The 72,089-nt window shown below is 38.5% G+C and overlaps 1 pseudogene; it reads left to right on the forward strand.

The window, feature by feature from the left end:
• The first annotated feature begins 26,487 nt into the window (after positions 1-26,487).
• On the forward strand, positions 26,488-26,959 carry LOC102954760 (annotated as a pseudogene).
• The last annotated feature ends 45,130 nt before the right edge of the window (positions 26,960-72,089 follow it).

The following is a 72,089-nucleotide window of genomic DNA, read 5'->3' on the forward strand; positions in this document are numbered from 1 at the left end:
CGCATTTCATAGCAGTACCATCAGACTATCCTGGAAAAGCCACATGCCAAGATGCCAAAGACATCCATGCAGGCTTGAAACACTTAAAGAGAACGGGAGCAGACGAAAAAAAAAAAAAAAAAGAAAAACCATTCAACCTCGTCAAGTTTATAAAATGTAATGTCTGGCAAGGCATCTCACTAGATGGTCCAAATTTTTTTTCAAATTATTTTCATAAAGAACAGACTTTATATTTCCAGAAAACTTAAGTTTGCATTACTTTGCATTGTTTACTATTTTAGAATAGTCACAAAGATCTGTTTTAAACGTTTCTTCATCTTTAAATGAGCCTGGTATAATTTTTTTCCAATGATCAATTAATGGAGACATGTAATATAGTCAAGGTCTGTGCCAAACACTATGGAAATGTTGGAAAAATAACTTCAAGAGAGTGTTGTTGCAACATTTTGAGAGATTCGGTGGGGTTCCAGGGCTTTATTGCCACAAAGCTAAGTCACCAGACCACATGCAAAAATGGTGCAATCAAGCACCTAAATGATTTATCTGTTCACTGCATGCTTAATGGAGCTCAACTTGCCTAACCACCTGAGTGCTTCATATTTCACGGATTGTTATGGGATCTTGTAGACACTAGCTATAATGCTAAGATCTATTTTTATTCAATAAGAATTGTGCATAGTATTATACATGCCTTGAATTTATATAATGCTCTCTATCATGGCATTTTACAAGAGGAGATGATTTTAAACGTGCCATCTGACTTGCAAGTAAAAAGAGCATCTCTAAAATGATACTAGTTACTGAATATATAGTAGCAGACAAGTTGTTTCTGGGAAACAAAAGGATGATTACAAAAAGTTCATTTGAAAGCCTTGTCCTGAAAGAAAGGGCTCAGTTGGTAGAGCTCTATGCCTCACATCAGCCTTTCCCCTTACCATCTCCTCTCTGTAGGTCCTCACAAAGGGTACAGGTGTTTGGGCAAGTTTAAAGAAGAATGAGAATGTACTGACCTACTTTAACATACAATGCTTCATTTCCTTGGAACATTTTAATCCATTCTAAGAGCTGGCCTAAGACTGGCCTAAAGAAAGTGAGAGAAAGCAAGAGAGAAAAACCACCATCCTAAAAAAACAAAAACAAAAACAATCCAAATCAACATAGTCTGGTCAAAATGAAAGCAGACCTAAAAAAACTTCATTTCAAATGAAACTATGATCACAAAAGTATACAGATGTCAATAGTTTATCTTACTACCTTATGCTTTATGACCTCAGTGTTGGTTCTGGTTTTGTTCAGTTTTTTTTAAAGCTACATATTTAAGTATTTTTCTAACTCTAAGACAAAAATGATAAAGGATAGTTATTAATATTTTTGAAGAGATAAGCCCTTCAGAGAGTAAATAACTTTTTTTTAAGTTTATTTCCTGGATGCACACGAATGTTTTTTTTCCTAAAATCTTTATGGATTCAGGGTAAGGCCAAACAGTGTTGACAAAAAGTTGTGATTCTAGCAACCATGGGCCTTTCTTTGCCTCTTAGCTGGACTACAATTTACAATTAATAGTTTAAAAATCAGCCTGAGCATGAAATAGTTGTCTAGTATTATTGCCTCTGCGTGTTTTGATCAGCTGCCAGCTGAGAAACGTTTGGGGCAAAACCTTATAAGTTTATCTCTTGGTTCATTAGGGTTACTAGGGGAAGAAAGAAAGACCGTCTTCAAGTTCCTGCTAATTAAAGTGATTGCCAAAACTCCTCTCCATGGACCACTCTTTCAGTTATAAAGTGCATGTGTAAATGAAGCACCCCAGGCCATCAGCAAGTTGACAAAAGCAGGTGAGAACCAGTGAAGCTTTCTGTTTAATGTAAGCTGGCATACAGCAAGCTTGGCTGGAAAAAACAGTAAGGAAATCTATTCACAACGGTTCTAGAGATTTTCTGATATCAGCAGCTGTTTTGAGAACTATTGGGAAAACATGGTTTCTTCCCTATTTAAAAAGGCAGTTACTGGAACTTGGATTTCACATTTATGATCCAAAACTCGGACCCACCATTTGAATTTTTCATTTAGAGGCTTCATGTTACTACTTGAGGGAGTCATAGTGCCACTGCAGATGCTGTCAATGCCCACTCATGCACCAAGGGCATCTTACTGCAAGCACCTGTGTCTCTGCCAGAGGACAGTCTCTAGCCAGAGGAGCTGGCTGATGTTGTGCACAGAGCAGGCCCACTCTGGCAACTCCACCCCTAGGAATAGTCATGCAATCAGAAACAACAGAATTCGTAGGCGAATGCCATGAGCCTCTTTGGCTCTTGGGTGGGGCAGCTCTGAGGTGCCTTCACTGTCTCCCAGAAGTTCCCAGGGGGATTGTGCCCCAGCTGCACTCATTGGGAGTCTGTTCATTATGCAGCCTGTACTGGCCTCTTTCCTTTGTCTATCCTATTTCCTCACTTGCCTCTCGGCAATTGCTGGGACCACCTCCCAAATAAAATGTTTGCATGTAAATTCTTGCTTCAGGTTTTGCTTTTGGAAGAAGCCAATCTAAAACAAGTGCTATTGCTGGGGCGCCTGCGTGGCTCGGTTAGTTAAGCATCTGCCTCTTGGATTCAGCTCAGGTCATGATCTCACAGTTGTTGAGTTCAAGTCCTGCATCTTGGGATCCTCTCTCTCCCTCTATCTGCCCTTCCCCTGCTTATTCACTCTGTCTTTCTCAAAACAAATAAATAAACTTAAAAAAAATATAAAACAAGTGCTATTGCTAAGACAGAAGTATAGAGATAGTCCAGTTTGTATGGACCCAAGCAAGTCACCTCTGATTTTATTTATTTATGTCCTTACATTCCTTAATCATAGTCCACAAAGAAGCCCCTGTAGAACATAAAGTTTAGGTAACAGGTAAACAATGCACACAATGAGCACATCTCTGATGCCTCAATATTCATAAATATTCATAAGAATTGTTACACTGATCTGAATTTAAAAATTTTTTTAACGTTTTATTTATTTTTGAGACAGGGAGAGACAGAGCATGAACAGGGGAGAGTCAGAGAGGGGGAGACACAGAATCTGAAACAGGCTCCAGGCTCTGAGCTGTCAGCACAGAGCCCGACGCGGGGCTCGAACTCACGGACCGCAGAGATCATGAACTGAGCCGAAGTCGGCCGCTTAACCAACTGAGCCACCCAGGCGCCCCTGATCTGAATTTTAAAAGAACTCACTTGCAATCATCTCCTCTCGGGATATTTTGATACAGTCACAGGGATTTCTGGGAAGTTATTTTAGATACCTATTAGTTGGAAACATGATTAGTTCATTGGATATGCCATTGAAAATGGAAAACTTGAGATTAAAACCAGAATAGTGGCATATTCATCCATACACACACACACACACACACACACACACACACACAATTTTTTTTTAAGTATTTGGGAAATTATCACCTTTTTTCATTTTTAACCACATGCTTGTCATAGCATTTTTAACATTGGGTTTTGATATATCATTAAACTATGTTTACAAGCCTCTTTCCTCAACTCTCCTCATTCTTTCAAGGGCACATGCCCTGTTAACAAGCATAGTAAAGTTGTGAACAGAAACATTTAAGGGTGCCAAGTCAAGCTATCTCTCTCATTGTTCAAATTCTGTCCTGATTATCTGATGCCACAAGGAAATGTGCCCTTTAGCCCATATCATTCAAGTGTTCAAGTTACTTTAATGTGCCTACAGAGGCAAACCACATGAAGGACACATAGTAAATTCAATCAACTCACAGGTTACTTACCAAACATCTGATCATTAACCCAGTTATTAAATAGTTGCAGCTGGTCAGAGGAAAGTATCGATGAAGCCTCAGATCACCAGTATCTGAATAAGCTTTGTTCCTTATTGCAGTTACAGAGTTTGCACTCAGTTTGGCCAAACATCTTAGAAATACATTATTTTGGTGACCCTTAAGAAAAACTTGACAGTAGTTGGAGCTTAGTGCCTTATGCTCCACACTTGTAGTTGTATTCTTTTGCTTATTCGACATTGTCTCAAACCCTTTGACTCTCATTCTGTTACATTGGGAGTGGTAACCTCCAGACAGAGTGGCTGTAGTCACCAAAGGAAAATATGAGAATAAGGCTTGTTTTTTGGTCTGATTAGCTTTCTCTGTGTGGCTTGGAATGCTAGATTTTAAAAGATGGGCTAAGAAATGGGAAGTCAGAAAGAAATGATCAAATTATGCTTTTTTCCCCCTTGGGAAGTATTTGACCATTGCTGAATTCCTGGCATCTAAATCATGTTTTCACTGCAGCTAGTAAGTATAAACAAGGAGCTCAAGTCTAGGTATAAACCATATATTTCATATTCTTCATTTCTGTTGACTAAGATTGAGTTTCAAATTGCATTTTGTGATGTTTTGATGCTTCTCCTAAAGCCTATATGCCTCTAGGAGATGAAGGATTACAGGCTCTTTCTATGGCTGCTGCAGCTACTGTCGCACTGCTTACCTGTTCATTATCCTTTTCCTCTACTTCTCCTCAGCACCTGCTCTTCTCTATCTGGAAAATCAGAATGCTATGAATTCTAAAGAATCAATGCATTGTAAACTGGCAAAAATCCAAAGACAATGAAAGATGTTTGGGGAAGAGACATGCAATGGAGTATGCCATCTAGAATAGCAGATATTTTATCAATGTAATGGAGGAAAGGCCAATGACATTTGTAGACTAGGAAGAGCAGAGAGAAATCCTAAATCTTTTAGAAGATTGAAACAAAATGAGATCTTGATAAATCAAATAAGTCATCCTAGCTTCAAAGAAGACCATCATAAAGTACTAAATAATAATACAAAGAAAGATCCTCATGCAGACATTGAGGGCATTATTTTCCTCAAAGGAAAGAGATTTAAAGATTAAGATAAAATAGAAAATAAATGTGAAGAAAAGACTCTACAGTGCCACTCAACTTAATAAAACATATTAAAGCAACACTAACATTGTGAACACATTATTACTGAAGTTTGTACTGATAGTAGGAAAATCATTAGGTTTGAAGGCAGAAGAGGGGTTCATATGTTGGCTTCTCCATTTGCTAGCTGTGTGACTAGATAATTTATCCTCATTTAGCCTCATTTTCTTCAGCTATTAAAGCTAAGATAATACCATTTTGTCTTACAATCCTTGTTTTACAAGGATTTCATAAGGGTTAAATGAGATCATGGAAATCAGTGGTGCTCAAATAGGGGCAATTTTGCTCCTCAGGGGACATCTGACAACGTGTGGAGATGTTTCTGGTCATCATAACTCAGAGGTGCTATTGGCATCTAATGGGCAGAAACCAACAATGCTACACAGCATTTTACAGTGCACAACAAAGAACTGTCTGACCCAAAATATCAATGGTGCTGAGGTTGAGAAACTCTGGTCAAGTGCATGGCCCACCACCTGATATATAGTAAACATGGAGTAAATTATAGGTACTATTTTAATTACTGCTACCTAAATAAGAATACAGAGAATGAACTTAATTTGATAGGAAAGGATAAAAGAGGAAAACTGTAGGATTAAGTTGAGCAAAACATGCTGAAAGTGACCCTGGTTACAACCATGTCAAGCCTTTGTGAGACAAATGATTAAATGCTTATTCTGAACTTATTATTTTAAACACTAAAACTAAAAGATAAAAGTTTAAGCAATTAAAAAGTGATGAGACCATTTAAAAATGCCTCTTGTGAGGGTGATGAGAAGCCCTTGGAAAAATTTAACCTATACAAACACATAAGATGGGATTAAACACATTCCAGGGTATGAAAGCTATTAAGATTATTAGACTGTGAAATATTCTGCCAAGGAAATGCCAGATCTGCCACCTCTTGAGACCCTTAAAACTCAACTAACAAAACACTACAAAGTAGATTTCTGGGAAAAGGGAACTGGCACAAATTGGGATCAAGCCACTCATTCATGAGGCCTTTTTAAGTTCCTTTGTATTTCAGCGGTTACTTTTAAAACGGTCAAAGGCAAAATGTCAAATTGGAAACAAGAATCATGGGATCAAGCCATAGAATCAGCTACTCTATCAGTTTGGCAAAGAACATGGAAACTGGCAAAAGTCTGTCTGTCGTGAAAAAAATTAAGACTGTTAAATAAGAAGAGATATCACAATCTATCGAACCAGCTTCAGCACCTACCAAGTGGATGGCAAACTGGATTTTGAGCAAAAAAACCCTTTAGACATTAACAAGATAACCCGGAAATCATTAAATAAAAGGTAATGATAAAATTCATCATAATAATTTCCTAATTGGATGCCTATCCCCTCCTAGTTGCAGTGTCTTTACCTCACAAATGGAGGAAGAGTTCACAAATTGTTGAAAATAATTAAGGACATTTAAGGATTTACTGGTTGAGAAGCACTTAGTAAACTGTCAAGCAATGTAGCACAGAGTATTACTATGTCTCTACTTAGTAAACTATACTTCATTGTCTTTAATAGAAACTCATTTGATAAGCATCATCCCAACTGATGAAAACACAACAAAATGAATGTAAATTCACAAGATAGGCAGGATACAGATGATGCAGCCAAGGCAGGCTAAGTGACTTGCTAAAGGCCATGTGAGATGTTTATAAGGCTTATAGCAGCACTCTCAACAATAGCCAAATGATGGAAAGAGCCTAAATGTCCATCAACTGATGAATGGATAAAGAAATTGTGGTTTATATACACAATGGAGTACTACAGGGCAATGAGAAAGAATGAAATCTGGCCCTTTGTAGCAACATGGATGGAACTGGAGAGTGTTATGCTAAGTGAAATAAGCCATACAGAGAAAGACAGATACCATATGGTTTCACTCTTATGTGGATCCTGAGAAACTTAACAGAAACCCATGGGGGAGGGGAAGGAAAAAAAAAAAGAGGTTAGAGTGGGAGAGAGCCAAAGCATAAGAGACTGTTAAAAACTGAGAACAAACTGAGGGTTGATGGGGGGTGGGAGGGAGGGGAGGGTGGGGGATGGGTATTGAGGAGGGCACCTTTTGGGATGAGCATTGGGTGTTGTATGGAAACCAATCTGACAATAAACTTCATATATTGGGAGAAAAAAAGAATAAATAAATAAATAAATAAATAAATAAATAAATAAGTAAAAAAAATGAATAAACATTACAAGGCAGAGCTGGATTGACCAATCCAGCCTCTCTGACACCTGGATTACTGCCCTTTCTGCTGTTTTGACCCCCCGTATTCCACCCCACCACCACCTTTGGCCCCACTTTCAAATGAGTACTCCTGAAAGGGTAATGCTTAAGGTCTGTATTATACAGACATCTAAAGGTTTGTTTCTCTAGATCTTACACTTCTAGCTCATGATTGTGTCCTTACACGCAGGATTTGGACATTTAATAAATATGCTGAGTTAATGAATAAAGTTTGAGCTTTCACCAAAGAGATTCAATAGACCACTGAAGTTTAAATGATATGGGTACACTTTCTTAAGATCCCTATTACTCAAGACAATCTCAGTTGTAGGTTAGGTTAAGTCTCTTTGAACTAGCAATTATGAACTGTCAACCCTTAATGGTCTAAATTAAGAAGGATAATATGGGCAAGTGTTTTGAAGTAGAAGAAACTTATAATGATTTGTTCTATTCTCGTCACCAGTAGCTGAAAGCCAGAATACATGAAAAGAAAATACTTCTGAACACAATGCAGATGACAGGCGAACACTAGTGATTTTCCACTATTGGAAAGGTTGTCATGTAAAGAGGCATTAGGTTTATTCCATGTGGTGCAAGAGGGCAGAACTAGAGCCAAATGATAAAAGAAAGATACAGGAAGTTTTTTATAAGTAAGTGCTGTTCCAAATCAGGAATGGCTTTGTTTGGAAGAAATAATTATCTCATTTTTGAAAGGGTTCAAATGGAGAGGATGGACAGTCACTCACCAAGGAAGCTGTGCAGAGATCCAGACATTGAGTACAAGTGGGGCCTAAACTGAAAAATTCCACCTCTGAGATTCTATTAGCATGATAGATAAATGGATGTAAATTTGTCAAATTGTCAGCCAGCTCTTTACCTTGAAAACTCAAACGAGCTAACAAGAGTTGTACTTAAAGAAAATTGCATTGACTATGTTACCAGTGGGGTCACACTTTATCAAAACAGTACAGTCAAAATGTACTCGTGTTTAGCTGACTTTTCCTATTTGGGCACACTGTTTCTAATTGAAAGTAAGATAGATGGGGTACTGGAATCTAAACAGCACCAGTAATGGTTTCTAATTATTTTGTTGTAAAAACATAGGCATTCTTTCTCTTTTAATGGCTGTGTTTTCCTGCTGTTTGCAATTGAAACAGCTTCTTTCAGAAACTGTGCAAAATATTTCCTAGGTAATCATTTGGGTAGCCCCAAATGAGCAATTTATGTGAGATATGCTAAATAACATTACTAAAACTCGATGGTACTGCCCAGTCACAGCAAAAGCTAGTGTGGAATACACCGCAATTTAACTCTCTCTGCAGCATCATGGTTGTAATCTCACTGCTGGAGAGACTGTTGACTTCCCAAACAGGTTTGCAAATCACCAAAGACCAAAGGAGTGGTAAATTCTATCAGTCAAATTAATGTGTAAACACAAAGTGGGAGACACTAAGAAGGGTTAAAAATGATTCTTTGCCAAAAAGGCATTTAGAAAAATAGTATGCATAACTGTCATCAGTGGATTGTTAAAATGCCCAGTCATGGGTTTCACTCCAAATAGTATGATTCAGTAACTCTGGGATGAGGCCCAGACATCTGTATTTTTAACAATCACTAAGGGGGATTTCTAAACGAGGAGTGCATAGACTATATTTTGAGAAACAATGGTAATCCTTCTGTATATTACACCTTAGTTTTTCCCCATAATGAAAATAAGAACACAGGTGCTTTCCATGTTTAGGGGTTTTTATTTAGAATTATACTCTTTAAGACACTTAAACATAATCCTTCAACCTTTCCTTTGGAGTTGATTATTATTTTTAAAACCATTTGTTAAAAGAGAAAACTGAGACAAAGAGAATTAGTCTCTATGTTCTATAGGGCTCCAAAAGAACATGGAATGACCATAGTCAACAACTATGTTTCACTTTTGCATTGCATTCACCTTTGCATTGTTTTCTAGTGAAGCCCCGTCCAATAGAACTTTTTGGGAACATATTCTTTGCTACCCAATATGGTAACCAATAGTCACATGTAGTCCGCAAGCATCTCACAGAACTAAATTTCTAATTTTAATTAAATTTAAATGTACACAGGCACATGTGGCTTGTAGCTACTATTTGGGGGCATAGCAGCTCTATGTATGACTTCTGGGAGGTGCGGTTTCTGAGAGTAAATTCTTACAACTGCTTCTCAAACAATGGTAAGAATAGCGAAGACATTAGGAAGATGCTGGGAGTGAAGGTAGTGCATCTGGAAAAAGTTCTCTTTTTCTGCCCAAATACTGGCCATTTGCCCAGTTTTTTGTTGGGCTAAGCTACCATGCTTTCAACAACCTTATATAATAAAACAGATGCCTTTAGCTTCTTTCTGACTAAATTTAGTCTGTTTTCCTGTGTTCTTCTTTTTTATAGATGCTGACATATTTGCAGTGAATTACCTTTAATATATACTTACTGAAAGCACACATCCTCACAGCTGCAAAAATTAAAATATATTCCATTACAGTTTCGGTGACATCTTCTTAGCAGTAGATCGTGTAAGTTCCATTTCCCAAGTAATATAGCTTTTGATCACTTTCACAATTCTTCAAATGAAATATTCATTGGTAATGAAATGTCTTAGTAAGGCAGGTTTGAGAGAGAAGAGGGAAAACAGATGCTGAACCATGATCTAAGAACATGGTAAAAAGGAAAAAATAAAGCAGAAATGGAAAAAGGTAGTATGAGTTTTTAACTAACCTATAAAAAATGTTACCGATTTTTATCCCATTTTTTTCTTGAAAGACTTGAACCTTTATTCTCTCCTTTCCTAAGCCAAATAAAATCATACCATAGCAGGTTCTTCAAGTCCAACTGTTGGCAACCCTGGCCAAATACAAGAATCACCTGGAAGCACTTAAAAATCCCGACATCAACATTCCACTCCTGGAAGTTATGATTTAATTGTTTTGGCAGAGGCCCTGGCATAGCATGTTTTAATCTTTGTGAATTTTAGAAATCACCTGAGTTTAGAACAGAAACATAATTAGAAATCAATGAATCAACTCCTCTTATTTAGTAGATGAGGTAAATAAGAGTCCAGGGAAGAGGAGAGCCTGTACCAAGCTCATGTAGTTATTTGTGCTTGAGTTAAGGCCAGAGCCAAGGGTCTGAGTCCTTGTATAATTCTCCCACAACAGCACAGCACACTGCCTCCAGTGATGTGTTTCCAAGCCACTGATTCAACCTACCTTTACTCTGACATGTTTCCTACTAGTCCCACTCTTTCCAGTGCCCCTTTGACTTTTTCTGTGGTATCTATTGCAAATATCCTTAAATTATATGATGTAGTTGCACTGATTAGCCAGTTGAGGGGACTGTTATGATTACTTTCGGGCAGCTTGCCTATTGATTATCACAAATGAGGAGATATATTTTTGGTTAGAGCAGCTGTTCTCAACCCCAGTTGTCCATTAGAATCACCTGGGGGCTTTTTAAAAATTCTGATGCCTGGGTTTCATCTACATTAAATCGGCATCTCTGTAGATTGGCCCTGGGAACTGTCATTTTAAAAAGTTCTTCAGAAGATTCTAACGTGCAGTCAAACTTGAGAACCTCTGGATCAGAGGAAGATGTCAAGGAAAGCCTCAGATTATGAAATACTAGATGGGCAAGGGACATAAATACCTATGCTGATTACATCCCCTTGTTGTTTCCTCCAGCTAATTTAATATGAATCTGCCACATTGGCTTTACCAAGGCCTCACAACTTAGGCAGTTGCCATGGTTACCAGAAATGCAAGGCCATGGTTGGGAATACAGAAAATCAATATTTTCTTCACAGAAAAATGTGAGTTATGCTGAACTTATAGAGCCAGTGACTTTTTTTCAGTAGCCCTGAGAGGGCTGCTTTATATTTGGTTTTGTTCTAGAGGTATTGTTCAGACTCAGGGGCCAAGCCGAGAAAATTATTTTTAATACTTTCAGAAGGCATCTTCTTAAGAACAAACTTCAGGAAGTGACATCACCAAGATGGCAACATAGGTTGTACCTGACTTTTCTCCCCCTCACAAGAAGGGGGAAACACTATTCATGGACAAGACACCACTGAGAGAATCCTAGAATATGGGAGTGAGGCTAAAGCATCCCCCTGCACAACAGAGACCAAGACAGATGGCATTAGAAGGGTAAAAGAAGTGGCTGTATGTTGACTGCATCTCTGCTAACCCAGGTCAGTGTAGCATCATACAGAGAGGTCTCCCCTGAGCCTCATGTTCCTCCAGAGCAAAAAGAGAGCCCAAGGGTGATATCCAGCTTTACCCCCAGCATTGTGAATCACTTTGTGGAAGACCCTACTCTGGTTTTGCTCTAGGGAAATCTGAAGTCTCAACTTTTGGGAATCCCATCATGTTGGAGAAGCAGGAAGGGGCTTAGGATGACCATATTTGGGTGGGAAAGAGGCAAAGATGAATAAAAGAGGGAGGGAAAAACAAGAAAGTAGATTCGATAGTTTGAACTCTTAACCAAGTGCATATATGATGTACTAAACCACTTGTAAGCATTGTGCCATTCAATCCTAAAATGACCCTAGAGATAGGTGTTACTTGTCATTGTTTAGCTGGGAAGACTAATCCTCAGAGAAATCAACTGGATCAAAGTTAACTGATTACTAAGAGGTAAACCAGATATTCGAGTCCTGGACTGGCTGCTAGCCAATACTGTGCTTTAAATCGCTTCAATATCCTTCCTTTCTGACTGAGTTGTTGGCTGCTGAACTGGGGTCCAAATGATTACTGTGGGACTTTTTCAAGCGTATTACATTTGTTTTGGTCAGAACATGCAAGAAGTATGTGGTAGATGCCATTCATTGTCCCATTTCTCCATTGTGCGCTTTCTCTAATCATGCCCTTTGACATAGGACTTCACAGTTCCTCCCCTTAAAGAACTGAATTATATTCCTCACGCTTTGACTTTGGATGTGGCAATATGACTGGCTTTGGACAGAATGAGGAGGAAGTGATGGTATGCAACTTCCAATCCTAGGCCTTAAAAGACCTTTTGTGCCTCTGCCAGTGTCATAGAGACCCCATACCCTGGCTTTTTCAGTAATCCAAAGAACAGGATAAGAAACATATGGAGCCAATTTACAGAGCTACAGTGTGAAGCAGAGCTACCCTTAACACTATATCCTTAATCAGTCAAAATCCAGCTGACCTTTTGACTTTCAGATACATGAGAATTCCAGCTGAGTTCAGCAACCACCCAGCCCAACACATATGTTATTTGTGAGTGAACCCAGCTGGGGTCAGTAGAATTGCAGATCAAAAGTTAATCAAATGCTAACTGTGTGTATAGCAGTGAAATGTGTTTTTTATACCCAATAGCTCATACTACAAGATAAGTCTGAAAAGCCAAAGAAATCTTTATAGTCATAAGCCTGATCTATGGCTACAGAAGTGTCATTCTGAAATATCCTATGGCCTGAAGGTGCAGAAATGGCCAATGGACTTTCTCTACTTTGTAAAGTTATTGCATACTCATGAGCCTTTGCTCCCAATAACTACCATTCTGAACAACCATTCATAACGTTTAGGGACTAGAGACCACGAACAGCGGTAATTTTCAAGGTTGGGTAGGTAGGAAAGAAAGGTGAGATGGGAAAAAACAATAAAGGGAGAAAGTTTTTATTATACACATGCCTACCCTAACAGGATTGCTGATGGGGATGTTCTATGCATATTTTATAAAATAAAATCACCCAACATACCTTGGTACTTGTGCTATGAGTTTTGAATTGAAAAAGACTTTAAGAGCAGTTTTCAACTTTTTTGTCTATGGCCCTTCTTTACCACTTTTTCCATTTTCCAAAGGAAAAATAATTCCATGATTTGGTTCCAATTCCAAGAATTGTAGGGAAACAATTTGTAGTAGAACTGTTGTTAATATACAAGTCACTTTACAGAAAACACCTAAGTTGCTGAAAATTATTTTTCAGTCCCTCTACAGTTTTGAAGTTTAGGAATCCAGCTGCTCAAAAAATGAGGGAATGACTAATTCATATTTGAACTTCAATAAATACACACCTTACCATCTAACTATTGGAAAATTATATATCAAAAATGTTGTTGATGCAAATATGTACTCCTTGTCACTTTAAGGTGAACAAACAACCATCCCCAAGCTAAATTAATAATGATGAAACTAAATTAACAGTATTTATAATTAAAATGCAAGGACTGGAGTAACTGAAAATCACAATCAAATGAAGAGAACACTGATGATAAATGCACTGATTACAGATTGCCCTTTCTGGAATTTGGTGGCATTCCAACTGCATATATACCTAGCACCATGTGTAGCATTCAGATTTACTAGTAGTATATGAATGAAAATCTAGTAATATGCTAGAAAAAATAAAGTTGGGTCTGGATTATCTTCTTGTATGAAAGCAAAGATGCTTTAAAAAGTTCTGGGTAGTATTAAAGGGAGTCAACCTAATGGGGCTCCCAGGGGTCAAAATGTGTCATTGGAACATGAAAATAATAATAATTATATTCAGTAGTGCTTCTGAGCATGAGATCTATAATCAACAGAGAAATTGGTAAGTATGACCATCAGACTTTCTGCTACAATGCAGTGGCCATTTACTTGGAAAATACTTATATACTTCAAGATTCACCAGAAAGGATATCACTTCAATTGTACTGGATAGGGCCGTACGAAGTCCTTCCAGCCAGTGACCAATAACAATGTTTCATACTCTCCAGTCCTAAATCTTCATTTCCCCATGTGCGATGCCTGTTACACACGCCAAGACCTCTTTGCTCTTAGTTTCATGTATCATGTTTCAGCCATAAAATAAATGTGTGTTTATTGTCTATTTTCTACTAACCCCAAATTAATCCTTTATAATGCCCATCTTGTAGATAAAGATTAGTAAGATCATAAACACAGAATTTCTCTTGCCCTCTGAAAGCAACCAATCCATAGGAAAACCATGCTTCTTTGAACCCACCACCAAAATGACCACAAAGAAACCAGAATCCTGTAACAAGTCCCTTCTGACACCCTTTTACTTAGATGCCTCATGGTTTTAGTCTTCTGTCAGTGTATCTTCAAGATGTACTGTCTTCCTTATTACATGGAGCCAATAAGCCCAACTTTGTTCAACTACATGTGTGGCCCTAATAGTCTTTGACTTGAAGGTACTGACATCAAAAATAAGATGTGACCTGGATCACCTCAAAAAAAATTAAAGGTTACAGCTTTAAAGCATAGACTACAAGTTAAGTATGTTCTGTAGAGAGAAAGATGAAATAATAACCACTAAAGTAATTAAACCTAAAAAGATCACCCTGATAGTTACAACTTACTCTGTTGATCTTCCTGGATTTGCTAATATAATTATTATCTTTCAGATTCTAAGGTAAAATGATTTTGCCATTCCACGTTGTAGGTTAATGTCAAAAAAAGACTAACATCAAAATGATATAACTTTTTCTACTTAGTATTCATTAGCCAAATGATTCTAAATATTGGGCTTGTGCCCTTAATAATCAGGGCTCTAAAAGAGAAGGTTCTTTAATTGACAAAAATTTATGCATGCATTTCAAATAGCACAGAAGATATCTGTGGTTTGATACTGGCAGATACAATGTAGAGTCAAATTAAAAAAAAAGGTACTTAAAAGCAACAATGGGGGCATGTGAAAACATTGCTTTTGGGAAAAAAATATTAAAATGGAAACAAATCTCTCTTTCATAAGAGAGTCAGCTTTAATTACAGAAATAAAAACACAATAAACCTTTGTGCCCTAAAATACAGAACTTCAGTTATTCAAATGGGATCTCCAAATAACTATCATGTTAATAAAGTTGAATTTATAACCTGGTGAACTAAAATACAGCTTTGAATAGGTAACTAAATCAGGATAAAGCAAATGTCTCTAAGTAGGATTAGAATGTACTCTGTCTTAACTGACAAACTTCTTTGTTGGGCTTTCTTGTTTTCAAAGAAATTCTCTTGTTGTCAAATTGTTTTGCAACAAGTCTATCTTATCTATCTGAACCCAAACACGCAGCAGAGTGTGGACTTCACACTTGGTAAAAATATTTTAAATAAAACATTACATCTTTACTGGTGAAGTCTACCAAACATTTAAAGAAGAATGAACACCAATCCGCCTCAAACTCTTTCAAAATATTGAGAAAAGAACACTTCCAAACTCATTCTCTGAGGCCAGGATCACCTTGATACCAAAGCTAGAGTAGGCTACCATAAGAAAAATGCAGACAAATATCCCTGATAAATATAGATGCAAAAATCCTCAGTAAAATACAGTATAAGCAAACTCAATTCAATAACACATTAGAAGAATTATACACCATGACCAAGTGGGATTTATCCCTGGGATGCAAGGACTGTTCAACATATGCAAATCAATATGTATTTTAAAGCATGTTCTAACATTTTATTCAAATGTGTGTAATAAATGTAATATATCATATCAATAGAATGAAAGATAAAAATCACATGATCATCTCAATGAACATAAAAAGGATTTGACAAAATACAACATCCTTTCATGATAAAAGCCCTGAGCAGACTGGGTATAGGAGGAACATACTTCAAAATAATAAAGACCATATACAACAAACCCACAGCTAATACCATACTTAATGGTAAAACACTGAAAGCTTTTCCTCTAAGATCAGGAACAAAATAAGGACACCCATTCTCACCACTCCTACTCAATATAGTACTGGAATTCCTAGCTGGAAAAATTAGGCAAGACAAAGAAATAAAAGGCATCAAACTCAGAAATGAAGAAATAAAATCGTTGCTATTTGCTGATGCGATTTTATATATAGAAAATCCCAGTGTCAACAAAAAACACTTGTAACTCATAAACAATTTTAGTAAAGTTGCAAGATTCAAAATCAATGTATAGAAATCAGTTGCATTTCTATGCACTAACGACAAACTATCTGAAAGAGAAATTAAAACAGTCACATATACAATTGCATCCAAAAGACTAAAATAGCTAGGAATAAATTTAATTTTTTAATGTTTATTTATTTATGAGAGAGAGAGAGCATAGCAGGGGAGGGGCAGAGAGAGAGGGAGACACAGAATCCGAAGCAGGTTCCAGGCTTTGAGCTGTCAGCACAGAGCCCTGAGCACAGATGACCTGAGCCAAAGTTGGATGCTTAACTTACTGAGCCACCCAGGCGCCCCTAGCAATAAATTTAACTAAGAAGGTAAAAGACCTATACACTGAAAACTATGAGACAATGATGAAAGAAAGCGAAGAGAGAGATAAATGAAAAGATATTCCATGATCATGGATTCAAAGAATTAAAATTGTTGAAATGCCCATACTGTCCAAAACAATCTACAGATTCAATGCAATCCTTATCAGAATCCCAATGGCACTTTTCAGAGAAAAAGAACGATCCTAAAATTTGTACTGAACCCAGAAAACCAAAGCAATCTTGAGAAAGAACAAAGCTGGAGGCATCATGCTCCGTGATTTCAAACTATATCACAAATCTGATGTAATCAAAATGGTATATGGTACTGTGCAAAAATAGACACATATATCAATGGAACAGAATCGAGAGCAGAGAAATAACCCTAAGCATAAATGGTAAAGTAATATTTGACAAGAGAGGCAAGAGTACTCAATGGAGAGAAAAAGTCTCTTCAATAAATAAATGGTACTGGGAAAATTGGATATTCACATGTGAAAGAATGAAACTAGATCCCTATCTTACACAACTCATAAAAATAAACTTGAAGTGGATTAAAAGCTTAAATATAAGACTTGAAACCGTGCAAGTCCAAAAGAAAGCATAGGAAAAAAGACATGGGTCTTGGCAATGTTTTTTTGTCGCCATGACACCTAAAGCACAGGCAACAAAATAAATAATAAACCAGTAGGCCTACATCAAACTAAAAATCTTCTGCACAACAAAAGAAACAACTAACAAAGTAAAAAGACAACCTATGGAATGGGAAAAATATTTGAAAACCATCTGCCTGATAAGGGACTAATGTAAAAAAAGAAATAGAACTCATACAACTCAATAGCAAAAAAAAAAAAAAAAAAAAAAAAGCAATTAAGAAATGGGTAAACAATGTGAAGAGACATTTTTCCAAAGACATACAACCAGTACGTCAACATTGTTAGTCATCAGGGAAATGCAAATATGAGATGTGGTCATTACCTTTGGAACAGGTCATTACCTCTTATCAAAAAGATAAGAGAGAACAAATGCTAGGGAGGATGTGGAGAAAAGGGAACCCTTCTGCACTGCTGGTGGGAATGTAAATTGGTATAGTCCTATGGAAAATGGTATGGAGGATCCTCAAAAAATAGAAAGTAGAACTACCATATGACCCAGCAATTCCACTTCTGGTAATATATCCAAAAGAAACGAAAACACTCACTCAAAAATATATTTGCATCCCCATGTTCATAGCAGCATTATATACTGTAGCATGACATGGAAACAACCTAAGTATCTGTGGTGGTATATGTATGTATATGATGGAACATTTATTCTGCCACAAATATGAGAATGTCCTGCCATTTGCAACAATATGAATAAATCTTGAGGGCATTGTGCTAAGTGAAATAAGTCAGAAAAAGAAAAACAAAAACAAATATTGTATGATCCCACATGAGATCAAAACCCCAAACCCTAAGCCCAAACAACAATAACCCCTGCCTTGAAACTTCATAGATACAGAGAAAAGTTTGATAGTTGCCAGAGGAGGGGTAGGAGATGGGCAAAATGCATAAAAGGAGTCCAAACATACAAACTTCCAGTTATAAAGTAAAGAAGTCATGGGGATATAATATAGAGCATGGTGACTACAGTTAATATTACTGTATTGTATATATGAAAGTTGTTAAGAGAGTAGACCCTAAAAGTCCTCATCATGAAAAAAAAAATGTAACCATGACAGATCTTAACTAGATCCGTGTAATAGCTAGTGATGATCATTGTGTAATATATATAAATATCAAATCATTAAGTTATATGCCTGAAACTATTATAATGTTATATGTCAATTATACCTCAATAAAAGAATATGAATTCTTATTTTTGAAAGCTTTTAAAAATTTAGCACATGTAAAGCGATAATTACCTAAGTATCGTTTCACTTGCCTTTCACAAGTGTTACTATGGAGGATTTTCAGTGTCATTTTGTGTACATATTTACAAATTTTTTAATTCTGATTTTCTCTTAATTCACATATGACTTAGGAATGCATATTTTAGTTTTTAAATATATGAGTCTTTGTGATTACCTTTTTATCGTTAACTTAAATTTAGGTGACTTATGGTCAAACAATTTGTTGTTTTATGTAATTTGTGAGGGGGGATTTCTTAAGACCTCTCTTGGCTTCAAAATGTTCAGTGTGTTTTGGAGACAATTTGTAATAAATTTTAAAACTTGATTAAAAAGTATACATCTACAGTCCATGCAGGGCTCTAGATATGTATTTTAAAGCATGTTTTTACATTTTATTCATATATGTGTTTATTCATTTTATTATCTTCAGTTATCAGTTTCTGATGCTTCTGGTAAGTAATCTGATATGATTATAGATATATTCTGCTTCATATTCTATTAAGAATTTGTGTGTTTTTAGTCAGGGACAGGAGGATATTAGCTCAACACCATGGTACTGAATCTGAACTAGATCATTTATTCTTTGAGGAGATACAGAAATAAAAACTTAATCAATCCATAGAAACTATGAATTCTATTAAGTAGAAAGAGGGAGCTTAGCATTTGATCCTGGACCCTGATTGTTACAGTCAAAAAGGATCTTACAAATGATTAGATTTCCAGTTACATGCTAATTGCTCTGAGTTAATTTATTGCTCCATCAATGAACAAGAGATTCAAATCTTGGCTGTCTGACTTATTTTATGAGGATATTGAGTGAGAGACAGATTTTTCTTAGGAATTAAAAAATTACTGTTTTTAATAATTTCAAAGAATTTTAAAGAAACTTTTAAATAAAAATACTTTTTATAATCCAGAAGTAGAAACCAGAGAGGAAAGGCGAAAAAAATCAGCTTATTTCAGAAATTCAGTTAAGATAGTAGTGGGAGGGAGAGAGCAGAAGGACCAAGCAAGAGTGTCCCTAATGGTCCCAAGGTCAAAGTAACATTTCTACTCATATAAACAAGCCTCGTATAGCTACCTCTACTATATTGCAGCAAGAGAATTGATTTTTTGAATGACCCTTGTGAAAATCCTAAATGATTTATGATTCAATTGTATTTCCTATACTCAACTTACTAAAGTGAAAAAATTTTTCATTTTATTCCCAAAGACACTTCAACAATAAGAATTAAAGGGGAATTCAATTTACATTTTTAATTAGTAGGAAAGTTAAATTAACTAAATCCTCCATTCTTGAGGTACTTTGTTTACTTGAGATTTTACCTCAGTAAATAAAACTCAGCCTGCTTTTTCACTAAGCAAGTTCTGTAGTCTAACTCAAAGCTTTCAATCAATGCTATTTAGTTTTTTAATTTTTTTCAGCCACATCTAATAAATAAAAGCCATGAAGACTGCCTTTATCTCATCTTTCTTTTTAAAAGTTATTCTGCCCAAGACATTCCCAGTATTTGGTGTGCTGCTGGGATATAAATATACATATATACACATATATAATTTTTATTTCCACATATATCCAATACCCGTAAACCATGCCCCCAAGTCCAAATCTAAAATATTTGGTTGAAGAGTACCTAGCTTCAGCATTTGTATGTAATTTAAAACAGTACTTTTCAAAATAAGTCTTTGCCTCTGAAGGGAAGAGTCAAAAAAACAATTACAAAAGAAACACAAAATACTTTGTAGAGTGGGTTGAAAATTGCGAAGTATTCTTTGTTTTATCATTTACCTTCAAAAAGTGTTTTTCAAGTGTTTCCTTTCCAGAGCTACAGATGGTCTCTGCCATTTAGCATCCTGATTCCTGTTAGAAGAAGCCAATTAATATCATATCCCTATACTTCTAATCAAGGCTGCCCTATTAGTGCTCTGTTGAATGAACTGTTGCTGATTAACTGAAAATTAGTCGGTGAAGCTAACGATTTTCCCTCCATACCCTGTGGGCCCATACAATGTTCGTCTGAATTAAGGACAGTTAATTATGGTGTATGATTTGCCAGTAGACCGAACTTACTGAGTCAGTGTGAGAAACCCAGTTTGGGGGTGGCTGATGTGATGCAGGTTGGCAGATCTCCCTTTCAAGGTTTGCTGTTTTCCTCTGAGCTCATGTCTCTTCCAAGCATTTCTAGGAGATGGTGTCTGGCAGCTCTTTCACTCAGCTTACAAGAAAATCTCCACAGGGCATCATGTGGGGAAGAGCAAAATAGGAGTCTTTTGTCACTGTTAAATGTATACTTATGTAAGAAGCAGAATTTCTGGGGGCTACCAAAGATTATTATAATTTTAATAAGCTTTAAAGCTGCTGAAGCACATTGCAATCAGCACAGAGATGACGTATAGGAGTATATGCCAACTAAGTGATGTGCTGTTTGTGACAATGTGATGAACAGATGTGAAGATGTCCTTCTAGATTGTCGGTCCTTGAGCTCCCAACACCAAGAAAAGAAGGTTGGGACAAGTTTTTGAGTAAGAGCAATAAGAAGCATCCCCACTTTATTGTTTTGTAACAGTGGCTATACAGTGAAATGTCAAAGAGAGAAGATGCAAATGTACTGAGATATTAGAATTCATGTTGTCTTTTTCTTGAGGCCTCAAACTACACTTTGATACATGGTACTGTTTTGTAGTCATGTCATTTTGATCTTCCAGTTAATAAGCCCATTTAATAGAATTTAAGATGGACTTGCGTTTTAATAAAAGGTGTGAGGACTGGCATACATAAATTATTTCTATTTTATATCTATTTATCATTTTTCAAAATAAAGACTGCCTAGCATTTTCTCATACTAATGTGCATGGTTAAACAAGAGGGAATTCTAATTCATAAACATCTAAAACCAATAGTCTTTGGTTAAAGGAACCTTGATAGTCTTTCATTACTATTTACTGAACCTGCCTTTTCTAGATATAAATAATCCTAGGGCCCCACTGAAGTTTTCTTCTCCCTTTGGTTTACATTTTAGTTCAGTATTATGTACTAAACAGATTGTCTACTTATAGATGTAGGATGTAACATCGGAACCTCATTTTGAGCTGAGGAATTGATGTTAATTAAATGAAAGTTCTCCCTTAAAAAAAAAAAAAAAGATGATGGTGAGAGAAAAACTCAACCAACAAAGTTCAAGTTTTTCTTCTTTCTAAAAGATTTTTCAAGTGAGGAACATGGAGGCTCAGAATCGGTTGCAGGTGTGAGTAAACCAGACCTTGGGGGAGCTAAAGAAATGATTGCAAGAACCCCTTAAATGTAATGTCTTTAATGATAAGCTAATTATTGAGACTGTGTAATGAAAAAAAGGCACTCAGGATTAAAAAAGAAATAGCAGAGAAATGTGTTGAAATATTTGCTTGGGCTTTCCCAAGGTAGATGTTGTGAGGCATGAATGAATGGTTGAATTAACCAGGATTTCAGGAAACGTTAGTTTGGTTCAAGCCCTCTACCACCAATGAGCTGTACATAGTCCCTGAGTCATAGATCTTCTCTGTGTCAGATGCAAACATTGGCCAAAAACTGTGGAGTCTGCTGTGGCCGAATCTGCTTACCAAGAGGCTGAGTGGCAAAACACTTGGGCATGACTACTGTCTAATTTACTCTCTTGCCCCCCAGTACCCCAAGTTACAATTTTATATCCATCCTTGTTCCTAATTAATGAATCACAGCATAAGTATTAAATGATCAGGTATTGTTTGTGCCTCCAAAGCTTCATGTACCTATCTTTCTAGCAATTATTATGTGCCAGGAATTGACCTTTCTACAGCCAAATAAATTAGTTTTGGGCAGTAAGTTTTAAAATCTGAGTTGAAGAAAAGAGACAGAATGCTTCATTTCATAGTCTTGCTCCTCTCTTGATTTTCTTCATGCAGTAACAGCTGTCTGGATAAGAGCTTTAAGGTGACTTCATCCCTCTCTTCTTATTTAGCAAGAATGACTACAAATTGATTTTGGGAACCACCTGTAAAAAAAATGTAATTCCCTAAAAGGCCCTGCTATTTTAAATAAAAAGTCTGTATTATGTTTTGGTTCTCATTATTGGTCCTGGAAAAAGATGTAAAAAATATGAAAAAGTTCAAGACAGTGGTAACTAAAATGATCAAGGGGTAGCCACAGCATATTGGAGTCAAGGAAAAGATCCTCAAATCAATGATCAGATGTATAGATTTCTCCACACTTTGAGTTTTAAAGGGAGAATTTACAGCTGAAAATTACTTCTTAAGAAGGGTTTTCACATTATATCATCTTTCAACAGCCTTGACAAAGACATCAGGATAGGTATTACCTGCAATTTACAGATTAAAAAAATCAAAGTATGAGTGATATTATAATTTGTTCAAATCCTCCTGGCCACTGGTAAATGGAAGAACCCAGCCTTGGAATCCAATGTCTTATGCCTTCCTTTCTTCCAACCTGATTGAACTTACATATCCTATTCAGTCTTGACAGAGAATAGCCAGAATTCTCTTTCCTAATCTCTTTCCTGTCTCTAAATGTATTTTCTCTTTGACCTGGAATTGATGGTATATACTTATTGCCTTCTTTCTAATAATTACACGCTACAGGCATATCTAGTATTAATATAATTACTTTATTTGATTTTGAGATTGGGAGTCCTCAGAGCAAGAGGGCTATTTTCATGTGTTTTGCTCAAGAAAATTGTATTAAAAGAAATCAAATAATTCTTTTGCGACTGGCCCAAGAGGATGCCATACAGGATTTAAGGGGCAGACCAGAGATCAGCAAGCTATGGCCCATGGGCCAAATATGCTTGCTGACTCTTTCTGTAAATAAAGTTTTACTGGAATACAGACACACTCAGTCCTTTGTGTGTTATCTATGTCTGCTTGTCTACCACAATGGCAGAGTGGGGGCAGTTAGAACAGAGACTGTATGGCCTACAAAGCCTAAAATATTTACTCCCTGGCCTTTTGAGGAAAAATTGGCCAACTCCAGGCCCAGAGTCAATCCTCAAAAGTGTCTAAGGAACAAGCAAAGTAGAGTGGGTTGTCCTCTGTTTCTTTCTAGGAATTCAGTACTTTGGGAGCTGCTGTTATTTCCAGAGAGAGACTATACTTTGGTACTTAAGGGAATAGAAGGTAGAAAGAGGGAATTGCAAGTTTGACTAAAGAACACAGAGCACTTCAGAAGGGAAATCATATTTAGGAGAGTTATTCTTCGATCAAGGGAATGAAAGGGAGAATTTCATGAGGTAAAGGTGTTTGTGATAAGCTGATTATAATACAAAGTCGATTTACTAAGCCAATCAAAATCTAAATTTAAGTTTAAGAATCATGTAAATTATCAGATTTTATTTATCTTTGCTTTTAGCAAGGAAAATATTATCAGATTTTCTTTATTATATTGGTAAATTCTAAATCTTGGGACACAGATTCAGCTTAAGAAGAAATTACTTCATGATCAGATGTTAGTACAAATTCTTGTGCATCAGCTATTATAAAAACAAACTTTTAATATCCCACATTTTGAAATTTATGGAGGTGACTTTCATTTTCTTTAGAGATGATGAATGTGTGCCGACTGGCGCCGCTGTTTAATTATAGATGGCTAGCTGTGAGGAGCGTGGAAATGATCTCAGCCATTTAAACCTCAAGGCAATCTCCTGATGTGACTAAAAAGGTGTGCATTTTATTTATGTAGCTGCTTTACCTACTCACCCAGATTTCCATTGCACTTAGAAATTCCCAAGTGAAGTGTCTACAATTATTTTGTAAAGGGCTTGCAATAATACTCCCTTCCTTCTCATTCTTGCTCCCAGGAAATTTTTGCTTAAAGCTGCATTTGGGAAATAGTACATGGGAAGCATCATGGTATATAGGGAAGAGAATAGACTGGAGGCTCAGGAACACTTGAAACGCCCTTTGAAAGGTCACCGTGTGTTCAAGGAACTGCAAATGGCTCACTGTGTCTAGAATGCAGGGTAGATGTTAAGTGTGGACAGTGGCATGTCTACAGAGGCGGTTGGAAACCAGATAATAAGAGGTACTGGGTTTCATGCTAAGAAGTAGGGACAGTTGTCAAGGTAATATGGAACGCCTGAAGGGTTTAAAGGTAAGAATATAGAGGTACCTGGATGGCTCAGTCAGTTGAACATATGACTTTGGCTCAGGTCAGGATCTCATGGTTTGTGGGTTCGAGCCCCGTCTCAGGCTCTCTGCTGTCAGCACAGAGCCCGCTTCAGATCCTCTGTCCCCCTCCATGTCTGCCCCCCCCCCCCCCGCGTGTATGATCTCTCTCTCTCTCTCAAAAATAAACTTTTAAAAAAGACAAGAATATAACACAATTAAACTTACACTGTTGAAAAATACCGTGGAAGCAGGGTAGATAATGGACTGAAATGGAGAGAAAAAGAGTGAGGGTACACAGAGATTTGAAGGGCTGGTGTGAGTGAGGTTTTCAAGGAATGGTAAGGTGCAAAGCTGGGGATATGTCTGTGAGGGTAGAGAGCTAAATTGTTGAGGAGATATTTGTGTGGCTTAACTGAAAGAACTTAATTTTAACAGACACAAGAGTGAGGGAAGGGTCAGTGTAGGAGCTGAGTTAATTATAATAAGAACATTTAGGAGGAGAACAAGAATTAATGCCTATCTTACTACTGCATGCCCAGAATCTAGGCCTGCCAAGCAGAGTGTTCCTGTGATTTGAGTTAGACAATAGGACAAGACAAAAAAAAAAAAAAAAAAAAAAAAAGAAAGAAAAAGAAAAAAAAAGAAAAATTTGGGTGATAATGACAGTTGATGGCAAGGAAGAGGACACATCTATAAAGATGATACATCTAGTCATGAATGCAGTTGCCAAGTACTAGCAAGAAAAACTGAGAGGGCATTGTCTCCAAGGGCAGGAGTGTATTCCTAGATAACTTTGCCTATATGGAGCTTTCTTGTGTGGAAAGAATACCTGCCTGGGATCCCCAGGACTAAGACCCTCAGACTAAGGTTTTAGCACACATCTAGGAGGTAATTACCAGCAGGGAGTGGAGAAGTGAGGAGAAAAACAAAAAGAGCTAATATAGAAAGTGTTAGTGAGTGGTTACCCCTGTGGGCAATTGGGAGCTCAGTTCTACTGAGGACATCTGGGAGACAGCGTAGAACATGCCTCAGCATTGTTCCATCGAAGGAGCAAAGAAGGTATTTATTCATCAATTCTAGTTTGTCACTGGTTAAGAGGTTAACCAATGACAACTTCCTGGCCCTTCCAACAAGCCCTGTGCTTGAGCTAAGCATACTTCCACGGGCAGGAAAATCCTTGAAACAAAGAGTTGTCAGTGCAGGAACTGTGAATGTAAGAGTGATGAGCAGGGTTCTGACAGAGCCTACTGCATATATACACACCCAACTGTGGGCAGTAAACCCACTGTACCTTCTTTGAATTTAAGGGGGTAGAATCTTTCTTAAGATAGACAAGTTACTTATTTCAATGCAGATTTTCTACCTTTTGGAACCTATCTTAGTACATAGATACACTGGGATTTCGAAGAAGACTCAAACCTCAAGGTGGCCTCCAATGTACATTAAGGAATTATAGCAATAAATGGCAATCCATGGTGACATCATCTCTTGAGCAAAGGATGAAACTGCAGAGTTAGGTATGCCAACTATAAATGTAAGAATTAAAACTGACTCAGACATATTTGGAAAAAGAACACACTATTCTCCAAAGCATTACCATTTCCTAAAATGAAACTACTAAGATTTGGTGACTTTCACATAATTTAAATATTTAATTGCTGATTTTGAAAAAAAGAAGATGATGGAGAGACTAATGCACAAGATGCATAAAACATAGTAAAGCAGCACTCCCAACTCTATTACTCTGGAATTGGGTTTAAGAAATTAAACAAAAATATGAGTTCAAGGAACAAAGTCATGAGGAGTCATATACAAAACAAAAGAACTGGATTCATTGCTAATTAACCTGGAAGTAGCAAACAGAGCTCTAAAGTCAATTTCTGATAATCCATGGATGGAATTTTCTGGTTTTAGCATTTTACTTTACCTGCCCCCCATTCCTTCTTCGAATGCAAAGATACTGGAAATGGGTTACTGAAGAAGTTATCCTCTTTCCCTTCCTCCCTGAAGCACTTTGGGAGCCAAGGCTCCAGGACAGACATGGTCATGTCCAAGAACCACCCATGCACAGCCAGTCACGAAAACGGCACAGAAACGGCATCAAGAACCCCGGTCACAAAGATATGAATCTCTTAAGGGGGTAGCCTTCAAGTTCCTGATGAACATGCACTTCACCCAGAAGCACAATGAGAAGGGCCTGAAGAAGATGTAGACCAACCCTGCCATGGCCATGAATGCACGTGCTGAGGCTATCAGTGCCCTTGTCCAGCCCAAGATCCTAACGGGCGGCAGGTGCAAGCTCAATAGACTTGCCTACATCACTCACCTCAAGTTTGGGAAACATGTTCGTACCTGTATTGCCAAGTGTCTCAGGCTCCTCTGACCAAAGGCCAAGGCCGAGACTCAAATCAAAGCCCCGGCTGCAGCTGCGACTCTGGCTCCAGCTCCTGCTGTGGCTCAGTCTCCCCAAGGTGCCCAGGTGCCCACGAAGGCCATTCTATACTGGAGCTGACGTGAGAACAGGACTGGTGTGACCCCTAGGCTCTGTCTGCATGGGGCCAGTGTCCCTTTATGTTACTTGTACAAATAATCCAGCGGTAGGATCTGTCAAAAAAAAAAAAAGTCATTCATACCAGGGTTTGGTATCTTGAAGGTCTGGCTCTGTTGCTCAGTGTCTATGTAACCTTGGATAAATCACTTAACCTCTGTGTACCTCAGTTTCCTCATTTGAAAAAAAGGTCATAATAATAGTACCTACCTCATAGGGAGTTTATGAGGACTGAAAAATTAGCATATGTAAATTAGAGCACCAGACACATAATAAGAAATACACACGTGTTTGTTACTATTAAGAATATATAGCTCTCTTCTGGGCAAAGAGCAAGCTGTCATAGCTTACGGAATGTGACTGCCGTAAATCACGCAAAAAGTGTACCAGAATACTGTTTTTAATGATTTTTAACATTCGAAAGAACTGACAGAGAAAATAGATTCTTTGGCATTCCAGAGGCAAAAAAAGACTGATGGTGGAGGTTACAGTTCTGACACCAAGAAGAAGTGTTGGTCCTTAGAGCTGTAAAACAATGAGATGGGTTGCCTTTGAGGTCATGCGTTCACTGACATGGGAGCTGCAGGGGACTCTGGTTGCTTATTAGTGTTGCTGGAGAAGGAGTTTGTGCATCAGAGAAAAGGTATACATAAATGACCTTTCAGATTTTTCTAATTTCGCAAGTCAATGATTTCACAATTTGTCTCTGAACTCTCTTTCTAATCTTCTACCTTACTAGTTCCTCATATGAACCCTCTGCCCTAGACATACAAACATAATGGTACACACTCACCAAGTGTTAGGCTGTCTCACCATTTCCGATTTTTTGCCATTTTCTCCACAATGAATGTCATTTTCTTAACAAAATAAGACAAATAATTTTGTTTTTTTAATGTTTATTTTTGAGAGGGAGAGAGTGCAAGCAGGGTAGGGGAAGAGAGAGAGGGGAACAGAGGACCTGAAGCAGGCTCTGTGCTAACAGCAGGCAGCCAGATGCGGGGCTGGAACTCATGAACCATGAGATCACGACCAGAGCTGAAGTCTGACGCTCAGCTGACTGAGCCACCCAGGTGCCCCTTTCAGGTTTTTTTTTCTTTCTGACTTTTTATTGAAATTCCAATTAGTTAACATAAAGTGTAATATTAGTTTCAGGAGAAGAATTTAGTGATTCATCACCTACATACAACACCCATTGCTCATCACAAGTGCCCTCCCTAAGGCAAGCATTTTAAAAGCCAAATTATGGAAAGAGTCCAAATGTCCAACAAATGATGAATGGATAAAGAAGATGTTGTGTGTACACATACACACAAATGGAATACTACTTGGCAATGAGAAAAAATGAAATCTTGCCATTTGCAACAACGTGGATGGAACTGGAGGGTATTATGCTAAGTAAAATAAGTCAGTGAGAGAAGGATAGATATCATATATTTTCACTCATATGTAGAATTTGAGAAACTTAACAGAAGACTATGGGGGAAGGGAAGGAAAAATAAGTTACAGAGAGGAGGCAAACCCATAAGAGATTCTTAAATACAGAGAACAAACTGAGGGCTGATGGGGGGGGTGGGGGTCGGGGAAAATGGGTAATGGGCAATGAGGAGGGCACTTGTTGGGATGAGCACTGGGTGTTGTGTGTAAGTGATGAATCATGGAAATCAACTCCTGAAGCCAAGCCTACACCATTTACACTGTATGTTAGCTAACTTGCTGTCATAGACTCTGGGTCTGGAGTTCTTTCTTGTCCAGCAAGAAAGGAGGATGCAGGATTAAAAAGCGAGAGAGGCTGAGGTCTGGGAGAAGACAAGACCCCTGATTAAGGGTCCTTGCTCCATTTTTATCAGGGTCAGAAGGCTTACAAGCATGATGGACATGCACAAAAAGACAATGAAACTGTAAACATTAACTCGTGGGCGTGAGTGAAAGGCGGTTTTGAAAATGTGCTGTGTTAGGGGTTTGGGTTAATACAAAACAAAATCCTGGCACTGAGCAGAAGGTTGTTTACAGCAGACTTGAGGCACCACCTCTGTGTACCTAAACTGGTCTAGGGGGTAAGAAAGACAGAGCAAGCTATCTCAGGGTCAACAAGGCACTTTTCTTCTGCTAATTAGCTCCTCTCTGGGCAACTTCACCCAGAGCAGTATATAGCCCTATTTACCTGTTTACCTAATTTGGTCCCTCCTTCCTGTGAAAGCAGCTTTCTGCTATAGTACAAAGTTGGGGGTCATTTCTGCCCTGAATACTTAATCTTGTTTACCTCATATACCTTTGTCCTATACTGGGGCCTTTGCCCTGCCTTACCTATACCTATTTCCTAATCTTGTTTACCCAAACTTGGGTGTGAACATCCTGTGGATTTCTAATTATTTATGCCTTGTTAACCCATTGGTGCAGACTCAGGGAATTCCTAAGCTTTTTCCCCACAACTTGCCAATAAATCATTTTTTAAAAAGGGCTGAAGAGAGTACAAGAAAAGTGAATGAAATAGGTTTCAATAAATACCAAGCTCCAAATATTCCTCTAGAGAAAAAGGATGGATTAGAGGAACTATACTTTCAAAATGAGAGTCCATTTCAGCTGTGTTGTATTCCTACCTTCCAAATGACTGGAAGTTTTGGTAAATGACAGCCCTTCCACCAGCAGGGACCATGACTTTAGGCATGTAAGATAACATCATTCCATTCTGCAGATGATGCAGTCCTGGTGCCCAAAGAGGTACAGAAACTCATCTCAAGTCACACAATACTTGAAGGAGTTGGCGTCTAGAAGTTGGGGCTCCTGCCTGCTAGGACCTGAGTTTATCTCTGCTATGTCATGCTCTGTTTTCCCTAAGTCTCAAGATCTCTGTTTTTATACCACATTCTAGAGTTAATATATTAGCTATCCTAATTATTGTGTAAAAAAAAAAATCTTTGAGTATTCCCAGACTGTTGCTCTGGCAAAAGGCGGGTGGTTAAGAAGCTTTTCAAAGTTGATATGGTGCATATCTGGAATGGAGTCCTGGGCTCAGACTCTAAAGACAGGAATCCATGTGATGGTGGATGAATTGGTTGACCTCTGTCTAGATTCCTCATCTGTTTAAAAACGTGCCCAATTCCAAGGGTTTCTGTGAGTCAAATGAGATTTGTTTGTGAAGGTATTTTGTATAAAGAAAAAGGTTTTTTTAAAGTATGGCCCAGAGAGTCTTGAGGGTCCCCCATACCTTTTCGGGAGGTTTACAAAATTAAAACTATTTTCATGAATATAAAAAAATAATAAAAATAAAAGTATAAATCTTATTAAAAGTTGCAGCACATATGGTGTATTAAAGCTTAATCTCTATGCATAATACAATAAGGACTTGCTTCTTTTCCTAGCCATGTTAGGCTTGATCCTGAAATATTTAAATGGATATAAATGAAGGCTGAAACAACAAACCCTCACCCTCCTGCCCATACATACTCATTTAGAAAGGACTAAGTAAGTCTGTGTGTGCTAACTTCTGTAAGAAGTCGTAAAAATATCTCTCATCTTTTAGATTTTTATTTTACAGTATACTTCTAAAATGTTTTAATTCAACTTTAAATAAAATAAATAAAAGAGTGTCTTTATACAGGGGTTCATCAAAAATATATGTTAGTACTTCCTTTCAAGGGAAGGTTTCTAGGGGAAAGAAGGCAAGAAATGGTAGCTATTGGCCATTAACTGGTTCAATAGTTACATATATTTTGGTCAGAAGCCTTTATTTAAACCAAAGCTTAGAAAACAGACTATGAAAATTTGGAGCTGCTTTAATTGAGGAGGTGACTGGAGAAAACCCTGCCTCAAAGACTGACAGCGTCACAAGAGTACTCTCTGAAGCTATGCCATTCAAGGGGACAGCACCTTCTCACCCTGAGAACCAGGACCATTTTCTTGGACCAAAGACAGTGGGAGCTTGCTCTCAGAGATCTTCACAAGGGCAAATGTGAAGTTTTGTATGTTCATTTGAGCTAAAAAAGCATTTGGAACAGGCTCTGGCTTATAACATGATTTTCTGATATGACTTGAGAAGTTACACTACCTTCTCCATGTGGGCTTAAAAACCCCCCAAATTGGGATTGCATTGAATGTGTAGATAGTTTTGGGTAGTATTGACACTTTAACGATATTTATTCTTCCAATCCATAAGCACGGAATGTTTTTCCATTTCTTTATACAGAGAAACATATACATATGTTTTCACTCTTATGTGGATCCTGAGAAACTTACCAGAAGGCCATGGGGGAGGGGAAGGAAAAAAAAAAAAAGAAAGGTTAGAGACGGAGGGAGCCAAAACATAAGAGACTCTTAAAAACTGAGAACAAACTGAGGGTTGATGGGGGGTGGGAGGGAGGGGAGGGTGGGTGATGGGTATTGAGGAGGGCACCTGTTGGGATGAGCACTGGGTGTTGTATGGAAACCAATTTGACAATAAATTTCATATTTAAAAAAAAACCCAAATTATGCCCAGACAACTTGATTTCCTAGCAGCTTATATAAATCTATCTTTTCCTTTTTTTCCAATTTTTTATTACACAGAACCTGAGTTACTCCTGGGGGGAAAGTATTAGCCCTAAAATATGAACTTTCCTATCAGAAGTCATAAAATAAACCACATATCTTTCCCTTTTTCCATAAAACTCTGAGGGAAAAACTGTTAGAAAATGTGGACTGTAACTGAATAATTCTACTGAGCATAAATAATATAAAATTAAACAATGCTTAGGCAGAAATATGTTGTTCTGAGATCATTGTCAGGTTACAATTTCTTCTGTTATTTCAGAGTAAAAAAGATGAGTTGCTATGGTTTCCTGTCCTGCTCAAACTGGGTTTTGTTTGGCCACACTAATATTTGTACAGTTATTTTTCCATTACTCAGGAAACGCCACAAACATTCAGTGATAATTGCACAAGCTTTTTTTAAAGAGCATCCATCTCCCCTGACAGGTTTTATGAATTCACATATGTTCTCAGAAAATTTTTATGATGCATTAATAAAATGCTTGACAAAGCACATGTTTTCAGTATAATTATTTACTTAAATGCTCCTTTTCTACACCCCCTCATTTGCTTACCTAGATGATTCATTAAAGATAATTTAGATATGTACATGTTAAAATCAAAAACAAATGGAGACCAGGCTTGAAAATTCTCTGAGCAGACAAAACCAATTTAGTTATGACTAAATTTATTTATTTAATTTAGTTATGGCTTAATCTACTTATTTTCCAAGACTAACTTGACCTGGGTCATTTCTTGCTTATGAACTGTTTCCAAAGGTTGATATGAAATCACCACTGACCAATTACCTGTCATTTTGGAAAATTCTAATACTGTAACCCATCACTGTAAAGAATAAACAGTCTGCTTTCTCACAATATAAGCTGCTTTATAACAACATACCCCTGAGCCTCATTCCATGTTCTGGTTTGAGGGCCCCTGGTTTGCAAACCGTCTCATTGTTTTGCGAACAGTAGACTTTTACTAATTATTATTTCAATGGTTAAATGGATTTACTTCTGTTATTTCTGCACTTTTGAGATCTCATGGATCCAAAGAAGATCCCCCAAAGACTCTGAGGCTGGTGACGAAACAGATGCCGGTACCCACAGAGCCCACTGAGCTCCCTGCTTTCTCCCCAACCCTGGAGACTGAGGGTAAGTGTCTCTTGGATCTGAGATCCACTCGCTCCATGTTTTGAGCTGTCTAACATGCATGTGCATGTTTGCTTTCTGTTTTTGTTTGTTGAAGCTTCTTCCTAAGTCACTCTATTCTGTTCAAAAGGAAAGAAAAATTTCCTGTGTCTTGGAGCACATGTTGGGAAGTAGGGCTCCTCATAGGTAAGATGTCTTAGGGAACCTAAAGGCAAAGACGTGTTCTACCTCGTCTATAGACCAGAATCTGATGCCTTTTTGGGAAATGGGTGAACTTTTGGAATTGTAGTGGCCACTTTGGGGAATCTGTAACTTAGGTAAGTCCACGTTGAGGGTCATCCTTAAAAGAGAAAATTCTAAACCTCTCAGAGACAATGGAATGCATTCTTTGATTAGTATGAAGAAGCTTCTAAAAGACAAAATGTATTCAAAAATAGCTCTAAAAGGAACCTTACAGCATGCAAGTAAAAAATCTTTAGTAAAAACGTGTGGCCATCTGAACAGGTAACTTTAGCTTAGTTCACCTGCCAGAAACACAATTTGGATGTAGTTATTCTTCTGAGTTTTGAGACATGGCTAAAATTTTTAAAACAAAAGTTAAAAGATCTCCATATTTGTCTGTATGTTATAGATATGTGGCAGTTTTCTACCTCTGGATGATATTTTCAAAATTTATTTGTAAAGAGCTCTATTTACCTGGCTTACAGAAAATTAAATTTATAAAAGTCAAGTATACTCTCAGAAACAGAAAAACTAACCCAAATAATCTAGGATAATCTTTGATAAATAAAAGCCAGTTTAAGTTTGTTGGTTTCATAAAAGTAGGCATGTCTTAAAATTTGTCAACAAGAAAAATAATTTCAGATGATGGTTAGCTGTTTGATGTCTAATCCAAGAATAACTGTTAAAAGCAAGTACTTTAAACAAGTGCAAATAAAAGTTTATACTAACTTAAACTAACTAATGGATATTTATTGAATATCTAAATCATTCCCAAATAAGAAAAACATTAAACACTAAGCATAAGTTTAGGTTTATTTACTTTTGGCTTTTTTTTTTTTTTACAGAGAGATAAAAAATATTTGGGCCTTTTAGTAAATATGTCTTGAGCCACATTGAAAAATTCACTAGGAGGAAGAATGTACTTCTAGAAAATTCTGAAATGTACTTATAAATTGCTACTCTACTACAGGATGCTAATACATGAGAGACAGTTTACACTTGCCTGCTTCCTGTTTATCACTGGGAAGTGAAGATTAAAGTAGTTAAAAATTTATAATCAATATGTAAAAATACAACTATTATAAATAATAAGGGTAAAAAGAGAAGACTGTATATGAAAAGTAGGTAAGGAAAATAAAGTGTGTTATTTGGACAAGAAAAGGTATTAATGACATGGGGGTGTTTTTTCATGAAAGAGAAAAGAAAGTAATTTTGTCCTACAGAAAAATGATTGTTCCAGAAGAAGAAAGGAAGAAGGGCAAAAATTGAATGGATACAGAAGGCTGTAGAAGGTTTGTGGAAAAGGAATCTTGAGAAAGGAATTTTATGTGGTCAAGGTAAGACTGGAATGTTTTAAGTTAAAAAATGGAAGAATTTTAATATTAAAGGTATAGTGAGGCAGAATTAGATTTTGATTTTCTGTTAAAAGGACAGGTTTTTTAGATTGTTGATGTGCTCTTAATAAGAAATTATACACGAAGTTTCTTTACCTCTAATGTAATCTCCCTAGGAAACAAGGATTCTGTGGCTTATAAAAATATTTCCAGTGCTTCACATGGTCTTTATCAAATCTTTGATTACTTAGAAAAATAAACGAGTCTTCTCTATTAAAAGAACTAAGGTTATTTTTTTTTATATAACTACTTGACTATGTGTATTTGCCTTTGAGATCTGTCACTTTGGCTGAATGCTTAACTAAGTAAATTGCATAATGTTTTTTCTATGTGCATATGAATCCTCCCCAGATCTTAAACTTGGCTATTTTTTTTTAATATGAAGTTTATTGTCAAATTGGTTTCCATACAACACCCAGGGCTCATCCCGACAGGTGCCTCCTCAATGCCCATCACCCACTTTCCCCTCCCTCCCACCCCCATCAACCTTCAGTTTATTCTCAGTTTTTAAGAGTCTCTTATGGTTTGCCTCCCTCCCTCTCTAACTTTTTCTTTTTTCCTTCCCCTCCCCCATGGTCTTCTGTTAAGTTTCTCAGGATCCACATAAGAGTGAAAACGTATGGTATCTGTCTTTCTCTGTATGACTTATTTGACTTAGCATAACACTCTCCAGTTCCATCCACATTGCTACAAAAGGCCAGATTTCATTCTTTCTCATTGCTAAATAGTATTCCATTATGTATATAAACCACAACTTCTTTTTCCACTCATCAGTTGATGGACATTTAGGCTCTTTCCATAATTTGGCTATTGTTGAAAGTGCTGCTATAAACATTGGGGTACAAGTGCCCCTATGCATCAGCACTCCTGTATCCCTTGGGTAAATTGCTAGCAGTGCTATTGCTGGGTCATAGGATAGATCTATTTTTAACTTTTGGAGGAATCTTCACACTGTTTTCCAGAGCGGCTGCACCAGTTTGCATTCCCACCAACAGTGCAAGAGGGTTCCCATTTATCCATATCCTTGCCAACATGTGTTGTTTCCTGAGTTGTTAATTTTAGCCACTCTGACTTGTGTGAGGTGGTATCTCAATGTGGTTTTGATTTGTATTTCCCTGATGATGAGTGATGTTGAGCGTCTTTTCATGTGTCCGTTGGCCATCTGGATGGCTTCTTTGGAAAGGTGTCTATTTATGTCTTCTACCCATTTCTTCACTGGATTATTTGTTTTTCAGGTGTTGAACTTGGTTAAGTTCTTTATAGATTTTGGATACTAAACCTTTATCTGATATGTCATTTGCAATTATCTTCTCCCATTCATCGGTTGCCTTTTAGTTTTGTTGATTGTTTCCTTTGCAGTGCAGAAGCTTTTTATCTTCATGAGGTCCCAATAGTTCGTTTTTTCTTTTAATTATCTTGCCTTTAGAAATGTGTCAAGTAAGAAATTGCTGCGGCTGAGGTCAGAGAAGTTTTTCCCTGCTTTCTCCTCTAGGGTTTTGATGGTTTCCTGTCTCATATTCAGGTCCTTTATCCATTTTGAGTTTATTTTTGTGAATGGTGTAAGAAAGTGGTCTAGTTTCATTCTTCTGCATGTTGCTGTCCAGTTCTCCCAGAACCATTTGTTAAAGAGTCTGTCTTTTTTCCATTGGATATTCTTTTCCGCTTTGTCAAAGATTAGTTGGCCATACATTTGTGGGTCCAATTCTGGAGTCTCTATTCCATTGGTCTATGTGTCTGTTTTTGTGCCAATACCATGCTGTCTTGATGATTACAGCTTTGTAGTAGAGGCTAAATTCTGGGATTGTGATGCCTCCCACTTTGGTCTTCTTCTTCAATATTACTTTGGCTATTTGGGGTCTTTTGTGGTTTCATACAAATTTTAGGATTGCTTGTTCTAGCTTCAAGAAGAATGCTGGTGCCATTTTGATTGGGATTACAATCAAAATTGTATTTGATTTGATTACAATCAAAATTGATTACAATCAAAATTGGCTATTTTTAAGTCTTTTGCCACTTACAGTTATTGCTTTCCTCTCACTTCTCTGAAAATGGTTACAGTGAACTACAGACAAAAGTGCTTTGCCTTTCAAGAGATTCGGGGAAAAGACCCTGATAAGTACTCTAAAATGCAGAATTCTACTAACTTTAAGATCTTAATAGTAAACTGGGTAAAGATTTCTAGAACTTAATGGAAAACTGATTCAAAAAGTGGCTAATCCAAGACAAAGCAAGCAAAAATTAATTAAATAAGACTGAATGAACTGATAATGATGATAATTTTCATGAGTTCATTTAAACAATGCTAGTTGTTTAATGTTTTGCTTTCCAGATTTAAAGCACCCATCTTTTCCTCTCTTTCAAGCTACTTATAATGTACAGCTACTTGGTAAAGTTTATCTTTGCAACAAAGGGTGGAATATTTATCTTCTTCTCCTTACATGATTCCCCCAGAATTCATAAACTCTTTTATCAAATATTCTAATTTTTCATGACAACTTATGTGTTTGCCTAAGTTCAGTAAGATTCTGTTCTCCTTGTAACAGGACACAATTGGAGAAATCCTTGGCCTGGCTTCCTAGTCTCGAGGGGTTCTTGAAAGTCCAATCTAAGATTCCTTATGAAAAGTACCAGCAAAAAGAGCCTATATGGCTGATTACTATTCTTGCTGCACTTATGTAAATAAACAGGCCAAGTTACTGAAGTTAGACTTAATTTGAAACAAATTACTCTTACTGTGCTTATCTCTGATGGAAATGAGGATGATTATAAAGAAAAAAAAGCCTATTTCAATAATATACCTTTGTAGTTATCAGATCCTAGTGCTGTTACATTGTGTTTTCTTAAATGGTTTTATTCAAATTCCAGCTAGTTAACACGCAATGTAATAGTAGTTTCATGTGTACAATACAGTGATTCAACACTTCCATAGGACAACTGGTGCTCATCCCAAGTACAATCCTTAATTCCCATCACCTATTTCACCTATCCCCCACCCACCTCCCCTCAGGTAACCATCAGTTTGTTCTCCTTAGTTAAGAGTCTATTCCTTGCTTTGCCTCTCTCTTTTTTCCCCTATAATCATTTGCTTTGTTTCTTAAATTCCACATATGAGTGAAATCATATGATATTTGTCTTTCTCTGACTTATTTCACTTAGCATTATACTCTCTAGCTCCATCCATGTTGTTGCAACTGGCAAGATTTCATTCTCTTTTACGGTAATTGTTTCTGAGTTTTTGTTTTCTGCCTGCAGAAACTGGATTGGATCCTGAATTCTAGTTTCTTTCAATATGTGGCTACAACTCTCCAAGCTAACATTTACAATTTTCTCCCACTCTTATGACTTGGAATCATCATGAAACTAAAACTGCCCATTTCCCAAAGCTGTGGGAGCTAAAGCTGAAAAGCTTGATAGAAACTTTGGAGAAATCACCACAACAGCTCCTCTGTGGACAATCTTCAGGCCTGTGGCTCTATGGCCACTCAGAAAGATCACTAGAGACATTCAAGTTGCATACCAGGAAAAGACGTCAGATTCCCACTGTTTGCTCTCACTCCATCTGAAGACGCTTGGAACCCAACATCTAGCAATCTTTTCAACTGTGACTGTTCTCCAAACTCCAAAACTAAATTTGCTATAATTTGCTAAAACTATTAACCTTTGTATTTCTTTGGTTTTCATAGAAATGCATCTCATTAAATTACCTGATGGCTCACACTGTATAGAGGCCTCACTGAGATGGAAGCTCACCTACAACACCACCTCCTGACATAAAAGACCTTCACATTCATTTTGGCCTAAGTAATCATGAGGATATGTAATTGTTAATACATCATGTTGTGCCTATGGAAATAACTTTTTAAGAAAGAAACCCATTTGAGTTATTTAACTGGTTACATCTTGGCTCCTGGGAATCTCTACTCTGGGAAATTTTTCAATCCTTGATTATTGTTCTCCTTACAGTCATATTAACCTCTCTAGTGCATCGTATATTGAACTCAATGCCTGTCAGCAGCCACCCACATGCCAAATGGTATCCATTAGGATAGGACAACTGAGTAAAAGAAACAACAATCCTATCAATGATAAAGATGGTTACTACATGGCCCCTCAACTGGATGAAAACACTGAGTGTGTGATTTTTCAGCCTAACTACATCAACAGTGGTAACTGAGAATAACGCTATACCGGTTGGTCATACTCTCAGCCTGCTTAGAGATTGACCAAAAGGGAGGATTTGTTAAAACCAAAAACAGAGACCAACCTTGAGAATTCTCTGAGCAGACAAAACCAGTTTAGTCATACAAAGAAAGTTTAATTTAGCTTGTTTTCCAAGATTAACTTGATCTGGGTCATTTCTTGCTTATGCCTCTGGCAATCGTAAGCAAAACTTGAACTGTGTCCCCAAATCGATGGGAGATAACCACTGACCAATTCCCCATCATTTAAGAAAATTCTATTATAACCAAACACTATGAAGAATAAACAGTCATTGTCTTATTATATAAGCTGCTTTACAACAATATACTCCTAAGCCTCATTCCATGTTTTGGTTTAAGTGCTCCAGCAGTGCAGACTGTCTTTTTGGTGTGTGCACAATAAACTTTTACTAATTACTACTTCAGAGGTTCGTGGGTTTGACCTCTATTATTTTTGAACTTTAAACACATGAATGCAGTGTGCTCCCAGGGATGTAAGGTGTATATTAGAGCATCTTCATTACCCAAGGATTACCTTGGTGCCTCCATGCCCAACTCATGAGAGGGATAGAGACCTTGTACAGAGATTTAGACCCTCTCTTTACTCATGGCTTGTACACAACCCACCATAATGTACTCAGTCTGGGAACCTACATAACAGAACACCGCAAGAAAAAAAAATAGTTTGGTTTCTTATTCAAAAACAAACAAAAAACCCTCATTTTAAATCTAAACCATTAATAGGGGCGCCTGGGTGGCTCAGTCGGTTAAGCGTCCGACTTCAGCTCAGGTCACGATCTCGCAGTCTGTGAGTTCGAGCCCCATGTCGGGCTCTGTGCTGACAGCTCAGAGCCTGGAGCCTGCTTCCGATTCTGTGCCTCCCTCTCTCTCTGCCCCTCCCCCTTTCATGCTCTGTCTCTCTCTGTCTCAAAAATAAATAAACATTAAAAAAAATTAAAAAAAAAATAAACCATTAATAAATTTAGTCCTTCCTTAAAATTTTAAAGGATTTTGTTAATTTGTAGAACAAAATTATTTCCTACTTCAATTAAGGCAAACATTGTTATTGACTAATTACATGAATTTACCTGAATAAGCAAATCAACTATTACCAATACCAAATTAATTTTAATTTCTATAGAGCATCATGCATAGAATTATAGAGGATGGGAATCACAATAAAAAACATGCTTTACTTTTCCCCCCTCTTCGCAGCATATTGTGGTTTAACAATATTTTTGAAGGAAAAAAAAAGTATATGGAATTTCTTTCTAGTATCAAGTGAGCTTTAAAAATAGATACAAAATAGGGGCACCTGGGTGGCTCAGTCAGTTAAGCATCCAACTCTTGATTTTGTGTTTAAATAAAACATGAAAAAATATATATACAAAATATGTATGATAAATAGATGACTTTTTAAGCCTATTTTTTTAATTTTGAGATAGAGCGGGGTGAGGGGCAGAGAGAGAGAGAGGAAGAGAGAGAATCCCAAGCAGGCACTGTGATGTCAGCACAGAGCCCAATGTGGGACCCAATCCCATGAACCACGAGACCATGACCTAAGTGGAAATCAAAAGTCGACGCTTAACCGACAGAGCCACCCAGGTGCCCCAATAGATGCTGATTTTTAGTGGGTATGTTTTAAAAGCATAGTTTTTGGGGCCCCTGGGTGGCTCCGTCGGTTAAGCGTCCGGCTTCGGCTCAGGTCATGATCTCGCGGTTTGTGAGTTCAGGCCCCGCGTCCAGCTCTGTGCTGATAGCTCAGAGCCTGGAGCCTGCTTTGGATTCTGTGTCTCCCTCTCTGCTCCTCCCCTGCTCATGCTCTGTCTCTGTCTCAAGAATAAATAAAACATTTTTAAAAATTTTTAAAAATATAGTTTTTAAGTATATTTACATTCTTGCACTATATTCTCCTAAGTAAAATAATGCATATTGTAACAAAATATTTTGTGAAAACTTCACAAAATTCACAGATTTTAACATAAGCCACTCAAAACTCATGATATTTAGATTTCATGTTCAACTTATCAGAGGGAAAAATATTCAAAATAGAAATGGGTAAGCCCTGTAACTTCTACCCAATGGCTAGATCTATATAGCTGTGAATTAAAACAAAAAACAAAGGCTAGAATGGAAATTGGTTCTTAATCATTATCTCTAGTTTTAAGAGATTGGAACATTCAGATGATTTTGACAGGTTTTCCTCCTTTGGAATCCAGGCATTCAGAGTATCCCAGTGCCTCAGAATGGGGGTGCACAGAGGAGGAAAGAGAATAGAAGAAAGCATTACCATAAGACAATACATCAATTCATAACTATACCCTGCACCATTATCCTAGCACTGTAGCCAATGATCTCCTTTAGCTTTCTCCTGGCCACTGTCACCCTCAGTGCTAATTTTGATAGATTTACCTCTTTGGGATGGAGTGGTGAGCAAGGAACACATTGAATCACTATGATGAGTTATGAGTTTTCTTAGGAAGGGCCCCAGAGTCTCCACTGTAGTGTAACAAATCCTATGTGAGTGTTACCTAACTTTGCAACACACGCTGCAGTAATTTAACATGCTGCAAATTTCTCAACCTCATGTAATTTTCCTTTGGTTATTTAGGTTGTCTCTACCTCATCACAAAGATTTGGAGAAGATTTGAAGACAGTATTTAAAATCTTAGCTATTCAACATAGATACATGTATTTTAGCATGACTACAGTTACCTATGAGGCAAAAATGAGCACAGGAGGAGAAGAGTGCTTTTAGTTTTCTATTCATATCCTTTTGTATCGGTTGATTTTTTTATAAAAATATTTTATGTAAGAAAAAATAATAAAATCTTGCCTATTCATAAATGTCTTCCACTTTAGGCTATTTGAAAGTGAAGCAAGGGCAATTCTGAAAAACTCTTCAATTATAGGTTTGGTCAAACCAACAACAAATATAAAACAAAGGGCTTCATTTAAGTAATTGATACTCCCAATGCTTGATCAACTGTGGCGTCCTTTAGATTACATCATTGATTGTCAGATCAAAAGTTACGGCAGGAGAAATCATAGAACATTTTTGCCATTGGGTTTGCATTTACCTACAAATACAAGACCATGGTATACAGTTCCACCCTTTTTATAGCTTTATAACTTTGCCTTGTGTCTCTCTGTTGGATGAGGACCAGGTACATTGGTATAGCTCCATAAAGCCTAATATTGGAAATAATTTAAAATCTAAAAGACAATGTCACCTTACCCATTTCACCTGCCTAATGACTTCCTCTCTTTCCGTACAAGCCCCCAAAATATGTATTCACATTACTGGGAAGAAGAAACTCTACCTGTATTTGCACAATGGGGTAATTTTTTGCCCTTCTAATTAACCAGCATGAGCCAAGTGTTTAAAAGGTTTCCTCTAAAATTGTGCCTTCAATTAACAATCACCATTTCTAAATTAATCATTGCTGACCTTAATATGCAGGATATCTTAAAGACATTATTCAAATGGAAAAAAAAAGATAATTCCATTAAGAGAAATGTACTAACCACCTATGTTCCATAAGTCTTTGGTCACTGCTTTTCTCCTACCACTGCATAAAGTGTCCTGGAATTTGGAACACTGTTTCATCATATCTTTGGATAAAAGTCCTACAAACAACGTTGAATATGATCCCCACAGCTCTCCAATATCAAAAATAAGAATGATTAATTAACATCATACAGTGTGCAAAATACATACCATTCCATCTATCATATCATCTGAAATTTCCTGCAAGAAACAGGGGCACCCTACATTCCAGAATATTCTTATTACATTTTTGAAAAACCGGAATTATTAAAGGAACCCAAATTTGGGTGGTTTATGTTGAAAATCAAAGTAAGAAGCTCCCAATAGAAAGCATTTTCCAAGGATTCAGTGGAAATAATGTCTTCTTTAAGCAATCATAACTCTGGGGAAACTCAAAGATAGAATCTAGCCAAATCTTACAATGAAGAAGAAAAACAGTTCTAACAGCTAAAAAAGAACACTGTCTATGATATGTACAGTTAGGGACTTAAAGCATCATCTATGAACTACCAATCTATGAGGTGAATAACTTTATCACCATCTACAAAGCCATATTATTCAACATCTTCTTGCCCATGGTGCTAAAGGTAATGTTTTTCTAGGAACAACCTAGCACTCCAGCATCAGAACACTGATATACAGGCTGGCTGTTAGGGTGAGCCAAGTGGCTCACCTTGAAACTTTGATCCTGTATGTCTGGCTCCACCTCTTAAACACCCTTATTCTATGAATTGTGCCTCTGTCCTCAATGGCAGAATCCTGATTATGTTCATTTTTTTATCTTCCTATGTCAATGTGAATTCTGTGTTCCCTCTATTTATTTTATGCTAACCTGGTCCTAAAATTTTAAATTTTACTAGTTGAGCTTCAGACAACCAACATTAAAAGTATAAAGTGCATCTAGTCCAATCTCCTCGCCCCCTTGTAATCTGACACCAAAAGAAAAAGAAAAAGCAACAAAAGCGAAAATTAACAAGCGGGACCACATCAAGCTTAAAAGCTTCTGCACAGCAAAAGAAACCATCAACAAAACGAAAAGGCAACCTACTGAGTGGGAGAAGATGTTTGCAAATCATGTATCTGATAAGGGGCGAATATCCAAAATATATAAAGAACTCCTAGAACTCAGTAGCAAAAAAACAATTTGAAGATCTGAAGAGACAGTTTTCCCAAGAAGACATAGAGATGGCCAACAGGTATATGAAAAGATGTTTTAGGTTATTAATCATCAGGGAAATGTAAATCAGAACCACAATGAGTTATTCCTCACACCTGTCAGAATGGTTATCATCAAAAAGACTAGAAATAACAAGTGTTGGTGAAGATATGAAGAAAAGGGAACGCTTGTGTGCTGCAACTGGTGGGAATATAAATGGATACAGCCACGATGGAAAACAGTGTGGAGGTTCCTCAAAAAATTAAAAATGTAACTACCATGTGACCCAGCAATTCCAGTTCTGTGTATTTATGCAAAGGAAATGAAAACACTAATTCAAAAAGATAGCTGCACTCTCATGTTCAGTAGGACATTATTTACAATAGTCAAGATGTGGAATCAAACTAAGTGTCCATCAATGGATGAATAAAGAAATTGTATATATATAGAATGGATTACTATTCAGTCATAAAAAAAAGAATGAGAGCTTGCCGTTTATGGCAACATGGATGGACCATGAGGGTGTTAGGCTAAGTAAAATAAGTCAAACAGAGAAAGACAAATACCGTATGATTGATCTCATATGTGGAACTTCAAACAAACAAACAAACAAACAAAGAACAACAAAAGACTAAGCTGACAGATAACAGAGAATAGACTGATGGTTGCCAGAGGTGGGAGGTAGGAGAAATGGATGAACTGTTTTTGTGTCTTATCTGGTTTAAGTAAACCAAACAAAAAGAATAAAAGGGGAAAAAAAAGCACATGCTCAATTAAAAATAACACGCCAACTCTAAAATTCTAAAGTCCATCTATTCTAATCTTTTTCTTTAAATAGGGAAAAACTATGCCCTGGAGAACATGCCTTTCCAAGTTCACATAGTTAGAGATACAGTTGGAATTTCTTACACCTTCTTACGCACATATTCACTCTGAACTGCATGCTGGAGATTTATAAATCACACATCCCTGAAAGGGGTAAGTGGAGACAAACTAAATATGTGACAATACAGAGAAATATTCCACTGCATAACCATCCATGATATGTTATTCAGACTCAATCAGGTAAACAGAAATTTCTGGAAGAACCAGCTTAGAGGGCCAGAGTGGTGGTGAACAGAACACACATTTTCATCCCGGGGCACTACAACTTGGAGGCTGGTTCCAACACCTAGCAAGGTCTACTAAAGGAAGTGTTCATGAACAGCTTAACATATCACCAAACTTCTCCATAAAAATACCACTGAAAAAAATTAGTCAACAAACCACTATTTTTATAATGAAAGAATACATTTCCTTTTCTAATATGTCCTGGTTTAGAAAACTTACTGCATTTTCTCCCTTTTCATTGAAGATGAGAAAATTGCAACTTATCTTCTTGCTGACTGAACTGTGAAATATTTTATAGACAGTTTATAGATAGGCCATGAGTCATAGATTATAGCTTAACTGCCAAAAATGCATCTGCAGTTCCTAGATTTCTCAAAACCTCTGTTCTAACCCACCTACCATACAGATTTCCCTAATATTACATGTTACTTCAGCACTGAAAAATCAGTCTAGTTGTCATAGATTAGGGTATTCTTTTCAGTAATTACTCCCTCTCTCCCCTTTCTACATTACTTAAGGAGTATATCTCCATGCCCCACTGACACTGGACTTGGCCATGTGATTTGCTTTAGCCAATGTTGTGCGGATGCATCTGACTGTGTGCTACTTCAAGGCTGTGCCTTAGGAGGAATTGCTTGTTTTGCGCTCTGAGAGATTTGGGAACCCAACTCCAGCTGAAACACAGAGAAATCAATTTGTAATATAAACCACTGAAATTCTGTGGTTGTTAGTAGCACCGGCTGACTGATACAATAGTTATTACCTATGTTATTCAATTTGTTGCTTGGTAAATCTTTGCTGGTTTTCCATTTGTATATGTTTTGCTTTCCCAGCCACACTGGAAGACATTTGTGCAATTTAATACATGTTTCTAACTACTTTGGCACCTCCAAAATGCATACTACTGTAACTACTCAATATATTCTAGTTTCAGAAGCCACAGTTTTCCTTGTTACTGCACATTGGATTTAAATCTTTACTATACCACTCATAGCTCTCAGTGACAAATGTTGTATTTCAGTAGCAATCTCAGAATTGGTTTTAAAAGCACAGAGGCTAAAGCAACTCCACAGGATAATCAGCAGAAATGAGCAAGTGGAGAATCCTTCCTAAGGGGGCATTGCTGGCATTTCAAGACACTTTTCCATTCATCGTAGAACAACTTGTGCACATAACTGAAAAGGCCATTTTTTTCAAGGCAAAATAGCTGATTTTAGTAGCACGAGGCCTGAAAAACCCTTTCGAGGGAGAGCACTGTTTTCCCGTTGGATTTCTCTATGACTCTGGTATTTAGAACTAGCCCAAGGCTAAGAACAGAGATATTTACTATTACTATTCACAAAAGAGCACAGATCAAGCAGGGTAGGCTGCAAGGTGACCTTTACTTGTGCTCGGACCAGCCTTTCCCACACACTTACAGTAAGACACACAGTCCTGAAATTTATTCTGTCCTCCCTGAGGTATGGAGGTCAAGCATCTGAGAAAGCTGAAGGAAATTAAGGGTGTGATGGGAGAAAGTGCAATAAGGGAGCAGGTGAGGAGAGATGGCATTCACATACAGGTGAGCTCTGTCTCATACAGAGCTCTAAGCCAATCTAACGCTGCATGAGGTCCCTGCCTAAAACACAGTGTTCTCCCACCCCCTCTAATATCTGAACAGATGTGGCTATTTACAGTTCATTTTCAATGCCTGGGCAGAAAAAAAAATCAGGGGGAAACCATCTAGGATTATCTACTTTGATGGATAATCTAATCATTTCCATTTCCATGGTATGTCAAGCCAAAATGTAAGGCAGTAATATATATCAATGTACATACATCACATAGGTGACACATTAGGAGTGTTAGAAAAACTATCCAGGTAGTTTACTGAGGTGAGTTTTCTTTATTTATTCAACTAAGAAATGGTTTAATGAACATTACCAAGTAACACCGATTCTACTACGGACTGATAAACTTTTAAGGCATTCAAGATGATTTAAAAAATGTATTAAGGGAGAGGGTAAAGAAATCTCGCAACTCCCAAATTGGATCTATCAGTGGCAGCAGAGGAGTGCTTAGCCAGTCTATTGAAAAGATTTAATTACATCTCTTTCTTACCTTGAATGTCTCAGTCAATTTGACAGACCGCTTAAAGCAACGGTTGTCTAAAGAACAAACTCTTCCTGTGGCTGGTAAAGTGAGTCCCCCCTCACAGTAAGACTTATTAATAGCAAATTAATGATTGTCAAATCTAGGGCTCAATAATGACAAAGCTCTGTTTGAATTTACCATATTCTCTATGTGTGACATTTTTAGCTTTAAATGTCTGCCTGTTAGGTTCTTTGCTAGTTTGACATGTACAATCTTGATATGTCATCATGGGAGCACTCCTAGTTAAGATCTCTGCAACCTGCTTAAACAGGGAAGAAAGACTACGAAAATAAATAATGCGCTTTGGTTTTGGTGCTATTCCTAACTTATCCGATGTTAGCAAGATGTTTTTCCTTTGCAAAAGAACTAAACTAGCACAGATTCTCCAGGGCTCGAAACAAAAATGAGAACCAGTCCTAAGAAACTTAGGTTACTGAAAGGAAACGTTTTAATTCAAAAAAGAAATTAAAACCGCTAGTATTCGACATTATTTTAGTTCTTGGCTTTTCATAGTCATTTATCATGCTTGTCTTGAGACATTGTTAAACGTAGGAATGTTTCAGGATATCTTGCAGGCTATGGAAAATATTTGTCTGTTCACAGACTGTTGCAAAGTTTATACAAGACTGTTTGAGAACATTTGTACCTTTTCTAGAATCCTATTATTCTTGAAACATGGGTGCTTTTCCTTGTCATTCCTCCCATGGGCACTGGAATCAGTTTGTTGAAAAGAGAAACATCACATTTCTTTTCAAGTTTTTTTAAGCTCCGGAACGAGGGGGGAAAGTCTGAGGCTTTCCCAGTCTGTGGCTAGGCTGGGAATGGAAACGTATTATGATTTTACAGCTGAGAGGAATCCATTCAAAGCTCCACCCCTTCCTCAGCCAAGCTGATGGACAACACTCACAGGTGTCTGCACTTTACCCTGTCTTTCTAGATCATGGTGCCCTCCATTCTCGGAAAGTAGACCCCAACTATAAAACATATTCTTCTGTAGCCTGACCACTACCCACATCCTGGACGAGCCCTGGACAGAGCCCCTCAGAAAACCTGCCACCTCCTGCTCTCCCTGGCCAAGAGCTGATTCCCTCTTCTGCCCACCGCCCTGCCATGGGCACAGCTACAGCCCTTTCACATCCTTTAAACCCCTTGAAAGGCTCAGCCTGACAAACTCGGGGCTGACATTTCTCTAGATGTCTGGCTCCTCTCCTCCCTTGGAGAGTGCATAAACTCTGTCCTCCTGGTTTGCTCCACTCTTTGTGTGTTTCTTCGCCGCCTGCATCACCAGCCACCCTAACATTTTGGTGGTCCTACGTGCAGGGACTAACCATCACCTACTGACTAGGACTTCTCTCAACCAGATCCCCTTGTCAACAATTCTCATGTGAGTCAAAATTTTCATTTTGGGGAGGGCTCTTTAAGATCTTGAGCATTGGGAACAATCACCAGGTGTTGGCCACTTCCCCACAGCAAGGTTCAAGCCCCAGTACTAGGCTCAGTCAACAATTAAGGTCAACAATCAATGGGCTGACCATTGGAGGGAGGCCTCCTCTGTGTCTTTCCACAGTTTTGGGATCCTCAATCCCTTCCCCTCACATGGACCCTTGAGTTTGGGGGACATCCCTTTCTCTCAGGATCCACACTGGTCAAGGTTTTGGTTTCTTCTCAGGACTCTGAGTCAAGATGTCCTCCTTCACGGTCTTCCCCTTTGTTCCTCATCCTCAAAATCTCCCTTCTCCTTTTCCTAGATTTCCAGATGGGCAATACCTTGTCCACCCCACCCAAGGACTTCCCTCTGGTATGCCTCCTTAAACATCTCAAAAACCTCCAACCAGAACAAGATATTCAGCCCAAATGTCTTATTTTCTACTGTAATACAGCCTGGCCCCAACATAAATTGAATGACCAGGAGGTCTGGTGCGAGAACAGCTCTTTTAACCACAATACTCTTCTCCAATTGAGTCTGTATTATTGTCAACTGGGTAAATGGTTTGAGGTTCCTTATATCAAAGCTTTCTGTGAACTTGCTCATCTTCCTCATCTTCACACAGCTTGCTGTATGCTCCTCCTATCTCCCCAAAAGACCCCTCTCTATCTCCCCAATTCTCCCAACTCAGACTTCAATCCTGCCGCATAAAATTTAAGGATGGTGTTTTCTCAACCTATCCCTCCAGGTTCACTAAGGAGTTTGAATATCTTACCATTTCCTATGTTTTATCCTGGAAAGACCTGTATATTATTCTCTCCATCTCTATCACCTGAGAGAAAAAGACCAGAATTTGGTCCAAAGCTACTGAATATGCTGATAATTTAAACCTCAGACAACTCATGATATGCTCCTGGCATTGCAGCACTTCCCTTAGCCAAGCCCAATTGGAATTACCATTTCTCCCCTGGAGACAAGGTCAAATGCAACTACATAGTCATCTGCCTAACAGAAGGCATAAAGCGGGCAGCTTCTAAACAGGTCAATTATAAAAGGTTAAGGGAGATCACCCAGAAATCAGATTTAAAACAAAACAAAACAAAACAAAACAAAACAAAACAACTCTACTCTTCTTTTCACTTGCCTGACCGAGGCTCTCCAAAAATTCACTAGTCTTGATCCTAACTTTCACGAAGGGAAAAGGGAAATTGATCTTGGCGATGCATTTCATTTTTCAGTCAACCCCAGATATTGGAGAGAAACTTCAAAAACTAGATAAGGGCCCTCAAACCCCTCAGTCTGAACCTGGCCTAGACCTGGCCTTCAAGGTCTTTAACAACAGAGAGGAAGAAACCAAAGAGACAAAGAGATAAAAAATGATCTCAGGCTTATTAGTTCTTGGCTACTGCCCTTACTGGAGCTATTGCAGAAAAGTCTTACCCTGCCAGCTCGACCAAACATTCCACAAGCCCCTTCTGGGAACTTTGTCACACCTGCGGTAACCCTGGCCTGGGTGGCTCAGTGGGTTAAGCCTCTGACTCTTGATTTCACCTCAGGACATGATTTCACGCTTCCTGAGTTCGAGCCCAGCATCGGGCTCTGCACTGTCAGTGCAGATCCTGCTTGGGATTCTTTCTCACACTCTCTCTGCTGCTCCCTGGCTTGGGCATGCGGGCTCAATCTCTCTCATTCTCTCTCAAAATAAATAAACTTAAATAAAGTGTCTCAATAAAAAAATGAAAAACAAAAACACCATCCACAACGCTTTGCACCACCTGTGAGCAGGTTGACTGCTCCGCCTTCAAAGTAGGGGGGAAGGCACCAACGGGGGGAATCAGCTATATCTCCCTTGGCAGAGCTCTTGGGACTTCTTCAGGACATAGACTGACACAGCCCAGGGCCGGCCAAAGCTCCCATATGTGTCATCCTCACAGCTGAGTTCAGGGTAACTCTCTGTTGAAGGATTTTTTCCTTACATCGGGACAACTCACCCAATCGCCCTGGTGAGCCCAACTCTCACACCTATTGTCTCTGGAAGACAGGCCTTTCTCTGCTTACCCCCACTTGGAAGAGGCACCGCAGCCTCATAAACCTAATTCTTGACCTACAGTTCCCCCAACTCCCAGTCCTCATACCCCTAACACAGACTGTAACAGGCGTTCAAATAAAAACCCAGTCTTTTTTATCCTGCTCCTGCACAACTGAGCCAACATCTGTCCTCACCCTCCTTGGCATCCTTAGGGGAACTGGGTTAGGCACAGGAGAAGAAGCTCATTTTATCCATACACGGGAACTCTCTCTTTCCTTGAGTCAAAATGTAGCTGACTTGGCTTCCACACTCCAAGCAATGCAGAGGCAGATTGATTCCCTGGCAGGAATAATTCTTCAAAGTTGTTGAGCTTTGGTCCTGTTAACTGCTAACTGGGGGGAGACATACGCTTTACTATAAAAAAAAAAATGTGGCTTCTACATAAGTGAGTCAGGCCAGGTGTTAGCCTTGATAAAGTCACAAACACAGCTAAAGACAATCAGGAATAATGTAAAGAAAGGGGGGCTGAGTGGTTTTCGGGGAAACTAGGTATCTGGTCTGGGTTCTCATGGCTCACTCCTTTCCTGGGACCTTTGGCATTCTTGGCCTAGCCCTTATTTTGGGACCACATATTTTAAAATACCGAGATCTCTTTCATCCAGGACCAAATCTCAGCTCTTGGTAGCTAAGGTCTCAACAAGATCATGCTCAAGTCCTTGCTTTCAGAACAGTCGGCTACCAACATCTCCATCACTCTGGTCTCTCTTACAGCTAGGTAAGGTCAGCTCTATACCCCTATTCAGCAGGAGGTAGTTACAGAATAATAACTTTCTCCCCCTCTCCCAATCAAGAATAATTTTAAATAAAGAGAGGAAGGAATGAAAGGAATCTATTCCAAGCACCTCCCCCCACCAGCCAAACTTACAGGCAAAACTCACAGCTGTCTGTGTCTGCACTTAGCCCTAACTCTGTCTTTCTAGGTCACGGTGCCCTCCATTCTCAGAAAGTAGACCCCGACCACAAAACAAATTCTTCTCTAGCATGACCATAACCCATATCACAGATGAGCCCCCTGAGAAACCTGCCACCTCCTGCTCTACCTGGCCAAGACCTGACTCCCACCCCACACCCCTCCAGGGACACAGCTACAGCCCTCTCACATCCTTCACAACTCTTTAAGAGGCTCAGCCTGACAGAAGCTCAGGACCGACATCTCTCTAGATGTCTGGCCCCTCTCCTCCCTTGGACAGTGAACAAACTCTGTCCTGCTGATTGCCCCACTCTTTGCTCAATTCTTCGCCGCCCATGTCACCGGCCACCCTAACAACAAATCAAGTAGCAGACTTGCTTTGTGTTTGGGAGTTAATCTACACTCTAAAAATGCTCCAAAAGCCAGTTAAAGCAATTGAAGTAAAAGACTTTGCTGAAACTCCCGAGAGAGAACACAGCACTATGTCAAACAGCTCTCACAAATGAGTGGGAGAGATCGTCTTAAACCTTAAACCGTGTGTTTAAAACACATGCCAATTGCTCTGATTCTTGCCATTAACAACTTCAGAATTAGCTTACAGATGGTAATCTCCATAGAGCAGTGACTTTTATGTGGGAAACCCAGAGAAGAGAAGCTTTAAAAAAATTTTTTTTTTCTTTTGCAGCTGAACAGAAGTGAATTGGGAGACCCGGCACCGTATAGAAAATACAACTATATTATTGACGTGTTCGGTGTTAATAATTCAGAGAAAGTGATAAACAGTCAAGGCTTTGAGAGAGGCTGGAAATAGTTTCAAAGTATAAAAGCTGAAAGCTAAAGTTTTGAACATTGCTTGGCGATTTAAAAATTCATGTAAACTGGTAGTTTTGAGTCCACATTTTGGTATCCAAATTCTAATGCGTCCATTTTTCTGCCTGATTCCAAACAACAGTCCTGGATATAAAACTGGAATAGGCCCCAAATATTAAAACTGAGTTAGAAAAATAATGTAGTTGTTTATTTTGAAGCTGAGGCAATAAATAATGGCTAATACATTAGTCATTTGTTTTTACACTTGTCCAAAAATCCTAACCGTGAGGAGCTGCTGTATTCCTCCCCATTCTTCTAAGTGGCTTACTGTTTGGTAGCATGATAGGATTCTGCCCAGAAATAATGGAGAAGGGGAAGTTCGCAAAAAAGACTACGACAGCCAGAAAGAAATGCCCTGTTACCTTTCAACAGTGCAAGACAGGTGAGGTAGACGATGCCAACTACAGAGTGAACCCCAAGTCATTTGTATTTGGCTGTGAAGTACATTGGTGGCTGTTTATAGTTTTATGTTTCCTTCTTAGTGGTACTTCTTTCAGGCCAATATTAAGACGGGGGCTACTCAATTGTGTAGAGTAGGGAAACCTGAGGATATCAATGGAGGAACCAAACAGCTCAGAAGGCAGGGAAAGAATCAAAAGGAATTAGATATCTGCTGTCATCATCCCCAGTGGCAAATAATCTGTGCAAAAATACTTAAAGGTCAAGCCTTTTATGCTACATGCCCCACTCATTCATTAAGTGAGTGCCTCTCCCCATCCCCTAACTGAAACAATGTGGTTTTCTGTGGCTAAGAAAACTAATTTCAGGAATGAGTTTCATCATTATAATGGTTAGAAAGCACAAACACAGAACAAATGATGGGTCACATCTTATCTCAGAAAAACCCAGTGCCTTAAATGATAGTGCTTGAAATTCAGGCATTTTAAGCTGAACATAAGAAATTTCTTTGGAGAGACTCCTTCCTTGACTACTTGTGAAATGAAATAAGCCCATTTCACTTGCCTTCTCAAATAATGGCATGTCTAGACTTATATTTAAATTAATTTTATTCCGCTTTAGTTCCTGGACAGGCACACAACTCTATCATCATTCAGAGGTGCTCCATTTGCAAAATCTCTAAAAGTGAAATCATCTCTCACAAGAGACTTCTCTTTCTCCACCTCTTTCACTTTTTTTTTTTACTTCTTTGTGGATAGTTCTCTTCAAACATCTCTTCACAATTTAACCACATGGCCCAGCTGTGAGTATGTCCTTGAGGAGAGCTCCTCAGCTCTTTCCCATGACCAGTGGAAAAAGGAAAGATTTTTCAACAAGAAAAGCAGGGCTTTCCACTGATCTGGCCCCACCAACCTCTTTATTTTCATCTCTTCCCTCATAATGAGTTATATTATTCACAACTAGTTTATGCTAAATGCTGTTAACCTTCCCAAGGCATGCCTCCCTCTTTATACTAACATGCTAAAAAGCATTGTTTCCTTACTGCCTTTCCAGCAGAGACTGACCTCTCAGCCTGGGCACTCAAGGTTCTCCCTATCAATTCTAGGACTGTACCACCCTACAATGGAAAGTTTAGTAAATAGTAACCCTGAACTTGGCAATCAAGGGCAGGGAGGAGACCACAGTGGGACTCAAGTAACCCCAGCAGTGAGAAGGAAAATGTGGACTGCAGGGCTGGGGAACCTACTGGGACTGACACTGCAAACATTTTCACACATATATCGAATGCATACTTTGTGACGTAGATGTTTTCACACTGAACCAACCAAGGCTGGGACAGTGTAAGTAACTCCCCCAGAGTTACAAAGCTTCTAAGTGTCAGAGGCAAGTTTCAATGCCAGGCATCTTTCAATCCAGAGCCCTATTTATTTTGAATGCACAAACCTGCCTTCTAGTGCTTATTTCCACATTAAATGTTTCTTCCATCATAATCCTACTTGTGTTTCCAGGTCCAGACAAAATTCACAAAGACTTATTTGAATTGCCAAAAATATATGGTCATTTATTACTTGGAGAACTATCTGCAAAGATGAAAATGTCCTATATCTTTTTTTAAGTTTATTTATTTATTTTTGAGAGAGAGAGAAAATATGAATGAATGAGTATCCCAAGCAGGCTTTGTGCTGGCAGCATGGAGCCCTACGTGGGGCTCGAACTCACAAGCCGCAAGATCATGACCTGAACCAAAACCAAGAGCTGGATGTTCAAACTGAGCCACCCAGCACCCTGGAAATGTCCTATATCTTTGTCATCCAGTATGGTAGCCACTGGCCACATACAGCTATTGAGCACTTGAAATGTGTCTAGTGAGACTGAGGAATGGAATTTTAAAATTTCTTTAAATTTTATTAACTAGTCACATGTGGCTATTAGATCTGTAGCTCTGGATCTCTGCTCTTCAAAAGTAGCCAATCACCACTGGCGTCACCTGGAAGCTTACTAAATATGTTAAATCTCGGGCCCTGCCTCAGACCTGGCAAATCAGAACATCTAACAATCGCTCCTGGTGATTTATGTGCACATTAAAGTATGATAAACACTGCCCCAGAACATTTATTAGCAATCATTATGGATTTTTTAAAAACTCATTTTATATCAAGTTTTCTAATACAGGCACCTGGAAGGGAGGAAACACCCTGTTCAGATAGCTAAATATTTGGTGTATTGAACACAGTATGTATACTTAAAGAAAGTACCTGGTGATCCTTCTGGCCATGCTTTCCTGCTTGTTGGGGAAGTAAGGGTAGTTTGGATTATGTTTCCTCCAATGTGGCCAAGCCATTGGTGCCCTTCAGGTCACTTGCCTGTTTGCACTCTTGGTTATGGGCTCCTCCAGACTATCAGATGACCCCCAAGCCTGGGACAGGGTCTTCTCAGCCACCATATGACCCATACTATAGACCCCATGAAATCTGTTGCCCATTTATCATCTGTCCTTTCAAGGTTATGGATGTCTTCTAGTCTCATCTGCCTCAGCACCAGCTATAGGGTCTCATATGGGATTCTGCCCTGATCGCTCTCACTACCATCGGTGCCCTTATAGTCCTTCCAGGTCCCAGCCTCCTATAGTCCTTGGGTTACATATTCCTTCAGGCCACTAGCCTTTTGGCTTGCTGGACAACTGAGGGAAATCTTGGTCATCTTCCCTTCATGGCACTGGTGCCTCAGGAATCCTTCAGTCACTAGCTCACCCTCCCCCCAAGATCTTTTGGGCTGTAAGCCTGCCCACATGCTAGAAAAGTATGGCTCTTTTTGCTCACCGTCTTATCACCCTAGTCCACCCTCAGAAGCTGTCTAAGCATCAGCTTGAACATGTGCTATGGTTCTGATTATTCTTCTGGCCACTGGCTCTCCCTTTGCTGTGGAATGGAGAGCACTGTATATCATCCCCCATGTAGAGCACTGTTGCGCCAGGAGCCTATCTGGTCACTAACCTGCCCACCTTTCTGGGATTCTTTAGTCCACAAGTCTACCTTAACACTATAAAACCACGACCCCTATCATTCACCATAGTCTCCTCAAGGTGGTGCATAGGTGTTCGCTTCTGGGCACACACACTAGAATTCCAATAATCCCTAAGGCCTTTAACTTCCCTCTTTCTGGGAAATGTAAAAATTTTCATCCACTTTTCCTCCAGTGCCTGACTACACGGTGGAGTTCTGGAGATACTTTAGGCCATAAGCATGCTGGGGGTCTGGGGAAACATGTCTCTTTCTGTGCACTATAATATCTTGACAATGGTGCCTCATGTAACTTTCCCAGCATCAGCTCACCCTAGAGCTAGGGTTCCAGTACGCTTCAGGCTACCAACTTTCCATTTTGCTGGGAAACTGAAAGCTCATTCAGGTCACCTTCCCTGCAGTGCGATGATTCTTGGGAAGGGCCAAATGGTCATTAGCCTACCCACTCATTGAGGTTTTGGGGATTTGTTCACTCACAAATTTGTCTGCGTGCTGTGGAACTATAGTTGTTGTAGGCTACCATGGTATCATTTCCCTTGTGCTTCCAAAGAACCATCTGGATTCCATCCCATCTTTGTTATATCTTTATGGTGGTCCTTTTTTTTTTTAATTTTTTTAACGTTTATTCATTTTTGAGAGGCAGAGAGAGACAGCATGAGCAGGGGAGGGGCAGAGAGAGGGAGACACAGAATCCAAAGCAGGCTCCAGGCTCTGAGCCGTCAGCACAGCGCCCGACGCGGGGCTCGAACTCACAGACCGTGAATCATGACCTGAGCCGAAGTCGGATGCTCAACCCACTGAGCCACCCAGGTGTCCCGGTGGTCCTTAAACCTACCTTAAACTAACCCTCCCTTCCCCTGCAGAGAAAAGGGATTTTTTTTTTGTTTTAAGAGAGAGAGAGAGAGAGAGAGAGAGAGAGAGAGAGAGAGAGAGAGAGCGCAAGCAGGAGAGAGGGACAGAAGGAGAGAGAGAGTCTTAAGCAGGCTCCAAGCTCAGTGAAGAGCCCAATGCAGGGCTTGACCCAGAAACCTGGGATCATAACCTGAGCCAAAATAAAAAATCGGATGCTCAACTAACTGAGCCACCCAGGCACCCCAAAAAAGGATGAACTTTAAGCCAGCTTTACATACCACACTGATTCTCTGGTCACTAGCTTGCCCGCACTCAGGGATTTCTAAGATTTTTAAAGCTACAAACCTGCTCATCTGCTAGGGAAACATGGCTCCCTTTGGTTACACCCTTTACTTGTGATAGTGCCCTGGAGCAACCATCAGGCACTAACCTGTCCACGTGCTATGGTTCCTTATGTCCTTCAGGCCACAGTCTTCCCCACTGCTGGGCAATTGAGGTCACACTGTGCTATCTTACTTGTGGTACAGTGACATGTTATGTGCCTACGTAGTTACTAGTTTGCACTCCCTGTACCTTTCAGTATTTTTTGGACCACAAACCTGTCCCTGTGCTAAAGAAGTGTGGCTCCTTTTGCCCACCATCTTAATCTTATCCCAGTCACTTGAAGAACCTCTGGACAAAAGCCTGAGGAAGTGTTAGGGTTCTGCTTGTTTTTCCAGCCATCAGCATTCCCCTTAGCTGCAGAAGGGAGAGTACTTTAGGTCACCTCCCCAAAGAGCAATGATATTCTAGGGGCCCATATGGTCACTAGCCTGCCCATGTCCTGGCCTTTCTGGGATCCTCTGCAGCAAAGCCTGCTGTCATGCCTAGAAACTATGTCTCCTTTCACTCACTGTAGTTCTGTCAAGGTGGTGCACTGGTCATACCTTCCAGGCTTCTGGTGGTCCTCAAGCCATCGCCGGCCCCCTTGATGTGAAAATAGAAGAGATTTTATCCACCTTCTCTCCACCACACTGATGGGTGGTGGGCCTATCAGTCAGCAGACAATCTATATGGTGGGTTGTGAGGATATTTTGGGCTACATGCCTGCTGGGTGTGGTGTTCTGGGATAATGTGGCTCTTCCTAGTCACCGTAGTTCCTCAAGAATGATGTCTCACGGAGCTTTCCCTGTGCTAGCCTGCCCTAGCGCTGAGGCCCCCATGCAGTTCAGGCTGTCAGCCTTCCACTTTGCTGCAGAACTACATTCCCTGCAGTGTACTAATTCCTTGTGAGGATGGAGGGGAAGAAACGTCCAGTTACCAGCCTGTCCACCAGCTCAGGTTTCAAAGATCCCTATACTCCTAAGCTTCCCTGTATGCTTAGGGGGAAGAGAAAACCTGTCTCCTATTGACCACCATCCTGTACTCACACTGGTGCCTCCAGAGAACCACTGCCTGCAAGCATGCTAGGGTTTCTTTAGTTCTTACCCTTACCAGCTTTCTCCCTTGCTGGAGAGATGGGAGAACTTTCAGCCAACTGTCCTGCTGCTTGCTGATGCTAGGTGGGGTTGGGGTGAGGGGCATCCAGTTAGTAGCTCTCCTCCTGGGATTCCTTGGGACACAAGCCTGCCCATGTGCTGTGGAACAGTGGTTCCTTTCACTGAGTCTTATCCTTGCCTCAGTCCCCCTGCAGAACCTTCTGACTGCTAGCCTCCCCTGTACTGTTTCTAAGTGTTCTTCCAGCCATTAGCCTTTCTGCCCTCGATGGTGAAATCAGATCACTGTTGGTCACCTTCCTTGCAGTGCACAGGTGCCCTGAGTGCCCATGTGGTTACCAACCTGACTGCCCTCTGGGTTTTCTGGGATACTTTTGGTTGTAAGCCTGGCAGTATGATACGAAGTGTAGTTCATTCTGCCCATGGTTGTATCCTCACCCCGGGGCCTTTGGGAAAAACTTCCCTGCACCAGCTTGCAGACATACTGTGGTTCTGGTGCTTCTGGGCTTCCCTTTGCTGAGGAACCCAGAGCACTTTAGGTCACTTTTCCTCCATAGCACTGATATCCTGGGAACCCATCTGGTCACTAGCTTGCCGGTTCCTTGGGATTCCTGGGATCCTTAGGGACACAAGACTTCCTGCATGCTGGGGAACTGTGACTCCTTTTGTTTACATCATTTCCTCCTGATGGCACTCTGGAGGGGACCCCAGAACATCTGTCTGCCCACGTGCTATGGTTCTGGTGGTCCTCGGGCCACCAACCTCCCTGCTTGCTGGGAAACTAAAGGCGCTTTTAACCACCCTCCTTTAGATGCAGTGGTGCTCCAGTGACCCTTCCCCTTTCTCACCTGCTCTGTGCCACGGGCTACGATTCCTGTGTTCCTTCTGGCTGTCAGGCCTTCATATATTATATGGTTCTATTTATGGTAAAGTCCATAATAAGCAAGTCTATACAAGTAGAAAGTGGAATAGTGATTGCTAAGGGATGAGGGAAGGGAAGAACTTGAAGGTAGAGAGTTAAGAGGGAATGGAAATATTCTGGAATTAGATAGTGGTGATGATTGCCAACATTATGAATATCCAAAAAAAAAAAACATTCAATTACTCAGTTTAAAACGTTTAAAATGGTGAATTGTGTTAATGTGGATTTTTATTTTAATAAAGCATAAGCTCAGAAATTCATTGTTTTAATAATTTCCTCCATGATTTTAGTAGAGTATAATGCTAAGTGAAAGAAGTCAGAGAAAGACAAATACAATATGACTTCACTCATATGTGAAATTTAAGAAACAAAACAAATTAGCAAAGGAAAAAAAAATAAGAGAGAGTGGCAAGCCAAGAAATGGACTCTTAATTACAGAGAACAAACTGATGGTTATCGGAGGGCAGGTGAGTGGGAGGGTGGGTGGGGGATGGGTGAAATAGGTGATGGGGATTAAGGAGGGCACTTGTGATGAGCACCAGGTGTTGTATGGAGGTGTTGAATCACCATATTGTACACCTAAAACTAGTATTACACTATTTGTAACTACCTGGAATTAAAACAAAAACTTAAAACAATTAGGGCACCAGGGTGGCTCAGCTGGCTAAGGGTCCGACTCTGGATTTTGGCTTGGGTTGTGATCTCCAGGTTTGGTAGGTCTATCCCTGTGTCTCCGGCTCTGTGCTGACAGCACAGAGCCTGCTTGGGATTCTCTCTCTGCCCTCCACCTCTCTAAACAAACAACAAATATTTAAAAAAAAAAACAACTTCACAAAGCTAAATAGCTTCCTACATGATTTTAATGGAGATGTTTCATAGACTAGTGCTTAAGAATCAGAGCGAAAACCCATATATTCTCCAATAATTGCTTATAATTTATTTTGTAAAAATAAAGGTTGCTACTTACCAAGGGCAAACAAGTCACTTTTTCAAAGATGTGGGTGAAACTTAATGATTTTCTCAAGATAATTCTGAAATTCCTTTTTAAGAGGGTTTTATATGAATGAGCACCATACAGTGTGAGTGATCCTGCGGAACAGTGTGCGGTATGGTGCATCAGTACTTGCCCCGTGACCGTCTGCTGAGTACTCTTTGTAGAACTAAAACCAATCCCACTGTAGTTTCCTGCCTGATGAGAAACTAAATGCAGCACTAACGAATTAGAGTAGAAGAAAGCCAAAAGAAAAAGAGGGTTAACAAATACCTTTGCAAATCCTCTTCTGCAACCCTGGGCTTGGCCTGTGAGCAGCAACTCTTCCAAAAGTGCTCATTCTGAGAGACTGCTTCAAAGTCACAGCTGTAATCAGATAATGAGATCATGCAACTGAAGTTCCCATAGTTTATGTCAACAAAAGAGATGTTATCCCTTGAGATGTTCGTTTAAAATGTATATTTTATATACATATATATATATATAACTTGTCCTCTGCTGTTTAATAAGGCCATTACCCATTTTTTTTCTAATGTATTTTTCCCCCTCAAGACTAGCTGCGGAGTAGTAGGAGGTTCTTTGCTTCCTTACAGAAAGTTCCTAGAACCAATCATGCACATTACTTACACCTTAAAAAAGATACAAACACAGGGACTATAACAATGTAATACAAATATAACCCACTCAAGTAAAGGAGGGCTTATCTCAGAAATGCAGAAATGATAAAAACCTAAGGATATGCGTTAATGTAATTATGTCGATAATACAATAGTTGCAGAAAGGCATTTGCTAAAATTGAACACTGAAAGGTATTTTTTAAAGAAATGGAAGATTTTTCCCATTTATATATATAATTAATAGTCCTTATCATAAACCTGCCATCACTATAGTTAATAAAAGATCTCTAGAGGAAGCCCCTGTAAACTCAGGGACTACAATAAGAAATATGTGTTCACTGTTTTGATAAAGTAGCATTTTGGAAATTTTTATTAATGTAGTAAGTCTTGTAAGAGAAACAGGAGTAAAAGAAAATAATATGCAAAATTATTTTGAGATGATTTGATTAGACTCCTAGAAACCCAAGGCATTCAGCTAAAAATAACAATCTCTAGTCTTAATGAAAACTTAATCAAGGTAATGGTTTTTGATAAATACCCAGAAGCCAGTAATACTCTGTAACTTCATAATAGAGAAGTAAAAGATAATTTTAAAAAGATCCATTCAATAGAAATATACTCCCCTTAAAAGTAATAAAAGGAATAAACTTAAGAAAGGATAGGTAGAAACTGAATAGGCAAAACTGTAAAATTTTATCGGTACATTGAGAAGAGGACCCAAATAAATAAAAAACTGTGACTTATTACCAGATGGAAAGACCAAATATTTTCTTATTGTTCTCTCCAAGCTAGGTTTTAGATGACCTGGAATTCAATTCTTAATCTTAAATGGTATTTTTCATAGACTTTGACAGTTTTATCCTAGAGTTCAACATTTGGAAATATGAAACTTCACAAAGGGAAGCAGAACTGCAGAAATGGTAACGACATGGGTAAATATAGAAGGTCTAAAAATTTAAGTCACAATTTAAATTTTTATTTAAATCTTTTCAAAAGACAGTTAACTGTTTTTCATAGAATTGCCATATAACAGAGCAAGGCCACTTCTAGATATATACCCAAAAGAATAGAAAGCAGAAACTCAACGGAAATTTGTACACCAGTGTTCACAGCAGCATTATTCATAACAGCCAAAAGGTAGAAACAACCCAAACATCCATTGTCAGGTGAATGGATAAACCACATATAGTACATACATGCAATTGAATATTATTCAACTTTAAAAAGGAAGAAATTCTGATGTATGCTAAAACCTGGATGAACCTTGAAAGAAGTATGCTACATGAAATTAGCTAGACAAAAAAGACACTGTATGACTGCACTTAATATGAGGACTCTAAGGGCGCCTGGGTGGCTCAGTGGGTTAAGTGTCTGACTCTTCATTTCGGCTCAGGTCCTGACCTCACTGTTTGTGAGATCGAGCCCTGCATCGGGTTCTGCACTGACAGCTTGGGGCCTGCTTGGGACTCTCATTCTCCCTCTTTCTCTGCCCCTTCCCCGCTCTTACGCATGTGTGTGCTCTCTCAAAATAAATAAATAAACGGTAAAAAAATAAAGAAATCTAGAGTAGTCAAATTCATAGAGACAGAAAGGAGAATAGTGGTGGCTAGGGAGTAGGGGAGTGGGAAGTTACTGTTTAATGGGTACAGAGTTTTAGTTTGAAATGATAAAAAAAATCTGGAGATAGATCGTGATGGTCATTCACAACAATGTGAATGTATTTAATGCCACTGAACTGTACACTTAAAAATGGCTAAGATGGTACATGTGATGTTAATGCATATTTTACTACCAAAAAAAGATAATTAACTGCTTTATAAATAATAAAAATGTATTATGGAAACACACACACACACACACACACACACACACACACACACACACATAATGACCTCGAGGGGAGAAATGTATGTATACAATGGTAAGATTTTTAAGCTGTATATAAGGTTGTGTACAGTTATAGGTGAGTGGTACACAATTAAAAGAAAAAAGAGATATAGTAAAGACCTGTACTATACAGCCTAAAGCAATCACTAAAATAAGAAAATAGAGTTATAAACTAATAATCTAACAAAGGCGATAAAACAGAATAAAAATATTTAGTTAATCCAAAAGACAGCAGAAAAAGAAGAAAAAGAGAACAGTTTGAACAAACAGAAAACAAAGAGCTAGATGAAAGACTTCAACCTAACCCTATCAATAATTATATTAAACATGAAAAGTTCTAATTGTCCCAACTAAAAGTTAAAGATTGTAAGAGTAGATAAAAATTCAAAAGTTTTACGAAATATACTGTAAATATAAAGAAACAAATAGATTAACACTAAAAGAATGGAAAAGTATTCATGTTAACACTGCTCAAATAAAACTTGAGTGGCTATATTAAAATCAAAGATTTCAGAGGAAAGAATATTACCAAGGAAAAAGATGATTTCAAAATAACAACAGGGTCTATTCATCAAGGGAACATTGTTATTCTAAACTTTTATACACACAAAATAAGCACATGAAGATATGCTCAACATTGTTAATTATTAGGGCAAAATGCAAATTAAAACCACAGTGAGATACCATTACACACCCATTAGGAAGGGCTTAAAGACTGATCATAGGGGCCCCTGGGTGGCTCGGTCGGTTGAGCAACAGGCTCTTGTTCACCACTCGGGTCATGATCTCGTGGTTGGTGGGTTGGAGCCTCGCATCAGGCTCTGTGCTCAGTGTGCAGAGACTGCTTCGAATCCTCTGTCTCCCTCTTTCTGCCCTCCCCTGCTCTCTAGCTTTCTCTCTCTCTCAAAAATAAATGAACATTAAAAAAATTATATATATAAAAAGACTGATCATACCATGTGTTAGTGAGGATATGGAAGAACTGCAACTCTTTTTTTAAACGTTTGTTTATTTTTTAGACAGAGCAAGAGCGAGAGCAGGGAGGAGCAGAGAGAGGGGGAGACACAGAATCAGAAGCAGGTTCCAGGCTCTGAGCTGTCAGCACAGAGCCTGACGTGGTGCTTGAACCCATGGACCATGAGATCATGACCTGAGCTGAAGTCAGACGCTTAACTAACTGAGCCACCCAGGTGCCCCAAGAACTGTGACTGCTATATATGGCTGGTGGGAATATAACATGAGAAAAGAAATTTGGTAACAGTTTGACATTTTCTTAAAAAATTAAACATACTGTGATGGTATGATTAAGCCATTCTATACTTACTTACCTGAGAGAAATGAAGGTATATGTCTATACAAAGACTTGTATATGAATGTTCATAACATCTTTACTTGTAATAGTTAAAAATATGAAAGGAACCAAATGTTCATTGACAGAATGGATAAACAACCTGGGGTATATCCACCAATGGAATGCTGGGCAGCAATAAAATTAATGAACTACGGATATACACTACAACATGGATGAATTCCACAATACTTATGCTTCATGGAACAAGCCAGACCAAAAGGGTACATTCTGTATGATTCCATTTATACAGAATTCTAAAAACTTCAGTCTAATCTATAGTGGCTAGTGGTTACTTGGGGATGGGAGTAAATCTCTGAGGGGCAAGAAGGAGGGGGTACGAAAGGGCACAGGAAAACTTTTGGGGGGTGATGGATATATTCATTATTTTGATTATGGTAGTGATACATTCTAAGTATGTGCCATTTACTGTATGTCAACTATACCTCAATAAAGCTATTAAAATATGTAGAACATATTATATATAAATTTAAATATAAACAAAAAGTCATTTTATTGTCTTTAAGAAAGGAAAAACAAAGACAATACTTAAAACTGGAATAATTCTTTAGCAAATGGACAACAATATAAAGAACATATATACCACACTAACTATGAAAGAAAAGTTTTATATAAATAAGCTTTTAAGGAACAAAATCAAATTGTATTGATTATTTACCAAAACCTGTGCAGAGGATGCTGACTTTCTAAGTATAGGAAAGAAAGAGTCACAAAGGAAAAGACTGACAAATAATTCTGTATATTCTACAGAAAATAAAAAGCCATCTGGGAAAAATATTTGCAGCAAAAATGCCTGAGGGTTAACATCTCTAATCTATAAAGGGCCCAAACAAACAGGTTGATTCTAATATCAACAAGTAAACAGGAAAAAGATGTGAACAGACAATTCACAAACAAAGAAAATTGAACAAGTAAATGTTCAATAACAAAGTGGTAACATTTTTCACCCACTTAATTAGAAAAGCCTTATAAACAAATACTGGTAAGTGTATGTTAAATCTGATACCCTTCTGTATTAGTGCTGCTTTGAATACTAGCATAAACTTTATAGGTTATAAGTTTTAGTTTTTAAGAACTATAAAACTATTCAAATCCTTTGGTACACTGATTTTCCTCCTGGGACTTCAGCCTAAGGAAATAATCTAAATTCTGGAATAATCTTATCCATTAAGATATTTTTCAAATAACAATGAAAATTAAAATCTCCAAATAGCTAAAATAGGAGACTTGTTAATTAAATTAGGGTATAGCTGCTCAATGGCATATTTTATAGGCCTTAAACAAAACACAGATACTGTATAGCTAAATGGAAAAGGCATATGACATAATGCTAGTCTCAAAAGCATGATATTAAATTTTATGCACTCTATGGCTAGAATAATGTAAATATTTTAATGCACCAAATGCAAAAGGTGGCTTTTTATATTTTAAAGCCAATAGCAGTAGATGGGCAAGTGACTTATTTACCTATTTCTAACTGTAATGTTGTTAGTCTATTTTTATATTTAAAAATTTAAAACAATTCATGACAAACTGTTTTACAGTAAATGAGATATAAATGCCAAACATCTTTGGGAAATGTTTATGGGAAAGCAGCCATATAAACATGAGAGCTTTTGGTGTGTAAGGTGAGCATTTTGTGGTTAACTTTCTGGAACTCATTTCCTTCCTGGATACACTGATCTCTAAATCTCAGATTTTATGATTTTCAGTGCTTCACCAATACCAATTAAGTTAGGCCAGGTTTCCAATGATTTTCTTTGTCTATTTGTAAACTACAAAATACTAAACCAATCAGTTTATACAAACTAATCCAACTGATCAATTCAATGAAAAAAGTCAAAGTGCTAATTGTGCATTATATTGTTTCAAAGAAAGCTAAATGGATCTAAGATTTTCAAGGGATTTTTTTCACAGTTTGGTTAAACCTTGAGGTAAAGTATAGGCACTAAGGGTCTGGCTGTTCCTAAAAGGTTAAAAATGAACTCTAGAGTTCTCAGAGCCACCCTTCAATGCAAACCACACTAATTACTAATCCTCCTACAACTCTGGATGGCTCAGTTGCAAAAAATTATCAGATTTTTGCTCAGAGTGGCTTTCTTTGATTATCCTTTCTGAAATAGCCACCCCTTGCTATAATACCATAACCCATAATCCTATTTTATTTTTTCATAGTACTTATTACCATCTGAAGTTATTTCATCAATTTATTCACTCTTTTACTCACCTTTACTCACAAGATCTTACCTGTCTTATTGGCTGAAATATCCTATGGGTCTAGCACACCGTATAGTACATAGAAAGTGTTCAATTAACAATTGTTGAACAGGGACGCCTAGGTGGCTCAGTTGGTTAAGTGTCTGACTTTGGCTCAGTTCGTGATCTCACAGTTTGTGAGTTCGCGACCCGCATTGGGCTCCATGCTGACAGCTCAGAGTCTGGAGCCTGCTTCTGATTCTGTGTCCCCCTCTCTCTCTGCCTCTCCCCTGCTTGTTTCTCTCTCTCTCTCTCTCTCTCTCTCTGTCAAAAATATATAAACATTAAACAAATTTAAACAAATAATTTGAATAATTGAGTGAATGTATTTGACATCAGTAATGCTAAGAACTAGCCACAACAGAGCTGAAGCCTATCATCCAGGACAAGAGGAAGATTATGGAAGTCTCACCCAAGACCAGGGTTGGGACCAAAGAGGAAAGCCTAACGAAACGAAATACTCTCAATCCTCACTATGGAGAAGGGTTGGCACCAGGATATTCAACAAGATGGTCTTGTGAATAATGGGAAATCTATACTATTCTAAGATTAAGGAGTAGAATGAGGAGGTAAAGCAATGGATCATCCTCACTCTTAGGCTCATTATGGAGGCTCTCAGGAATCACCAAAACTTAGACATAGGTGAGGTTTGGCATCTCTCCTCCAACTTGGTAATAAAAGTTACCAAGTTGCAGACCAAATCCCGCTGCACACACAGACATTTATTAACAAATAGGTAAGAAGACCCATATAATGCTAAATTAAAAAAAAATCCTAGAAGTCTTTCCTTTTTGGTGCTTCCATATGTAACTTGAAGAAATTGTTCACATGAGAAAAATACAGTATTATTGTAGTGGTAGGACTGACTCACCATCTACTTTACAGAGGTGATGAGGAACATTCCAGAGCAACAACTGGGCTCCAGGTTTAGGGTTAAACATGTGCCACAATTAATGGTAAGTGTAAAGCTCTTGCTAGATTCTCATTCTTTATTTACTCAAAAGATGGGTAGTGTCTTTAAAGCATTTTAGCCAATAAATACATCCGGAATAGCAGCAAGTGCACCTATGAGAGCCTATTTCTAACAGCTTAGCCTAACTAGCAAGCTATAAATTTCACAGTTGAAAATCCATTTCTACCATGAATTATTCTAATTAGAAAAACTTCCAGTGTTGATGGGAGTTAAAGATAGTTATTTATAGTAGCCATCCCTGGAACAGTCTTTCTTGTTGTTACCTTACCGTTCCTGGGATATGTAATTCTGATGAGCATTGCTGATTGCTCTTAAGGGTAGATTAAAACAACACATTTGTATCGTGTAGCTTATGCTTAAGTATTTTAAAGAAAAATTACAGATATCATAAATGGTATCTCTGTTCATAACCAACAGGGCCTCAGCCAGGGAGCTAGAGATAGAATAAGGAGGTATACTGGAGAGAATATTGCAAGATCTGTGGCCCCAAGAACTAAGCAGGAATCCAAGGCAAGCAAGAATCTCATGTCAGGGCAGAAAGCTAAGCCAGCTAAGTGAACAATCCATACAGGGGGCACGAATGTGAGCAGGTCCTACCTAGAAAAGGGAAAACAGGGCAGATGTAAGATATTACATTGGGAGCAAAATGGATAAGCAGGACTTATCTCCTGGGGCACAGAATCTCCACTCTGATGTTGGTACCTGAGAGCACGAAGAGTCCTGAAGTCAGAGATTGAGATTTAATTACAAGTCCCACTGTGTTATGGGAAAAATAAAGAGAAATGACAAGGGCTGAAGTTCCTTGAGCTGGTATGCATGTATGTAGGAATACACTCTTATCTTTAGTCCAGGTTACCAATCATTGTTCACTGTAACTCTTTTTCTTTGTAATCCTATATATTTTATTCTATGAATTTAAAAACATTCTGAGGGATGCCTGGGTGGGTAAGTCGATTGAGCATCTGACTTCGGCTCAGGTCATAATCTCCTAGTTTGTGAATTTGAACCCCAGGTCGGGCTGTCTGTTGTCAGTGCAGAGCCTGCTTCAGATGCTCTGCTTCCTCCTCCCTGCCCTTCCCCTGCTTGCTCATGCACATGCTCTCCCTCTCTCACAAATAAACTAAAAAAAAAAAAAAAAAACAAAAACCCACCATTCTGAAACGTATCCATAAGCTGCCAAAGGATATCATAGCACAAAAAATATTAAGAACTCCTGGATATGTGTGTGTGTGTGTGTGTGTGTGTGTGTGTGTGTGTGGAGCGGGGGGAGCTGGTGAAAGACTGTATGAGGACTCAGAAGTTGAGTGAAGCCAAACCTATGGGCAGGGTAGTAGGGGTGGTCAACAGAACACCCATCAACATAGTACAGGGGAAGATGAAGCAGGTTTTGGGGTATGAGGCAAGGGCCAGCCCTGCCATTCATATCCAAATGAAATCAATACAATTTAATCACAAAGGGAAAAGCTGCCACAGAAGGATAGCATCCATTAGTGGCAGTGTATAAAAGGGTGGAATGTGTATACATAAATCTCATCTAACAAAGCAGCTCATCTTTTAGAGTCCATATCTCAAAACTGTGTCTTTGAAGCCAACCCACAGACACTTTCAAGTGCAAGTAAGTAGTTTACTGAGGGTGTGATCTCAGGAGGGGGGCACAGTAGAGGAGTAGGGAAATGAAACAAACAATGGGATCTTGACAACAAAGTTGTGTTATTACTACTGTGGGCAACTACAGCTTAATCTCACTGGGGGCCATGGAACGCAGAGTCGAATAATGCCTCTGAGGCATCTGAGGGACAAAGGCACTGAGATATTTACACACCAACTCTGTCAGTCACTGGTCAAAGGCTGTTCTTGTAGGGAGGCATTTAGTTCTTGGCATTTCTGGCCTCATGTATGTATGGGGGAATACAAGTGCTGAGAAGTGTAAGCCCAGAGAAAGCCCAAATGCAAAGAGAGGCAGATGCTGGCAGCTGGCAGGTCTGAGGGGGTATGGGTGTGGTGGTTGCTGGGAGGGAGGATTGGCCATACTTGATAAGTAACAGCCGCAATTAACTTTACCTAATAGGGTGTCTGAAGTCAGATTAAGGCAGGATTCAGGTTTTGTATGTCTTCTCTCCTTGTTTCAGCCCTCTGAACCATTATTGTGGCCCTCCTCCTCTGTGGCTAAGAGAAAGAGGAGGTAGAAGGCCAAAAATTTCTTCTCCAAAATTATTTTTATAGTTCTCAGATTCTGAGCAGTATATCCTTGGCTGTACAGAAGTAAACAGTGAGGCTGTACCAAAAGACTGCAGTGCTATTTGTCTTCAGTACCAGTGGGGGTATAGTGTGAGTGGAATTAAGTGAAGGTTGAACATATAAGGCACTTAGCCAGCCACCCCTCACCAGTCCGAGGAGGGAGAGTCTTCTGTTCAGCTCAAAGCTCACACTGTTCTCAGTCCTCTTGGATGACTCAGGAGAATGGATCTTTTCAAAGGCATTAAAGGAGGCTGTTAAACGAAAAATGGTTTTAAAAGCATGATGAAATTAAAAAGAAAACAAAACAAAACTCCTGGCATCTGTGCCCTGAAACATCATCCAACTTGTATAATAAGCGCAAGCACAGCCTTTAATTTGGGAGTGTTTGTGGTCCTGGCATTTTTCCCTCCCTGAAACTAAAAAGAACCATCCCTATACCCAGGTCATTGAATAATAAAGTTTATACCGCTACAACTGACATTGATTTTTCCCTGACCACAAAATGTTGTGAGAAAGAGCCAGATTTCTGTGAGAAGCCCCAAAGACTTGTATTTCAGAAGGTAAAAGGTTTTTTTCTTTGAATGGTAATTTACTATTATTCCTCAAACTGATCTTTCCTGGAGAAATGTATGAAGCCTAGAAAACATTTTTTAATGTTTATTTATTTATTTTGAGAGAGAGAGTGTGTATGTGCATGTGCATGCAGGGGAGGGGAAGAGAGAGGGAGAAAGAGAGAATCCCAAGCAGGCTCCGAGCTGTCAGCACGGAGCCTGATGAGGGGCTCGATCTCATGAACCATGAGATCATGGACCTGAGCTGAAATTCAGAGTCAGACACTTAACCCACTGAACCCCACTCAAGCACCCCAAGCCTAGAAAACATTTTAATGCTGTAATTATAAGGGGTTAGTTCGTGCTAAATGGAATATGATAAGCCTCTTGCTGTGTAGCTGGACCACCAAAGTTTTAATCATGTCAGAAGAGAAGGAATTATACCTTTTTAGTCTAGAAATTGGGTTTTGAAGTCGATTTTTAGCTTAAAACATTTTTTTTGTTGTTGTTGTTCAAGACTATCCACAAAAGTCTTTGGAACATATTATGGGCTCAGAAGTCAGGTTTCTTGAAAATATGTGTATCTAAATGTTTCTATCGACCTTTTTCCACTCAAGAATCACTAGAAACTAGGACATCTTAATCAGAAATGGCAGTGATGATTCACAAATAGAAATGGAGGCTTTTTTTCTAAGTAATTGAAAATAGTCTTATACTGACCACTGAAACTCTTTCAGATCTAGAGGTCAGAGTTTGCCTGTTATTATTTCCTAATCTAATGTATCTCTGTTGGGAAGTACATAGTATTTCAACAGCCTCTTTAGTGTGAATTGATAATGAGAAGAGTTGCCTTTTTAAAGAAGGAAAGCCACTGATGGTTTATTGGGAATTAGGAAGGCTTCATTTATCTGGATGGTGAGGCTGAAATGGGGAAAGGATATGAGATCTATTTCATCCAAAATGGACGCTGATAAGGTCCAACTTATATCTAGCTATCTGTCTGGAGGGGAACTGAGTACTTCACAATATTTTTGGTTTTTAGATTTTTGTTGTGGTTTTTATTTGGGTCTGCTCTGACCACACACACACACACACACACACACACACACGGATTTGACTCAAATAAGAAGATGATTCAACCTGGCCTTGGAGAAGGCACTTGGTAACAGAATAAGTTTGCTCATCTGTAAAATTATGGCTTTTGTGAGGTCCTTTCCTCAAATAAAGCCAGTGTTTTGTCTATGTTATGCGCCTTCGCACCTATCTCCTTGAGGATAAGCTAGTCAGAAGGGAAGGGAAGCTCTTGGGAAAAGGAAGAAAAAGGAAACTAGAAATGAGGAATATTTTATTCCTTTCTTCTGGAAAAAGTTTTCTTAGCTTAATTATAATTTACAGTAAAAAATAAGAGACTAGTCTACTTCATTATTTCTTTTACACCTACGAAGGCTGTATGAACATTGTTTCTCAGGCTCATAAAGGAAAATGAAGAGGAAAAATGTATCTGTTCCTATCTCACTTCCCTCCACAACTGAAACGTTTCCTCTAGGATTTCAGATTGGCATATGAATAGGAGGTTGCTAGGAAGATGTATGTGGAGTAGGATACCAGCAACCTTGCTACCCGGTCTAGACCTGCAGGGACATACAACTCCTTTCTCTTATTTCCTCAAAAAGTAGAGCACCAGACATGGAGGACAAATTGCCAGCATACTGCATCAGTGTGGTAATCATTCCTCTGATTGGGGTCAATACATACGTTTTTCTAATAGACTAGAAAAATACTTTTGGTTTTAGGACTACTAGTTAATGGCTTTCTCTTTTGTTAACTCTATGTTAGAATGTTCTATGCGAAGGCCCTTAAATTAGCTGCACACAAACACAGATGCCCCTTTAATATGGATTTCCTATTTACAAGTCAAATTTTACTGGGTATGAGCCTACAGACTGTTTTTGAAAAATTTACATAAATGGAATTGGGCACAGTTGAGAGGTACTCACTACTTCAACAACAGAGAGATTATTAGTCAACTTTTATCATATTTTCAGAATCCCCAAAGAAATATAATTTTAAATATTGAGTTCTTAATGAAGACCAAGTTATTCAGTGCTAAAACTCAACACAGTTGAAAATAACACCCCATTAAGGTTTTAAAACTGTCAGGCTTTATTCTTGTCAATTTGAATTGTTTTCTTTCAGTATGTTAGCTATGTAATATGCAAACAACCTCAACATTAATATTCACTCAATCTGATGCCTCTGGTGTAGCCAGATGCTAGCAGAGGAGAATCTCTGTAGAACCGAATACCGTCTGAATTAAGAAAACCATGCATAATGAGTCTAGCTACATTGCAGATAAAATGTAACCCCATCTCAAATGGCCTTAGCACTTACAGGAAAATTCATTAAATTAGCTCCAGAAAGAAAGGCAAAAGAGCACATTTCTCTACATTGATGGAAATCATAGATTTTTTTTTTTAACTGAGACTCTAAGAGCCAGGGATGGATGTTATCCCACTTTCTAAATGTCTATGCATTGGAGACAGGATTGATAGTCTTATTAGTCTGTCCTTTGTGTACTTAAAACATCCCAAGTCTCTGGTGCTAAAAGATTTATACATCATTTTATATTTATAACTCATTTCTATTCATTACTCTTCAGGGTAGCTGCAAGAAGGTTGCTCTGGTACTGGCCCCAGGTTTTAGAGAGGACAACGGCTACTGAGAGACTATGTGATGGGATGAAAGCTTGTAAGTGGCAGCAGTAGAATTATAGCGAACTGAGTTTTTATTGTCTCTCAGAATATGTGATCAGAAGTCAAAGAGATGCT

The sequence above is a fragment of the Panthera tigris genome, chromosome X (assembly GCF_018350195.1).
Source record: "Panthera tigris isolate Pti1 chromosome X, P.tigris_Pti1_mat1.1, whole genome shotgun sequence".
NCBI classification, from domain to species: domain Eukaryota; kingdom Metazoa; phylum Chordata; class Mammalia; order Carnivora; family Felidae; genus Panthera; species Panthera tigris.